Raw genomic sequence first — 72,089 nt, 5'->3', positions numbered from 1 at the left:
CACGCTCACCACCGCAGCTTCGGCTTGATGGCCGGCAGAGCCGACCAGCCTCAGCCGCGTCGGTGAGCGTTAAAACTACCTGCGCCTCAGCTCGCAGGCCGCCTCGCCCCTCCGCGCCTACGCGGTTTTGAATTGCACTCTAGGGGTAGGGCAGACAAGACTACGTGGAGTCGGTTTTGCAGCGATTCGTTTTCGTCACTAACTTTGATTTTGGTAGTAATATTAATCTTTTAGTTGGATAGAATTTGGTGACCATTAGTCCATTTTGGGAACCAAAAATAATATTTGTGCGAGATTTGCGATTTTTCTGATGTTATTTTATTTTTTTTTGGATCATAATATTATATACTTTAGTGCCCTTTGAATAAAGTAAATTTATTTTTTTTGGAGTTGTTTATTTTATTTGGTGCCTCAGCTCAGAGTCTTAAAAATATTTTTGGTGATCGCCTAAATTATACCCTTTGTTTATTATTAGTTATTAGCGTAAATAAAACTTTTTTTAGTGAACGGCATCGTGTATGCGACAGGGGACGCCATTTTAGTTTTTATTTTTATTTGTTATCAGTGTAAATAAACAATGGCGAGAGTGAATTACACGGCCGCGGAGTACACCGACATGGTGCTCATTTACGGCGAATGCCAACAAAACGCTGCTCGAGCTTTGCGGACATATCGTGAGCGATATGGAACCAGTCGCGTCTGTCCTACAGATTCCCGAATCTTTATAAGAGCAGGGCAAAGATTACGGGACAATCAACCATTAGCGCCACAAGGTAGCGAGAATGCTTCCCGCAGATCTGGGTCCTTTGACGACCAAATACTGCAACACTTTGCGCGCAACCCTACCTGTAGTCTCCGTAGAGCTGGTCGTCAATTCAATGTGCCCCACAAAAAGGTTCACGTCGTGTTAAAATTAAACAAACAAAAGCCCTATAAGTTTAGAAAGGTACATGCGTTTCTTGATAGAGATAAGCCTGTCAGGGTGGCCTACTGTAATTGGGTGCTTGAAAAAGTGGCGCATAACCCGTTGTTTTTAACTCTAGAAAGATAATCTGCGTAAAATTTACGCATGTGTTTTTTTTTTAAATTGCTATTTCTATATAACTAGCGCGAATTCATAGCTGTGCGTTTATGACAATATTTCATTCGTCGCTGGGAGTAACCGTATGCTGTACTTGTCAATAAGGTAAGTGCCACCAATTTTGAAATATAACGACCGCGTGAGTCAAAATTACGCATGATTATCTTTATCGTGATTTAGACGCCCCTACTTTGCAGAGATATTTGCGAGATTATATCTCTAATATATTACCAAATGAAGTGCCTGAAACACCCGAAGACAATGACTGTGAGCCAGTAGCGAAAAAACGAATTTATTGTTCCTATTTCCCTTCTAAAAAAGGCGAAAAGCAAATGCGTCCTGCAAAAAATGTATGGGAAAGTGATATGTCGTGAGCATAACGTTGATATGTGCCAAAGCTGTTTGTAACTTACTTTTATACAAATTTATGTTCCTATATTATAAGATGAGCTAACTGTTGATATTTTTCTAAAAAAACAGACTGATTATTATAATAATAAATTAGTTATCACTTGAAAGAGTAAGTGTTATATAATTTCATTGATTTATAGAAGACGTTTAGATTTTTGTTGCTTTTTTAAATATAAATAAATAAGTAAAAAAAAATATCTGCAGTTTTAATTTTTAGAATATATTTTATTTTATTTTATTCGGAAAACAAACAGTTTTACAAAAAAAATACTTAAACTATAATTTATGATAACTTGAAACCAATTACATGTTTTCGCATATAAATACCTAGCTTGTCTGCTTAATCCAAACAATAAAAACGTAACACGACATCAATACAAAATAAAACAAAAACATACAGTTATCGAACCACATCAAACCAGCTCTTAGCAAGTGTTCCTGCGAATACCCGTGGCTTAGCGGTAAATAGGTCAAGTTCCGAAAAGTCTGCGAGTGTATTAAAGGTCTTTGCTGCCCTGACAAAGTATGAATTTTGTCGGTAATTAGTACTACAATGTGGGACATTAAGGTAGAGAGCCGGTATTCTAGGCAATCTTTTAGGAACGCGTAATCCAATTTTCGAGAGAAGGGTAGGAGAGTCAATATGTGATTGAGCCAATTTAACAAGAAATGTAACATCTGCTATCATCCTCCTCTCTTTAAGGGGTAAAAGGTGATATCTTTTGCATCTGGATATGTAATTGCAATCATATGTGCCACATTTATATTGGAGATATCTGGTAATTTTTTTCTGAATTGATTCAATTCTAGAGTTATAAATATCGTACCGAGGATTCCAAACCTGCGAACAGTATTCGAGTGAGCTACGGACAAACGAACAGTATAAAATTTTAATAATTTTAACACTAGAGAACTGAGAACAGGTTCTTTTTAAAAAGCCCATGGCTTTATAGGCCTTATTGGCTATGTAATCGATATGCTTCTCATACGTAAGTTTTGAGTCATGTATTACACCCAAGTCTCGTATGTAGTTTACACGTTTTAAGTTGTGACTGTTTAAGGTGTAGTTTTGGACTATGATGTTGGTTTTACGTGTAAATGTAATTAGGAAACATTTTGATACGTTGAGGTCTAGATTATTTGATGTACAGTAGCTCTCAAGTCTTGCCAGGTCTTGTTGCAAAAGATAACAATCATCAATGTTGCGTATTTGTTTAAAAATCTTCATGTCATCTGCGTAAAGTAAAAATGACGAGTTATGAAAGCACATGTTAATATCATTTATAAAAATGTTAAAAAACAAAGGACCAAGCAAAGATCCCTGGGGAACTCCAGAAGGAACTACGTGCCATGAAGATACAATGCCATTGATTGCGACAGCTTGCGAACGATTTCGTATATATGAGGTAACCCACCGATACAAATTACCATGGATACCTGCCTGCAAGATCTTTTGTAAGAGTATAGAGTGATCTATGCGGTCAAAACATTTACTGTAATCAGTAAAGATACAGTCTACCTGACCGCCATGGTCCATACATGAGGTAGTAAAATCAACAAATGATAGTAAGTTTGACGTGGTCGATCGGTTTTTTAAAAACCCGTGTTGTTCGGGAATGAATGCCGAGGAAAAAGTGCTATAGACTTGGGCATAAGGCGCTCTACATAGTATCTTACCGAACAGACATAATTTTGATATTGGGCGATAATTGGTAATGTCCCCCTTACTACCACTCTTGTGCACTGGAGTTATAAATGCTCGTTTCCATATGTTGGGCACGATACCTTCACTAACTGAACGCACAAAAATGGCAGTAAGTGGTACCACCAAACTATCAGCACACCTTACTATAAATGTCGGTGGTATGTTGTCGGGACCCGCTCTCTTGTTAAGATCTAATGACTTGAGAAGCTTCAGCACCGTGTCAGCATTTATTTCGATGTCACTTATGCATTGAGCAGGGCTAATATGAGAAGCATTTCTCATACAAGGGGTAGCAGCGCTGAGGTCCGAAGTCGCGAGAAAATTTGACTGGAAATACGTAGCAAAAGCATCGCAGATCTCTTCACCAGTGCTACACGATCGACCTTCGAAAGCCATAGAAGATGGCAAGGTGTTGGGTCCTTTTTTATTGGATTTGATGAAGGACCAAAACATTTTTGGATTTTTTATTATTGCCTCCTCCGTGCTACTTATGTATGTATTGTAGCATTGTTCTTCTACAGCTTTAGCTCTAGCGCGAAGGAGCACGAAAGAATCGAAATCCGATGTATTTCCGTAGATCCGATATTTTCGTAAATATTTATGCTTTTCCTTTAATATCTTCTTCGGATTCGAGCTATACCACGGCGTAAAAGATGTAGGGTAAATTATTTTATGGGGAATATACTTACCTATTGCTTCATATAAACAATTATAAAAAACGGAAACCGCATCGTCCAAAGAATTATTAAGCAAGCGATCATCCCAAGAAAAACTGTTTAAATAACTATTGATTTTCTCATAATCACCTGACTCAAAATATCGTTTAATAATAGGTTTTTGTTTTAAAGGTGTGTCATGAAGTAAATTTAGCTCAATTTCAAGCGATTTATGGTGATCATCTTCTGGGACTAGAGGATAAGCACAAGCGTTTATAGATAGATCAGCGTTAGAGAAAACTAAGTCCAGGATTCTACCCTTGGAGACGTTGCGACAATGATTATATTGATTTAAATTACACTCCGTTAGGATATCAAAAAATGACGTTTGTGATTCACCTGCTATACCACAGGGTTGAAGGCAGTTGCTTTCACCTAACCACTCAATATTTGGCATATTAAAATCGCCCATTAAAACAAATGTGTCGTCTGGATTTTCGTTAATTATCGATGAAAGGCTATTGGTTAAATTGCATAACTGTGTATCGTATGAATTGCCTAGATGCTCGTGACAAAGACAGACAACGCAGAGATTTAATTGATGGTATTTGCGATCGTTGTTCTTATACTTAATGGTGACCCAGAGATCTTCAGCTGAAGACATCCAACCAGAGCGAACTTCTGCTGATAATTCATGACGTATAGCCAAGAGCACACCACCACCTCTAGATTGCCTAGTCTTAACGTAATCCCTATCTCGACGCCAGGTTGAGTATCCATCGCCAAATAGCTCGCTGTCGCTAATACTATCAATTAACCATGTCTCAGTTATCGCGATAATATCATATGAGTTTAGTAATACATTTCGTTTGAACATATGTGTCTTAGTTCGTAACCCCCTCGCATTCTGATAGTAGAATTTAAGTGGCGCCATAGATATATTTGACACTATACAAAAATAGATTCGTTAACAATGACGAGATACTCAAAATACAAAAATATACCAACAAGTTCACAATTACAATTCCCAAGGTACGATTTAAATAATTAATTAAAGTAGATAGATACTCCATACCAAAGCAAATAAGCATATGATTGCAAACACAAACTATTGCGATTAGAAAATAGGATACAAATAACGCAAATAATAAGAAATATCGTTCGAAGGTAAGTGCAGAATACTTTATTAACAGAAAGGTCGGTAGCAAAAAACATTCGGTAGCTAAGCGGCGCAAATATGCGCCTACACAAGCGGAAGTAGCCACTATGCAGCAGTGCGCGTATGCACAAGCGAGTGATAATTGCATGGATAGCCACAGGTAAACTAGTTTGAAATGACTCATACGTTTCGCTCGACAAACAAGTTGAATGCAAAATAATTTAGAATCGGATGTGATTAGCCAGCCTATTATGAATTTTACGTTATGAAGTAATAAAGTTAATATGTCTGTTGACGATTTGTGATTCTTTGTAAATCTTTTTCGCACTTTATAAAAAATGTTTGTGTAGTGTCTGATTGCCTGGCAAGAATTTTACAATGTTTTACCCAAACGTATTTAAAGTTGTTGTCTCTGGCCAGGGATCTAGCCTTACTTAAAAGTGACTTGTTTGTTGTGGTTAGATGATCGTTCACATAGAAGTTTGCTGATACAGAGAAGCCTAAGTTAGAAATGTTAAGTTGCTTGCTCTTGCGCGACGAAGATACAAATTCCTCCTTCATGTACCGGTTATTGAATGCGACTATAATTGGCTTATCTGCATTTGGGACACGGGTAGGAATACGAGCTATATAATTGATTTCTTCCTTTTTTACGGTCACGTTGCACAGGCCGCCTATTTTCTGGACGATATCGTACAGATTTTCATTATTCTTTAGCCTTTAATCTCAGCATTATTGGCCCTAGCCCATTGGTCTCTGTCTTGTAGATCACGGCTTATTTTCTCAAAATGAGCTTGAAGGACAGTCACCTGGCAAGCCGCATTTTCCAACTTCGTCACTCTGGATTCAACAGCATTTAGCTTTTCAGTGAAGCGATTTATTATATCATAGATAGAATATATATATAGATTCCATAAAAATAGATTAAACCTACCTACATCACGACTAAAAATGCATTCTTCTAGTACCTATGTTATGTCAATAAAACTATACAATAAATTACCTGATGAAATAAGGAATATAAGTAAATACAGTAGCTTCATAAATAAACTAAAAATATTTCTATTGAATAAAGTATATTATAGCATAAATGAATATTTAACTGACAAACTATAAATAAATATTATAAAATGTAAGAAAATAATGTACCTACCTAGTGCAATAAGTTCAATTTTATTTTATTTTAATTATATAATAGATGTACACTTTGTAAATATCTTAAACAATTTCAATAATTATAAATAATTAAGTATTTCTAAACTAAGATTAATAATAAATGTTTTAAAAATGTTATAAGTATTTAGTTTAAGGCCTTAGTTTGTATATTTTAAAATTGCTGTGCCCAAACTGGGTCCATAATTGTTACTTTTACCTGTAAGACTAAAACATCTATGTACAAACATTGTGGAAAGCAAATAAATGAATATGAATATATAGAAGAAAGTCGTGTAAGTTACACCACTTATAACTCAAGAACGGCTGAACCGATTTAGCTGAAAACTGGCAGGGAGGTAGTTTAGACTAGTTTAGAGCCAGGAAAAGGACATAGGATAGTATTTATTACAAAAATAAAACAATTTATTCCGGACATATAGCGCCATCTATTGTTCAAACCAAAAATCTGCCGGATGCCACTATTCCACGCGAACGAAGTCGCGGGCAAAAGCTAGTACTTAATATTTATAATACTTTTTATCTTCTCCAGACATCTAAAAACATTTCAATCTAGTACACGTAAATCTATACTAATATTATAAAGCTAGAAAGAGTTTGTTTGTTTGAACGCGCTAATCTCCGAAACTACTGGTCCGATTTGAAACATTCTTTCAGTGTTCGATAGCCCATTTATCGAGGAAGGCTACTTTTTATCCGGGTTGGTGCAAAGGTTCCCACGCGATGCGGGTGAAACCGCTGGCAGAAGCTAGTACTTAATACACGTAAATTTTACCGGTACATTTTATTGGTAGGTGCTAGGTGTGGTAACACCTGGTTCAAATTAGGCAACTCTAACTTTTATTTTTATATGAGCCGGCATTAAAACCTCGAAATGTTAAACATAATCTCGGGACACCTCGGGACACCTTTTTCACGCACGGTCGGTTAGCCCCATGGTAAGTTATTAATTAACTTGTGTTATGGGTGCTAACACAACTGATAAACTACATATAGCTACACATATACATATTTATAAATACATATTGTAACACCCAGACCACGGCTAACAAGCATGCTCATCACACAAATGTCGACCGAGCCGGGAATCGAACCCGGGACCTCAGGTTCGGCAGTCCGGCATGGTGACCATTGCGCCATCGAGGTCGTATATGTACGTATAAACATAAAACAATAGTCTAAAAAAGGTCACTAATATGTCTGCTTTCCAAAAACGTACATAACAGTTGCAGTGTTACTTGTACTTTTGTACCTTTGCTACAAGAAATCCTTAGGTAAACACCCATAAAATAATACTTGAACGCCGCAAAACATATTTTTGTTTACTACAATTTACTCTGTTGTCTTATCGCATCCAAAATGGTAGTGTTTGCGTCATTTTGGTAGTACTGCTTTTTAGTGTTACCAATTTATATCTTAACATTACAGTTTAGTAGATTTTGAGGTGGTACAATTTATGCAACTCGACCCTATTACTACAAAAATAACGTGCAACGTAACAGTGTCAGTTGTATGTATTATAGTTTTTGAGAAAATCGGATTAGAATTCCAAAGTAGCGGGTGGCTCGGTTTATTTGCTGTCCAGTGTATTTTTAACGGAGGTATGTGTATGGAACTTGGTACTTATTCAGATCTCACTTCTTTTATAGGCGAAGCATTCCCATATTATCGAACTTGGCAGTCTTTCACATTTTTGTTTTGGGTGGGATTTCATTTATTTTTGTAAGGTTGTTTATTTTATTTTTTTCTTATGATGACCTATATTTAACCTAAACCGTGTTGTGCGTTTGTCAATCAATATACTTACTATGTTTTTCTAGGAAGTTACTTATTTGTCTAACTATGAACTTTTCTAAAATTTTATCCATAACGGATAATATGGCTATAGGCCTATAATTCGCATAATCTGTGTGCGAACCTTGCTTGTAAATAGGCCGTATCAATGCGGTTTTCAATTTCTCTTGACATATACCCTACACATAAATTTATAAATAACGCTAAAATTGGACTTATCTTAGTTTTTAATAATTTAATTTCTTTTACTCGTATTTTGTCTATTCCTGGGGACTTATCACAGCGTCACCGCCGGCGCCGGACGTGTGCGAGCAGGCTCTCCACAGTATCTGGCGTGTCCGCTGGAGGGCGCCACAGTGTCGTGCACAGTGTCGAGCACGGCGGCGAGCGCCGTCAGTAGCGCGGCGGTCACCGCCGGCGCCGGACGTGTGCGAGCAGGCTCTCCACAGTATCTGGCGTGTCCGCTGGAGGGCGCCACAGTGTCGTGCACAGTGTCGAGCACGGCGGCGAGCGCCGTCAGTAGCGCGGCGGTCACCGCCGGCGCCGGACGTGTTCGAGCAAGCTCTCCACAGTACCTGGCGTGTCCGCTGGAGGGCGCCACAGTGTCGAGCACGGCGGCGAGCGCCGTCAGTAGCGCGGCGGTCACCGCCGGCGCCGGACGTGTGCGAGAGCAGGCTCTAGTAGCCACTAGTAGTAGTAGTGTAGTAGTAGTGCTGCGGATACCTCCCGCTTTATGCGTAGAATCTGCCCCGGCGAAGATGGCACACCAACGCTGATAGGCAACCGGTTGTGGCGGATTCGGCGGGGCAAGTCTTGTGATAGGCTTAGGGCGACGACAGAGGTCAAAAGTGGTCGTCGGCCATTCACTGCATCCAAAACCTTCTCCAGTCGTGGCGGCTCTCCGTTCCACTGGGAATAGAGGGTGGAGGACAAGAGAGTGCGTCTGTGTCTGCGCAAACACTTACGCACTTAAATATTTCACGCGCAACTGACTGCTTCTGGTTACTGGATCTTGATAAAAGACCTGCGGCGATGGGCTGAAGTAGAGAGGTTGGGTTGTGGTGCACACCCGGCTTTGTCTGAAGCCTGCGTGTATGGCAGCTTGTTCTTGAGCAATTTCTCTGTTCAGGAATGCCTGCAGCCTTGTGTTCAGGATATGTAGCAGTATCTTACTTCCGTGTGATATTAGGGAGATCAAGCGGTAGTTGTTACACTTCTTCGTCGATCCTTTCTTGTGGAGTGGTATGAAGACTGACTTTGACCAATCTCTTGGCCATTCTCCAGTGTCCCAAATTTTTGTGCAGATGATATGCATGATATCCACACCGATATCGCCCATGTCCTTGATTACTTCAATGGGTATTTCATCGACGCCGACTGCCTTACCGCGCTTCAGATGTTTAATGGCGGCGGCTACCTCTTCTCTCAATATGCAGGGTTCCCGTTGTGATGGATAACTGATTGTAGACTTACAGTAGTCCTCCCATACTTTCACAATCAGTTTGATGTCGGTAACAGACTCACCAGCACTATTCTCCACCGCCCAAGTTTTGGCTTTAAATTGACGCGTGATGACTTTTATTTTCATGTGCAAGTCCTTGATTTCAAAATTTTGCTTGTGTCTTTCCAGCTCAGTACCTACATATGTTTTTAAGTTCTGAGTTTCGGTCTCTGCGACATGCAGTTTGAATCTCGGAACCCAAGTCATTTAGTTCTTGTATGCTGGCACCGTTGGCTTTTGCATCACGTCGTCGGTTGACCAATCTCCACGTATCTTCGGACATCCAATGTTGTCGCTTATCACAGACTGGTTTCGGTTGGGACTTTTGCACAGAATTTTTAATGTAGTCTTTGGCAGACTGCCACAGAGAATCTGGTGTTTTGTTCTCTTTATCGGTCATCCACATGTGCTGTCCATCTTGGAGTGTTTTAGCAAAAGCCTCTTTGTCCAGTATTTGCAAACGCTGTTTTGTTCTTCTGGCTACTGTGTTTTGCAACTTCATCTTCAGGGTAGACACTAACAGCTGATGGTCTGAGAGACAGTCTGCTCCCGGCAATGTGTGCGCGTTCGCCTCTTTCGTTCCGCACTCCTAACCCGTACTCTCCAACTATATTACGTAGATTAATATCCGCCTTAGTACTGCCCACCTTCGCATTGAAGTCACCAAGCACTATCAGTAGTTCCCTATTTGGTACTTTAGCGATGCAAGTTTCCAGCTGCGCATAAAATCCTCAACAGTACCGTCACAGGCGGCGGAAGTAGGTGCATATACCTGGACAATGTTAATCGGAGTCGGTGATGCGCTCAGCTTTATCGACATTATCCTTTTATTTTTTCATTATCATTATAATATTAGTGTAGATTATTTAAGACCCAAAATGTACTAACACTTATTGCAAATGAATTGAATTGAAAAGAGAGAGAATAGAAACTTGGGAGGAGAATACCGGCATCACGCAGCTGCACGCTTTAAACTTTATCGATTAATTTTCCTTACTTCGGCTTACGGGAATCGTCAGATTTTATATTTTTCGTGAACGTTGAATTACTCCCTTCAAAATAATAAAAAAATAGCCGCGCTCGAGAAAGTCAAGATGACGTTTTTTTTTTACAAGTTTGTAACCTTCCTACTTCTTATCGTCAATCGCAAATTGACAGATTAGTGGAATATACACTTTTTAGCATGTAACTAACTTACCCTATCTTAACACATTCACTGCGGCAGCGTTAAATCTAAACTTTCTACTAGTGCGATACGAGACAAATGCTGCCCGTATCTATATTTCCTGATATGCGTTACGGCTTCTATTTTGCCGTACCAGAACCTGACTTTCAAAGCCTATACAGACGTGGAAACCACCTATATCAATGGTTTTTATCAACAAATCGATAGACTATATCCTTGTATACACCTAGCTGCAGTCGCCCGGGTTCTCTGTTATACTTTGAAAGATACAGAGATTTTTCAAAATCTTTCATTCGCGGCAATATACACGAATATTTTTTAATTAGTACACAAAAAAATAGGGCTCTATCTGTACCCGTTACTGATCATATTTGTGTAATCAAAACTAAAAAAAACGAAATCCCAAAATTGTCCAGGAAAATTCGACATATTTGGTAAATTCATAATTGAATCAATCATTCATAACAATTGCTACTAGAAAATACTACGCGCAGTGCTATCTCGTTTTGAATGCCATTCATAGATCCCAGCAAACTCGCTTCTAAGGTCAAGCCACGCCCCTTCTGCGCCAGCGATCCCTTTCAAGCGAGCGAGAAACAGACAGTGCTAATTTATTAGCGGAAGGGTGCGCGCGTTTTTATTTTTTACAATTGTTTACGTTTTTACTGTCGCGATGTCTTATCAATTTACATCTCGGGAGTATACGGCGATGATACGAGCATACTTTTTGTGTGGTGAGAACGCGAGAGCCGCAGTACGTATGTACAGAGAATTGTACCCAAATGCTCGCCAGCCGAACGTTCGGACTGTGGTAAATGCCTACCAGCGTTTACTCGACCACGGATCATACCGAGCACCGGCTCATAGCCAAGGACGTGGAAGACCGGCGTATTCGCAGGATCTGTACGACGATGTCGTGGACTACTTCGAAGAAGATCCCCGGCGAAGTACAAATGACGCAGCTCGTCATTTTAACATCAGCCAGTCCTGTGCATGGAAAATAATTAGTTCGTATGGATATCATCCATACCACTACAGAAAAGGTCAAGAATTGACCACTGTGGATTACGAACAAAGGATGACATTGTGCAGATGGATACTCGACAACACAGAAGCAAATATCCTCTTCTCAGACGAGTGCATGTTTACGCGTGTCGGATTGTTCAATCAACACAATGAACACTGGTGGTCAATACGCAATCCAATGTTAACAAGGGAGAACTCTTTCCAACACAGGTTTTCCATTAACGTCTGGGTAGGAATTCTCAACGACAACATTGTTGGCCCGTATTTCATAGAAGGGCGCCTTACTGGCGAATCTTATTTAGCTTTGCTGCGGAATATGGTGTCTGAAATGCTGGAAGAGATTCCATTAGCCAATTTAAGAGATGTCTGGTTCCAGCAAGACGGCGCGCCTCCGCACTACCACAGCGCAGTGCGTGAGTACTTAAGCGAGCAGTTCGGGAGTCGGTGGATCGGTCGAGGCGGCCCGTGGCATGGACGCCACGATCTCCTGATCTCACGCCATTGGACTTTTTGTGGAGTGAAATTAAACGACGAGTGTACGTTAGTGAGCCTACAAGTGTAGAACAATTAAAACAGCGCATACTGGACGCGTTTAACGAAGTAAAAGTAAACGAGACATACTTTTATCATTAAAAAACAATTTAATTAAACGTGCTCGTGTTTGTATTGAAAATGGTGGTGGACATTTTGAAGGACAGCTAAAATATCTGTAAGTTTTTTTGTAAATAAGTAGGTACGTAAATTCTAAGGTGACATAACATAATTATTGTAAATATCAGCTGATTCAAACTTTTTAAATACGCCAAAATTACTTCTTTTCACAAGTTTTACAACTTTACTTATTTGATTTCTTTTTACCACGTAATCTTTTAATTTAGTCACCTAATTTCTTAATAATTCATTTTGAAAAAGTTGGTAATTTTGTTGGTCCTAAGCCCAAATAAAGTATGAAGGAAAAGTTTGAATTGAATAAAAGTTTATTTTCCGTACACCTTTTATTTTACTTTTTCTTAGTTTTTAATCGTAACGCATCTATGCGTTTTAGTTACCTACATTCGTTATCAGCTGTTGGACGCGGGGCAAGTTCGAGCGAGAGCACGCGAATGCGAGAGCGACAGAATATTATTAATGAATACTACTATGAATGACCTGGAATAACTTGTACAATGTTTCCATGAATTGAGTGAAATTTTTGGATATAACTTATCGCTAATAACTTTGCTGATTATGAATATTAGTTTTTGAAACTTTGCATAGATAATACTAAGAACTTTTTAAATGAGCCCTTTAAGTATGTGCACTAATTAAAAAATAGCGGTGTATATGCCGTACAGCGTAGAAGTGAAAAAATGCTAGGGATGGGTTTTACTTCTGGAATGATAGTCGATAGTTTAAAAATATTTTTTATTGTAGATAAAATATTCATATTTATCAGTGTTATATTATTATATAAATCAACATAATTATGTAACCTAATTATATAATATGTATAAATATGTATTTATATTCTACCACAATCACACTATAGCGCCACCTAGTCCCAAATACATATAATGCATGGTATAGTTAGAAAATACACCCAGACCAAGACAACTAGACAAAGAATGTTTGATTTGTGTGGGAATCGAACCCACAACCACTACGCCAACAGACCAATTTAAAAAAAAAACTAAAAACTATTAAAGGACGTGTATGAAACTTAGTAAGTAGGTAGTTATTCCACAGAATTATTTTCACACTTGACATCTTTGGCATCAAGATGATGATTTCCCCTCTCTCTCTCTACTCAAATCCAGTTTTTTTATGTGAACGTCTCATTGTAGCAGAACCGCGTAATATTTTTCACAAAAAATATTGTTACGTCTTGCTTACGGCCAGCACTAGCGCACACTGAACCGCCGCGCGGACGCATGCAGTGTGGTGCGGGGTTGGGGGGGTACGGCAAGATATTCGCCGTACCGCACTGAATGAAAATAATTATTTTACTGTGCGTTACGGCAACTATTTTGCCGTATATTGTTAGTGTACAATATTAATATATTAAAAGCAACAATATTGAAAATATCACTATCTCATTCCTACGCGCAAGGGAACTTAGATAAATCGCCCCCGCACAGTACGCAAAACAAGGACAACGAGCTACCGCACTGGCTGAGAGTCAAATACGGCCAAATACTTGCCGTAACGCAGTGAATGTGTTAATCTGACGCGCTGGAGAATGTCAGATGATAATTTTTTTTTTACTAATCTGATCCTTTATTCTAGACACGCGACTATATATACAGGGCTTATACTTGGTGGAGGTGTTAAATGGGGTAATAGGTACCTCCCTATATACTAATTTGCCGCGCTTGAGTAAATCCCAAAATCCCTTCTAGGCCTCCCCTACTATAACATTTTTAACATTTGCAATATGACTGTAGTATTTGTCATCAACATTAAATATTTTAGGCTTATGTTTAAACACCACCCAAAAAAGTACCCATTTTACTACCAAAAAAATTCTAAACGGTTACCAAATTGGATAAATGGTCACCAAATAACGTTTCCAAAAATATTATTAGATAAAACCATTTTTTCGTATTATTGACTACTAAAAAAATATATGGACGCCTTTAAAATACACTTTAGACCAAATATTATATATTGTCACTACTTAGATGTTACCAATGATGTAATATCATGACTCCTAATTTGGTCATTTTTGTCAGACTAAAAAAGCTAACGATCGCTAGAATATTTCCCAAATACCAATTAATATACTGGGGTTCCCAAACGTACGTCGCTTATTTATTGTTATATGAATTTGTGTGTAACTCAGTACGTTTAAAATGTAAGCACGCAACATGCAGCAAGCATGGCTTCTGTCACGGCTCCGGCGCTGCGGGGCTCCGGCGGTCCCATGCGAGCTTATCGTCGCAGATGGTTTTCACGCTCACCACCGCAGCTTCGGCTTGCTGGCCGGCCCCGCCGGCCAGCCTCAGCCGCGGCGGCGAGCGCTGAAACTACCTGCGCCTCAGCTCGCAGGCCGCCTCGCCCCTCCGCGGTTTTGAATTGCACTCTAGGGGTAGGGAAGACAAGACTACGTGGAGTCGGTTTTGCAGCGATTCGTTTTCGTTACTAACTTAGATTTTTGGTAGTAATATAATTCTTTTAGTTGGATAGAATTTGGTGACCATTAATCCATTTTGGGAACCAAAAATAATAATTGTGCGAGATTTGCGATTTTTCTGATGTTTTTTTTTTTGGATAATAATATTATATACTTTAGTGCCCTCTTAATATAGTCAATTTTTTTTTTGGAGTTGTTTATTTTATTTGGTGCCTCAGCTTAGAGTCTTAAAAATATTTTTGGTGACCGCCTAAATTATACCCAATATTTTAGGTACAAACTTATTTTTAGACACTGGTAGCAATGATCTTAAATTTCTTGAATACAGCAACTGAGCAGGAGATGGCATATGAAGTTTCGGTGTGTTGCGGTAATTCAACAAACCTAAGTATGGATCTGATCCATCTTCTGTACATTTTTTCATTATGTTTTTGAATATCTTAACTGCACTTTCACTTTGACCATTAGATTAAGAATGTTTGGGACTCGTTTTAATATGATTAAAATTATACTTTTCCGCATTTAAAAACTTTAAATTCACCTGATGTAAATTGTGTACCACAGTCTGTAACCACCAAAGCTGGAATGCCATGTCTTGCAAAGACAGACTTACAGTTAAAAATTACACAGGCAGTGGACAATTGTTCAAGCTTACATACTTCTACATATATGTTACAGCCAAAGTAATAAGTTTGAATATTATATATATTATCTAGCTATTATTTGTAATATCTTCTCAATTTGGATAAACTGACAATCGACACAGAATTAATCACATTAACTAGCAATTTTATATAATATCTCCATAGACTTGGATAATGTAATAAAACAAGTAGGTAAACATTTTTATTTCATGTTAACTACGTGTCTGGTAGCTGACCTTAATATAATTCGAAAAAGCCCAGTTAGCCCAGTGCAGGGCACGCCATAATAGTAGCCAAAAGTCCCCTCTTTGAGATGTGGCTCGGGCCCACTACACGGACGGCCCGCTGGACACGATGAACCACACAGTCCAGGTGTGCCCTGCCTGGGAAGGGCACTGCCGTGTCCTCGTCGAGGCAATAGGCAGCGGCGACCTCTCGGTCCTCTCTGGGGTGAGAGGTAATGGTATGCCTTCGTCTCATGCAGACGCTAGAGAAGTTAACACCTCTCATCCCAGCTGCTGCCATGGACGTGGAAGGCACCAGGGCGCCTCGGGTGTCGAGTGACGTCTCCCGGCCATCGTAGGCGTGGGTCTGTTGTGGGCGGTGAGTTTCGGGTGGCTCATCGTCCTTCCATCTCTTAGAAGACACGGGCCCGTCTCGGCAGCGCGCGTTGTTTCATGCGCTCCACGAAGAGATTCAGCAAACTCCATTGCGTTTAACTAACAGTCTGACACTCCTTCACGCTGCTAACCCACAGCGGTAGGAATCATTTGATGATTTATCATAAAAAAGTCGACAATAACTTAAACCCTTTTTAAGAATTAGTCAGTAGTAAGTTGGTTATACCATATTTATTACTTTGGCTAACTTTGACCAGCTATTATGAATAATATCCAGATAAAGTGATTAATTTATCACATTGTCAGGTCAATTTGGGTATTGTAAATAATGACCAGTGATTATGAATAATATCTATTTAATCACTTTGACTGTAACATGTTACAGCCAAAGTAATAAGTCCGCATATTATACATATTATCTAGCAATTATTTATAATATCTACTCAATTTGGATAAAGTGATAATTGACACAGAATTAATCACATTAACTAGCAATTTTATATAATATCTCCATAGACTTAGATAATGTAATAAAACAAGTAGGTAAAGATTATTATTTCATGTTAACTAACTAAAGTGCCTGGTAGCTGACCTTAATATAATTCGAAAAAGGCTAGTTAGCACTGTGCAAGGCACCCCATAATAGTAGTCCCTTCTTTAAAGTGTGGCTCGGGCCACTGTACTAGGTGTACTGTACTTGTCGAGGCAGTCGGCAGCGGCGACCTCTCGCGCCCGGCCCTGGTTCAAGCCAAGGTCCGGGGCGAGAGGTACTGGGATGCCATCGTTTCCTTCTGTGTGGTCGAGAGACGACTCCCAACCACCGTAGACGTGGGCCTGTGCGATGAGTTCGGATGCCTTATCGGCCTTCCGTCTCCAGGGAGACACGGATCCGTCTCGGTGGTGCGCGTTGTTCAACGCGTGGGTTTAATTAAGCGACTAAGAGTCTAACCTCACGCTGTACGCTCACGCTCACGTTCTCTGAGTCCCTCACGCTACTCTCCCGCAGTAGGAGGAATCATTTGATGATGATGATTTATCATAAAAAGAGTCGATAATAACTTGAGCCGTTTCTAAGAATTAGTAAGTAGTCAGACGATTATACCATATTTATTACTTTGGCTAACTTTGACCAGCTATTATGAATAATATCCAGATAAAGTGATTAATTTATCACACTGTCTAGTCAATTTGGGTATTATATACAATGACCAGTCATTATGTATAATATACATATATTTAATCACTTTGGCTGTAACATATCCATGCCTATTTTGTGCCATGGCAGAGTTTCAACAGAGTGATTGACTAAAGGTTCTTTTTGCAAATTAGGTTTATACTTAGCACAAGGTTCACAGCTGGATACATAACTTTCTAAATCTTTATTAAAATCAGGCCAAAATACACATATCACGCTCTTATCTTACAGGTGCTCACACCTACATGTCCATCATTTCAATTATTTTCAAAATTTCACTTTTCATAGAGTCAGGAATAACAATCAAATTACTTTTTAAAATTATACCATCTAATAGGCTTAATTCGTCCCTAAATGTCATAAAGATTCTAGTCTTTTTATCCAAATTATTAGGCCACCCATTTTTTTAATAGTTTATTATTTGTTTTAATGTAGGATCCATCTCTGTGGCCTTTTGTATTTTAATTAACTGTTTACCTACTTGATATGGTTAAGCAATCTCTTTGCAATTTAACATGGCAGACAATATTTTGTCTTAATTGTGCAAATTTATTTTCAATAGTTGGTGGACAACTGCGTGACAAGGTATCTGCAATATACAAATGTTTACCAGGCTTATATACTACCTCTAAATTATAACCTTGAACAGACAACATCATTCTCTATAGACTTTGCGACCATACATATATTGATGCATTTTATACTAAAAATAGATGAGTAGATTAGCAATAAAATCTCAGAAAAAGCCTAAGCACAGATTTGGTCGTCTCCTATCAATTTTGACTGTTTCACCCTTTGCATCCCCAAAAAAATTCGCGCTCGCTGCGCTCGCGGCTCCATGTCAGATATCACAATTTATCTTTCTTTAATTGTTGAGGCATTCAATTCCAAAAAATAAAACCGGCCAAGTGCGAGTCGGACTCGCGCACCGAGGGTTCCGTACAAATCCTGTATAGATAAAAAGTGAGTTTCGCGCCAACCGTTAAGTTTAGAACAATCATAGTTATGGTAATTTTGTGAGAGTCAAAATAGTTAATATTTTTTATTTTATAATATAACTAAAATAGTAGGCCAGTACCTTAGTAGGGTATAATTGGGGATTCTGGAATCATTTGTTCTCGCTTCGCTCGAACTGCATGATCCCAGAATCCCCAATTGTTTTTATCGAGTGGTGACTAATCAGACCACCGACATTATGATTTATAACATAGGTATTGTTGATCCAAATTGATCTATTTCAAGTGCAATGTGGCATCGTATACATAAATATACTAATAGGGTAGATATGATCCAACTCAGAACACAATGCAATAGCGCATATTCTAATATAGTAATTGTTTCAGACAGTTATTAATATAATATATTCCTTTCACAGCATTCAAATAAAAACATTGAGGAAAATGTATAGCATGTTGCATCCAAGGATCGTCGTAAATCTCCCAATCTTCTATAACACCTCCACATGAGAAACATGCTGCTTTATCATTTACACCGTTTCCAAAATAAAAAAATCCGGCTTCAGCCATTTCCATCACCAACCTTCTCCTTGAATTAGCCGTTGCCCAATAATGTCTAAACGAAATTTCACGCATTTTATACGTACTATAGATGTCATAACGAGGGCTACATTTATTTTGAGACATGGTCTGTTCACTCACTATATACTTCTTCATACAGATACAGATAAAAATGAAATGATATCGTACTGCTGTAGCCAGCAATTTATAATGATTAACATTTGATGGGATTGGTAGGGATAGAACATTTGAAAATTAAACAAGCAAATATTTATTTAAAAAATTATTATCTATACACCATTTATTTAAACATATTACATTTTTTAAAGCACATATTTTATTATGATAAATACAACTATAGACATCATGAGAATGTTCATATTTATTGTACAAGCTTAAAAAATTAGGACAACCTTCATCTTCTAAATTATTTATATTATTATTATTCAAAATATTTTTTAACCACAACACTTTTTCTAAACCTTTGGTGTAAACACTTTTATCTTTTAAAATATCTACAATCAAATTCTGATGATTTGAGTAGGGTATAAATCCATCTCTCCAGTATATTTTTCTATTATGTTCAATCCAACTGACTTGTCGTTTTTCTGGTTTCGTCAAATCGTAAAATGGAAATGGCGGCTTAATTAAAAACGCCTGAATTTTGTTATTCAATAATACAGCAAATTCTTTAATGATAAATTCATTTGTTTCTGTTTTAAAACCTTGAACATCTACGATGGCTGTCATGATAATCTATATATCACGAGTCGATCGTTAATAATTAAACAATATCCAGTAGTATTATATGGTATTGGCGCTGAACATTCAATCTCCAGCCGTACATCTACGGGGCCTGTTTTCAAACTATCGTTTTGTCTTGAACAGTCTATAATAAAGAGAGGAGCCTTCTCCTTAAAATCGATCAAATTAAGCAAGGGGTCTGCAGGACAATTGTAATACGACTGACGAAATTTCACATACATTTCATACAATATATTATATTTGTTCTCAGAAAAATTTAAGCTTAGAGGCTCGTAGGGATAATACTGTGAATTCAGAAATAGTGTTACGTTAGTAACCCCGCAGTGATCAAACAGAGAACTATCTTTGATTCTATTATTTTTTCTGTTGGTTTGCAAGCAAAAAATTACATATCGAGGTTTCTCTAATTGCGATGCAGTCTTAACTGACCAAGAATGTTTTGTAGTTTTAGGGAGCAAAGGATACTCATATAAATCCCAATTTCGAAACGCTATTTGAATAGGTTTATCTCTTTCCAAGTGTTTTAGTAGTGTCAGTCGTTCCCGGTCTGACACTTTTATATGTGGTACACGCCATTGCAATCTTTGTATGTCTATACTGTTTAAGTTAGAGTTACTTCTATTCAAAATAAGTTCATGTTTACAATGTATCACAATTTTATTGTAATCTTCAGCAAATCCTAAAATTTTATTAAGAGGTACAATAGCACTAAAATGACCATCACTTTTGAATCCATCTAGGTTCCAACCCCACAAAGCAGCAACTTTATTTTCTCCATCATTCATTGAAACATATGACTTTATTGTCGACGTTATTCCAGAATTTTTAATGCGATCTATTTCAATGCCATTTATTTCGTATCTGATATCTTGAAACAAAAACATAACAGGGTTGTTACTGAACGTAATATTTTTTTTAATCGGTTTTCCATCTTTGTCGAAGAACTTTGCTTGACCCTCGACGTAAATTGAACTGGCTGATGGTAACACGTATATGTCTTGTTGGTGTATGGGAATTCTGATTTCATCGTTTTCTCTAAAGCTGTTATATAGTGTAGGGATTGTATGTGTGGACTTCATAGCTTTCAATCGAACTATCGAAGTGAGGTAATTCAGTAATTTGTAGTATATTCATACTTTAAAACCTAGAGCTTTAAGAAAAGCTTTATTTGCTTCACTCAATTTCTTCACTTTTTTCTTACGTCTATGCACCTTAACGGTCGTAGATGGAATAAGACGTTTGATTTTCATAGGAGTGTTTTTATAATATACTATCATTTTGTTTTTCTTAAATGAGGACGTAATTGAATATGTTCTTCACCAAAGTTAATACAGTTACCAAATTGATCAACAATCTTAACAGATATAGATGAAATTATATTTTTGTTCACTGGGAAGTAAATAACGTTCTGGGGTATTTCTGTGTAGCCGTGACTTGAAGCAGTATCAGATACGAATTCATGAATAAAATGAGTCGGTAATCCGTTGTGATATGAACCGTGCACAAGATCACATTTGATTCTGATTACAGCTGTTGAACTGCTGTTAATAGCGGGCACATTCGGTCTTGTTTTTAATACTGAAAAGTATAGTAAACCGCACTCGTATTGATCAGATAAATGAAGAGGTGGTTGAAAATACGAGACCAATTCTGATTTATTTCCAGAGATGGTAACCGTAGTAGACATGCTTGCATACTGAACTCTTTACAATGATCCTGTTTATTTTATTTCTTGATTATACCAAAACTTGTTTAAGAAATTTAAACATAGATGACCACAGTTGAATGGGTGATCACGTTGTATGTTTTCATAATTATATTGAATTTTAGAACCTACATATTTTATAAACTCCTTTGGAGGTTTAAGATTTCCATAACTGTCGAAATACTCAACATAATCATTACATTTTGCATAGGCTACCCAATGAGAACCAGGGTTTTTAGAACTATCTAAATTAATAAATCCACATTCTTTTTTATATGGATATTTAGTGAGCTTATCTCTCATAAAGACACCTCTAAAATAAGGAATTCTATTTCCATACTTTAAAATGTCAAAGTTAGTTAAGGCCCTTTTGGGTAGCTGATATTTTAGTTTTTTTCTTTTGACACGAAAATTCCAAGACCGTCCTTATGTGGTTTAAGATGTAGTCCTTTCCCAATACATAAAGCTTCCATTTTTTCATTGTGTCTTCTCGATTCCTCATACAGTTTTTTAGCCATTTTGAATTCATTTATGGTTTTGGAAATACCCGCTGCACCGCCTGCTAAAGCTCCCGCTGCTGATAATCCCGCAAAAATAGGAATCAGAGGTAGTACTCCCCCAGTTTTTGGAATAGGAATAACACGAGGGAGCTTAATCGATGAATCATCAGCTAATTCTCTGGTAGCAGCAATAGCTAATTCTATAGCCATTTTCTTGCTCTTAGGTTTTAATTTTTTTATGTGTCTTTTTGCTTTTGTAATAACAGTTTTTAATTTACTTTTTAATCCTTTTCCAGATGTAACTTTTGGAGAACGCTTTTTCCTCAAACCAGAACCAGTTTTAATTTTTGCCGACATAGCCTTACTTACTAAGCGTACTGCGAGTTTTTCGCCTGTACTGGCATCGGAAGCAACCGCTCGCTGTTTCGCCATTTTTAACAAAATTAAATCAGCCTTATGTCGATCTTTCAAGTTTGATGACTTGTGATATGCAATATCGTGATCTTTGCAATATTCGTCCAACTTATTTACACCGTTATCTCCTTTTGCTAGTCTTTTTATTAATTTAGTACCAGGACCACAGTAATTATATCCTGGTAAGTGTAATTCAAATGGTAAATTATTAATAAGCCAATTGAGAAGACTACTCTCTCCAAAACACATTATACGACTGATGATTCCAGTTTAAAATAATTTAATAAATAGTTATCGATTCCAGTTTGTTATTAATATTATTTATAATATTACATTCGATTTATCAATCCAACTGCTTTCAGCTGAAGACAAACCTAACCATTTTACTAAAACTCTGTTACCTTTTCTTCTAAGAACTTTCTCAACTAGATAAATATCGGGATGTTTTGTTTTTTGAAGTTCTTGGGTGTAAAATGCACCTAAAATAGGGCGACCTCTGATAGTATCTTCAATTAAGTAGGTTATGGGAGCTGTTTTTTGTATTTTACGAATTTTAAATATTTCCGTTGACCAGTTGGGAGTGTAACCTTTTTCAAATGTTCCTTTGCATTTACTGATACGCACATGCTGATACTGATAATCACCTACTTTGTACTTGCTGTTTAACCCTAGACCACTAACCTTCCAGAGTACCCTATTAAAACTAACCATTCGTCGTTTCGACGAACATGTTTTTAACGCGGTATTTTTAGGTGAATTATGCTGTTTTTTATCTAAATTCTTCTGAACAATTAAATAACATAGGTTACATTTACAAATAAAACTAAAAAAAATAAAGTAATGAGAAATATTTATTCAAACTTAACATTTTTAGTAAAGGACTTGGTTTTCATGAGATCAAAAAAACGTTATTTTTTGGAAAATTAACAAAAATATTTAAACAAAAAAAAATCATATTTTTCTCTTAATTACTTATAGAACGAGATCTAAGTAATATAAAAAAATATATAAAAGCTATTTTTTGTCTGCGCAACTAGTGCAGAAATCAATCTTATGTTCACCGCAGATTGCGATGCTGCACTGTGAGTTCTCTGTGTGTTCTTATAGGAACATAATACCGCAAATTTTCCTTTTTCTTATATTTTGACCTGTCGATACAGACTCATTTCTCGACGTTGACTGCACTTCGTCACGATCACCACCTTCAACATCAGTACCAATCCCTAATACATTTTGTATTTTCGTTTTTGTATGCGTGGGCATTGTGGGCATTTGCAGTTGTGTTTCGAGCCACGGTTTTACAAGTTGGGAATGCAATTCTTTCATATAATTACGACGGCTCATTATCTTTTGTCCCAGAGTTGACACATTATAGTAATATTTTCTTCCGATAGTGGTTGTTTTGAAGCCATCACAAAGAAAACTGCGAAATAAAATATTCAATTTATATATGAAAAGTGACACAAACACTAACCATTCGTCGAAACGACGACTAAATATTGAATATCTCAAAAACTTTAAAACTTACCTGCCGCACACAACCGCTTTCTGAAAGAGCGCGAGAGGCACTAAGTTGACAAGTCGCGACACGATCACTGGCGCCCGCTTTAAAAAGATATAGCCTATTTTGTGTCGCGTATTCGTCGATTTGACGAAGGTTAGTTGTCCAGGGTTAAATTATATTTTTTTAGCAACTTTAAATACCTTTCTAATATCATTTTTTTTATTAATATTGTCCACATTAGCAGGAATTTCATTAATAGTGCGATGGCGAGTGTGATTGTATTTGTAAATAACATCATTTAGGATATTATTTATCCAATTGTAATTGCCATTTAAACTAAATTCCTTATAAACTTTAGATTTCAATGTCCTGATAAATCGTTCAACTATTGAAGCCTTTTTTGTTGAGAAGGTTGAATAATGGTTAATATTATATGATTTCATAAGCTTCTGAAATTTGTTATTATAAAATTCTGCTCCATTATCCGTTTGTAGATTTTTAGAAACACGTCCTTTATTCAACAAAGTTTTGAAAGAGTTACACAAATCTTCTTTGGTTTTACTTCTCATAGGAAAGGCCCAAGCATATTTCGAAAATGTATCAATAACGACAAGAATATATCTGTAATTTTTATTTTCTTTTGAAATTGATTGCATATCAATTAAGTCTGCTTGCCACAAGTCATCTATATCTTTCATGATAACATGTCTTCGTGGATAGTTCACCCTTGCATTTTTATGAATTTCGTTTACCACATCAGCTTTGCTCATGTTCACAATTCAGTAGGTATACTTGTCTTAAACTCAGCTATTATCCTTACTTCCTTACTAATATACTAATTACTAATTTACTAATAATTTACTAATATTTACTAATACTAATATACTAATCCTTACTATATTTATATATATATATAATATTATAAATCGGAAAGTGAGTTTGTTTGTTTGTTTGTTTGTTCCGCTTTCACGCCGTAACTACTGAACCGATTGCTTTGAAATTTTGCAGACGTAAAGTTAGAAGTCCGGATTAAATAATAGGGTACTTTTTATCCCGAAAAAAATAGATATTCCCGAGGGAAAACAAAAATATTGTTTGCTTGATGGATGGATTGTAGATGGCGCTGTGTGTCGTTTAAAACAAGGTAATATATTGCAAACGAATATAAACATGTAAATTTAGAAGCTAAATGATACGATAATGAATCCCCGAAAATGAGGAATTCCCGAGGGATGATGTACAATTTGTTTAATCGTCTAAACTGTTTTTTTACATCTACTTATATATTGCAAACGAATATGAACATATTTTAGAAGCTAAATGATACGATAATGAATCCTCGAAAATGAGGAATTCCCGAGGGATGACGTACAATTTGTTTTATCGTCTTAACTGTTTTTTTTACATCTACTTATCCTGAAATAACTATAATTCAACGAATTACTAATTGGTATAAGTATTAGTTAAGTATTGGTATAAGTATTAGGTAAGTGGGGTGCCTTCTCATAAATTAAAACTAAAAGTAGGTGTTCATGCGTAATCTCGATGCCCCTAGACTGTGTAATGGTACCTGGCTGCGTGTCACTCAGCTTGGGCGGAACATTATTACAGCCACTATTTTAACTGGCGCAGCAAAGGGTGAAAGTGTACTCATTCCTCGGATTCCGATTATTCCAACAGACCTCCCTTTTCAATTTAAAAGACTACAATTTCCTATAAGGGTTTCATTTGCAATGACCATTAATAAAGCACAAGGCCAAACTCTAAGGGTTGCTGGAGTACACTTAGAAAAACATTGTTTTTCGCATGGTCAGATCTATGTAGCGTGTTCCCGGGTTTCCAGTGCCCAAAATCTGCATGTTTTTGCTCCACAAGGGAAAACGTATAATAGATATACATAGTGTACCATTCAGTTTTGGTTTAACAACTAATCGTATCCAGCGTTACATCGCGCTTCTTAGATTTTTCCGTGGGAATGAGAAGTTTTCTTATAGTTGTGATTTATACCGCAATATAACCGAATTCCACGCGGGCGAAGCCGCGGGCGGAAAGCTAGTACTGAATAAAAAGCATATTATTATGACTATCTAAGTCGTGGTGGCCTAGTGGGCAAAGAACCAACCTCTCGAGTGTGAGGGCGCGGGTTCGATTCCAGGTCAGGCAAGTACCAATGCAACTTTTCTAAGTTTGTATGTACTTTCTAAGTATATCTTAGACACCATTGGCTGTGTTTCGGATGGCACGTTAAACTGTAGGTCCCGGCTGTCATTGAACATCCTTGGCAGTCGTTACGGGTAGTCAGAAGCCAGTAAGTCTGACACCAGTCTAACCAAGGGGTATCGGGTTGCCCGGGTAACTGGGTTGAGGAGGTCAGATAGGCAGTCGCTTCTTGTAAAGCACTGGTACTCAGGTGAATCCGGTTAGACTGAAAGCCGACCCCAACATGATTGGGAAAAAGGCTCGGAGGATGATGATATTATGACTATTTATGGTTTAATTATATCAACTTCTTTTAATTCTTCGATTATTGATAAAATTTCATTATCATGGTTTGTATTACCAGCATCTCGGGAAGCAATTAATAGTTTCAATCTGTCAACCAATTCGTTAGGATCATCCCAATAAATCAAGTCCGTGTTATGTTTGTATGTCTTTAGCGTTGGTAAGCTTCCTCCAAATTTAGTGATACTATTATTGTTTAACGATTCAGAAAACAATGGTTGGCAAATCCTAAAATTTTATTAAGAGGTACAATAGCACTAAAATGACCATCACTTTTGAATCCATCTAGGTTCCAACCCCACAAAGCAGCAACTTTATTTTCTCCATCATTCATTGAAACATATGACTTTATTGTCGACGTTATTCCAGAATTTTTAATGCGATCTATTTCAATGCCATTTATTTCGTATCTGATATCTTGAAACAAAAACATAACAGGGTTGTTACTGAACGTAATATTTTTTTTAATCGGTTTTCCATCTTTGTCGAAGAACTTTGCTTGACCCTCGACGTAAATTGAACTGGCTGATGGTAACACGTATATGTCTTGTTGGTGTATGGGAATTCTGATTTCATCGTTTTCTCTAAAGCTGTTATATAGTGTAGGGATTGTATGTGTGGACTTCATAGCTTTCAATCGAACTATCGAAGTGAGGTAATTCAGTAATTTGTAGTATATTCATACTTTAAAACCTAGAGCTTTAAGAAAAGCTTTATTTGCTTCACTCAATTTCTTCACTTTTTTCTTACGTCTATGCACCTTAACGGTCGTAGATGGAATAAGACGTTTGATTTTCATAGGAGTGTTTTTATAATATACTATCATTTTGTTTTTCTTAAATGAGGACGTAATTGAATATGTTCTTCACCAAAGTTAATACAGTTACCAAATTGATCAACAATCTTAACAGATATAGATGAAATTATATTTTTGTTCACTGGGAAGTAAATAACGTTCTGGGGTATTTCTGTGTAGCCGTGACTTGAAGCAGTATCAGATACGAATTCATGAATAAAATGAGTCGGTAATCCGTTGTGATATGAACCGTGCACAAGATCACATTTGATTCTGATTACAGCTGTTGAACTGCTGTTAATAGCGGGCACATTCGGTCTTGTTTTTAATACTGAAAAGTATAGTAAACCGCACTCGTATTGATCAGATAAATGAAGAGGTGGTTGAAAATACGAGACCAATTCTGATTTATTTCCAGAGATGGTAACCGTAGTAGACATGCTTGCATACTGAACTCTTTACAATGATCCTGTTTATTTTATTTCTTGATTATACCAAAACTTGTTTAAGAAATTTAAACATAGATGACCACAGTTGAATGGGTGATCACGTTGTATGTTTTCATAATTATATTGAATTTTAGAACCTACATATTTTATAAACTCCTTTGGAGGTTTAAGATTTCCATAACTGTCGAAATACTCAACATAATCATTACATTTTGCATAGGCTACCCAATGAGAACCAGGGTTTTTAGAACTATTTAAATTAATAAATCCACATTCTTTTTTATATGGATATTTAGTGAGCTTATCTCTCATAAAGACACCTCTAAAATAAGGAATTCTATTTCCATACTTTAAAATGTCAAAGTTAGTTAAGGCCCTTTTGGGTAGCTGATATTTTAGTTTTTTTCTTTTGACACGAAAATTCCAAGACCGTCCTTATGTGGTTTAAGATGTAGTCCTTTCCCAATACATAAAGCTTCCATTTTTTCATTGTGTCTTCTCGATTCCTCATACAGTTTTTTAGCCATTTTGAATTCATTTATGGTTTTGGAAATACCCGCTGCACCGCCTGCTAAAGCTCCCGCTGCTGATAATCCCGCAAAATAGGAATCAGAGGTAGTACTCCCCCAGTTTTTGGAATAGGAATAACACGAGGGAGCTTAATCGATGAATCATCAGCTAATTCTCTGGTAGCAGCAATAGCTAATTCTATAGCCATTTTCTTGCTCTTAGGTTTTAATTTTTTTATGTGTCTTTTTGCTTTTGTAATAACAGTTTTTAATTTACTTTTTAATCCTTTTCCAGATGTAACTTTTGGAGAACGCTTTTTCCTCAAACCAGAACCAGTTTTAATTTTTGCCGACATAGCCTTACTTACTAAGCGTACTGCGAGTTTTCGCCTGTACTGGCATCGGAAGCAACCGCTCGCTGTTTCGCCATTTTAACAAAATTAAATCAGCCTTATGTCGATCTTTCAAGTTTGATGACTTGTGATATGCAATATCGTGATCTTTGCAATATTCGTCCAACTTATTTACACCGTTATCTCCTTTTGCTAGTCTTTTTATTAATTTAGTACCAGGACCACAGTAATTATATCCTGGTAAGTGTAATTCAAATGGTAAATTATTAATAAGCCAATTGAGAAGACTACTCTCTCCAAAACACATTATACGACTGATGATTCCAGTTTAAAATAATTTAATAAATAGTTATCGATTCCAGTTTGTTATTAATATTATTTATAATATTACATTCGATTTATCAATCCAACTGCTTTCAGCTGAAGACAAACCTAACCATTTTACTAAAACTCTGTTACCTTTTCTTCTAAGAACTTTCTCAACTAGATAAATATCGGGATGTTTTGTTTTTTGAAGTTCTTGGGTGTAAAATGCACCTAAAATAGGGCGACCTCTGATAGTATCTTCAATTAAGTAGGTTATGGGAGCTGTTTTTTGTATTTTACGAATTTTAAATATTTCCGTTGACCAGTTGGGAGTGTAACCTTTTTCAAATGTTCCTTTGCATTTACTGATACGCACATGCTGATACTGATAATCACCTACTTTGTACTTGCTGTTTAAATTATATTTTTTTAGCAACTTTAAATACCTTTCTAATATCATTTTTTTTATTAATATTGTCCACATTAGCAGGAATTTCATTAATAGTGCGATGGCGAGTGTGATTGTATTTGTAAATAACATCATTTAGGATATTATTTATCCAATTGTAATTGCCATTTAAACTAAATTCCTTATAAACTTTAGATTTCAATGTCCTGATAAATCGTTCAACTATTGAAGCCTTTTTTGTTGAGAAGGTTGAATAATGGTTAATATTATATGATTTCATAAGCTTCTGAAATTTGTTATTATAAAATTCTGCTCCATTATCCGTTTGTAGATTTTTAGAAACACGTCCTTTATTCAACAAAGTTTTGAAAGAGTTACACAAATCTTCTTTGGTTTTACTTCTCATAGGAAAGGCCCAAGCATATTTCGAAAATGTATCAATAACGACAAGAATATATCTGTAATTTTTATTTTCTTTTGAAATTGATTGCATATCAATTAAGTCTGCTTGCCACAAGTCATCTATATCTTTCATGATAACATGTCTTCGTGGATAGTTCACCCTTGCATTTTTATGAATTTCGTTTACCACATCAGCTTTGCTCATGTTCACAATTCAGTAGGTATACTTGTCTTAAACTCAGCTATTATCCTTACTTCCTTACTAATATACTAATTACTAATTTACTAATAATTTACTAATATTTACTAATACTAATATACTAATCCTTACTATATAATATTATAAATCGGAAAGTGAGTTTGTTTGTTTGTTCCGCTTTCACGCCGTAACTACTGAACCGATTGCTTTGAAATTTTGCAGACGTAAAGTTAGAAGTCCGGATTAAATAATAGGGTACTTTTTATCCCGAAAAAAATAGATATTCCCGAGGGAAAACAAAAATATTGTTTGCTTGATGGATGGATTGTAGATGGCGCTGTGTGTCGTTTAAAACAAGGTAATATATTGCAAACGAATATAAACATGTAAATTTAGAAGCTAAATGATACGATAATGAATCCCCGAAAATGAGGAATTCCCGAGGGATGATGTACAATTTGTTTAATCGTCTAAACTGTTTTTTTACATCTACTTATATATTGCAAACGAATATGAACATATTTTAGAAGCTAAATGATACGATAATGAATCCTCGAAAATGAGGAATTCCCGAGGGATGACGTACAATTTGTTTTATCGTCTTAACTGTTTTTTTTACATCTACTTATCCTGAAATAACTATAATTCAACGAATTACTAATTGGTATAAGTATTAGTTAAGTATTGGTATAAGTATTAGGTAAGTGGGGTGCCTTCTCATAAATTAAAACTAAAAGTAGGTGTTCATGCGTAATCTCGATGCCCCTAGACTGTGTAATGGTACCTGGCTGCGTGTCACTCAGCTTGGGCGGAACATTATTACAGCCACTATTTTAACTGGCGCAGCAAAGGGTGAAAGTGTACTCATTCCTCGGATTCCGATTATTCCAACAGACCTCCTTTTCAATTTAAAGACTACAATTTCCTATAAGGGTTTCATTTGCAATGACCATTAATAAAGCACAAGGCCAAACTCTAAGGGTTGCTGGAGTACACTTAGAAAAACATTGTTTTTCGCATGGTCAGATCTATGTAGCGTGTTCCCGGGTTTCCAGTGCCCAAAATCTGCATGTTTTTGCTCCACAAGGGAAAACGTATAATAGATATACATAGTGTACCATTCAGTTTTGGTTTAACAACTAATCGTATCCAGCGTTACATCGCGCTTCTTAGATTTTTCCGTGGGAATGAGAAGTTTTCTTATAGTTGTGATTTATACCGCAATATAACCGAATTCCACGCGGGCGAAGCCGCGGGCGGAAAGCTAGTACTGAATAAAAAGCATATTATTATGACTATCTAAGTCGTGGTGGCCTAGTGGGCAAAGAACCAACCTCTCGAGTGTGAGGGCGCGGGTTCGATTCCAGGTCAGGCAAGTACCAATGCAACTTTTCTAAGTTTGTATGTACTTTCTAAGTATATCTTAGACACCATTGGCTGTGTTTCGGATGGCACGTTAAACTGTAGGTCCCGGCTGTCATTGAACATCCTTGGCAGTCGTTACGGGTAGTCAGAAGCCAGTAAGTCTGACACCAGTCTAACCAAGGGGTATCGGGTTGCCCGGGTAACTGGGTTGAGGAGGTCAGATAGGCAGTCGCTTCTTGTAAAGCACTGGTACTCAGGTGAATCCGGTTAGACTGAAAGCCGACCCCAACATGATTGGGAAAAAGGCTCGGAGGATGATGATATTATGACTATTTATGGTTTAATTATATCAACTTCTTTTAATTCTTCGATTATTGATAAAATTTCATTATCATGGTTTGTATTACCAGCATCTCGGGAAGCAATTAATAGTTTCAATCTGTCAACCAATTCGTTAGGATCATCCCAATAAATCAAGTCCGTGTTATGTTTGTATGTCTTTAGCGTTGGTAAGCTTCCTCCAAATTTAGTGATACTATTATTGTTTAACGATTCAGAAAACAATGGTTTAATTATTTCACGATATTTTATACCTTTATCACCTCTAATTTGTCCATTAGGATTGAAATCTCTCTTATGTGCATTTGTATAATGCAACATATCTTTATAGACAAGTTTATCTTTGCTCGATATTAGTTTCAAATCAGGTTTTCTTCGAAGTAAAAGTTCTTTTAAACCAGGGGTTAAATTGTAGCTTTTGTCGCCAACTTTAATTAAAATGACATTATCATCATTCACACTATCTATTTTAGAAAATGAAACTATTGAATTACCCATTAGTAATTTTTTGTTTGCACTCCTTATTCCAAATGGTATATTTACCCCATCATAAATATCATGGATGCCACTGCCCTCTAATGATATTTCTAAATCATCCAGTAATTCTGTCTGGGGAGACTTTTTAACGAACTGTTTAGAATTCAGTTCTGGTTCGCAGCATTCTTCAAACTTTGTAGATGAGCTACTATTAATGTCATCCAATTCCATTTCTTCAAAATTAGAGTGAGTATTTTCTAAATTTTGTATTTTTTCTATTGTTTTTTTCGAATCGACTAGGGTTTTAAGGGGATCTGTGACAGGTTTTAACATTTTGTCAAGTGACAAGTTCATTGAGTGTTCCTGGTTTTTCATTTGTTTTATTTTATTCTTTATGGAGTCTACAGACTTCATTAATTCTATTTTAATATTTTTCTCCATGTTGTACCTATCATAACAACTGTATTACGCTAAAGAACAAATTATACTGAATTTGATTTTGCATGTTAATTGCTTAAATGTACATATAAACAGTCAGTCAAAATTAAAAAACATATCAAAATTCTGTCTGCACCTTCCGTTATTTAATGACGATTCTTTATTAATAAGTAGAAAATTATAAGGTTTACTCCAAACAGTTTGACAAAGATTTCTAAACTCTTTCCATTGTAAATCAGAACTAACATTCTCTTCATAAATATGCTTTAAATTTACATCATCTTGTTTGAATATAATAAGAAAATTAACATTGTCACGTAACAATTGCTTCGGAATTTTAGAATAAGTTTGAGATAAATAGAAACAGTCTATTTGTTTATGTCTACCCATACAGAAATAATTGCGGATATTTATTTGATTTTCACATGCAACATCATCAAAAATAAATACAGAATTTGCTAAAGCTTCACTCGGAGAAATTACATCTTTATCATCATTGAACTCGTAAAAGTTAATCTGCGGCACTCTTTTTAATACTTCGGTCAAGAAACGATATTTTGATTGAAAAGAGTTTTCGAGTAAAGATAAAGATTTTGAAATTTTAAACCATTTTCATGTACCAGTAAACTAATCATGGCATTAGTTTTACCACAATTGGAAGGACCGCATATTATACATCGAATCGTATTAGGCAATAAAGCACTGTGTCTGATTGAGCGAGAAGATTCATTAAAATCGATATTATTAACTTTCAGAGATATGGGTTGCTTGATCAACTTCATCATACCGATTGCCGCAATGAATAGGCAGCCTAAATATTTATATCTAGTAATTTACACCATAATACATTGAGTACAAGAACAAGTCCAAGTCTGTTCAGAGTTTCTAAGTTGTTGGAGATGGCGTTTACGTCAGACAGTTAAGGTGTCTACACACCAAAGCCGCTGATGCCGGCGGCACAGGCCGGCGGCCCAACCCGCCGGCCGTATTTTGTACAATCATGCCGCCGGCTTTCATAGAGTATTTGACAATTACTAGAACACCGCATGCCGCGGCAGTCGTGCCGCCGGGCTATGCCGCCGGGTCAGCGCACTGTGTTTTCATTAGAACAAGCTAGCTAGACAAAAGTCACTGTTGAATTTCCTGGAATTTATCACATGAGCCTAGAGCCACATAAATGCATGTCCCAAATCTAAGAATTGTTTTGCTTCAATGTCAACTACTGGTAAAATAATGAGGGCAGTATATAAGAGAAGAGGTAAAAAATTACTTATTACTTGCATTTTTGCGCTTATCGAAGTAACATCATATGACAGTGAGTTTAAGTTTTTTGAAAAATGTTAGTGATGGATCTTCAAGTAAAAGGTATGTACTTTTCAATTCTAGTTAGAAAATAGATATACTTTCACCGCACTGTTTTTAAATACCTAGAGTTTTAAAGAGTATGTTATTTTTGGTCAATTTTCTGAATTAATTGGACTAGAAAGTACTTGTACCCTTATGTACCCGGGCTGAAAATGATATGTATTACAGCCATATCTGTTAGCTTTTATATTTTACTCATTTTGATCCGCGCATTTAAGTGCAACTTTGTCATTCTGTCTGTTGTTTCAGAATACGAGTTCTCAGTCTCAAAAATGGAGTTTTTTGATGAATGGCAGAAACATCCCAAAGAGAATCGTAATAGTAGACTATATGACTTTCTATCGATGAAACGTGATCTTGGGAATATCACGGAAGCATCTGCGCGGGAAATTAAAATGACAATTGGAAGATTGTCATCCAAATTTGTAGAGAAATGTTAAAGTTCTGGAAAGCGTCGCGATCGTTTTCTGACTAAGAATTCTGAGTGGTTATCTGGTGATTTTTCGTTCAGAGTATCCATCTACTACTCAGCACCATCATCATCAAGTAAGACTTCGGTTTCTGGGCGTCCATCGGTGGATTTTACTGAAGCTAGTGAAAAAACGAAAAGGAGGCGCGTGGACGACCTTCTTCAAACACGGGATGTAAACCAGTTAATAGTGGCTGCTGAACTATCAGCGCGATTGTCTGGACATCGGAACTTCTGTGATTAAAGATGCAAGTCAAAGTCCTGAAAAGTGCCAAATAATGAAAGCAAGTGTGAGTGTACGCGAAGAATTGAGATGTTTGTCAAAGGAAGCGGCTTTGGCATATTACGTAGATGCAAAATCTTAAAAAAATGCCAAATATTTAAAATCTATAACTCCTGATTCATCACTATCCCTTATAAGCAAATGGGGGTGCTATGGAAGTTCCAGTCATAATCAAAATCTAAACTCATTTATTCAAACTTGGCTGCAAAACAGCACTTTTCGAACGTCAAAAAAAAATACAAAAGACAGCCCCCCCCTCCCCCTCCTTCTGTAAATGTAAGTTCTAGTGTAAGTCATAGTAGTTTTTATCAAAATATCAATAGAGCTCTAAATAATATTGTACTAATCAATTTATAAGAATGTGTACCTTATCTAACTTTATTATTAGTTGTAGTTAAAAATATTGATATAAAAGTACCTACTAATAGTGTCCCTTTGTGTAATTAGTAGCTAGGCTATTAGTAGTTGAGTATTTTATGAGAATTGTTAATTTTATTTATTGTTGTCTTTTAATTGTCCGTCATAAACGAAATATCTTTTGTCATTTTTTGTTTTTTTGGTGCACGTGACCCTCCCTACCTCTTTTTATTTGGGTGTTGGTGCCTAAAACCGCATTAGAATATCATAATAAAGCCATACGAAGCAAAATACCCCAATAAATAATTTTGTCTAGCTAGCTTGTTCTAATGAAACCACTGTGCAGCGGCTTTGGTGTGTAGACCCCTTTAGGGCATCCATAAAACACATTACAGTTTGACAGGTTTAGACTTGTTACGATAAATCATTAAAATACCACAAGTATCAATTATGTTATTTGAGACATTAATTTTTAAATTATAAAATGTGTATCTAACATGACTAACGTCTTAAATATTTTTCAGTCTGCAGCTGTAGTTTGAGTCAACTGGTCCTTTGTTTACAATTTAGTTATTTTGAGGTAAGTATTTTCCAATAATATTTAACTTGTCTTATACTTTTAATTTCATTTATGACAATCTTGTTATTAATTTCAGAATCATGTCGAGATCACCATGCTACAGTCCGGATTTTAATATTATGGATCCTAACAGAACTTCGTCATTGAATAACGATTCGGAGGGATTAAATTTACAAGTGAGTAAAATGAGAATTTTCATTATTATTAAATACTAGCTGTTGCCCGCGACTTCGTCTGCGTGGGCAATATAGAATTGTCAAAATGCTATTTATCTCGTAGGTGTATTGTGTGTAGGTATATGTATGTGTGGCCATTTATCATCATCCTCCTGCGCTTATCCCAATTTTATTTGAGGTCGTTATTATGTTTTCTCCATCCATACTCTTCTATCTGCCGTCGTCTCTCATGTGTGACCATTTATAATTAAATTTAAATGAAAGAAGTAAAGTTTGTGACTTTGTGGAAATCTCTGGACCTAGTCAACCGATTTGGAAAATGATTACGTATGGGGCGTAAGTAATTCTCACAGGATACAAAGGTCTGATAAAGCTGTCATTTGTACATTTTCTGCAGCAACTGCGACTTATCAGAAGCCAGAAAGTCTGTCAAACTGTCTTACCATGGATAACGTGGTGTCTAGTTCACTGGGTTGAGGAGATCATATAGGTAGTCACTCCAAGTAAAATATTGGTACTCAAACAGATTTGGTTTGACTGGAAGCCAACAGCCACATAATTGGGAAATAGCTGGGTGGATGTCATCAGGCAGGCACATAGTTTCACTACAGGGGGTAACACTTGAGGATTTTCTGTGCATTCATTCACTATGTTAAGTTGGGATTCCACTGAAATGTTTGAATTAGTTCACGAACAGCCCAATATCTGTGAGAGTACAATCCATGTGTTCGTACTTGTACCCCAGTAGGGCCCAGCAAGGTCTGCCAAGGTCTGCCGGGGCTGCGGGATTGTTCGAAAGAGTTACCGCGGCCCTGGTGCATAAAAAGCCTACGACGGAACACGACGGTTTTTAGTCAGTAAGAGTCTGACACACCCTCACCGCTGCTAACCCACAGCGGGAGGGGTCATTTGATGATTTTTGACGTCGTCGTTAAAAAAAAATGTGTTCGTACTTGAAGCCTGCAGTTCTTTTTTCAAAATGTGCGCTCGCAATTTGTCACTTCTTGGTGGAGCCAGCAGATCAGAAGAAACATAAGGCTGTGTTCACGCTAATAAAAAAGAACCGTCAAATATAATCCGCTAGAATTATTTATGTTTAATATGTCAGTGAGGAAGGCAATCCGCAGCAACCAAACAAACAGATTACCGCTGAGTGGTAGTGGTAGTCGCTGCGACCCCGCAAGGGGGCGCGGCTGGCGGGCCACGGGGCTACGCCCCTTTCCCGCGGGGTCCAACCGCTGCCCGTTACTACGGGCAGGTCGTTGGATTGCCGATGTAGGCGCAGCAGATTAGGACAGCGTTTGTGCGACGCTGCCCTATGTGTTAATATGTCGTGTGTTTGTTTGCAGGTGCGCTGGCGGCAGCACATTGCCGCTTCTTCACGGCATCTCGGCGGTCAGTCCCCGCCAGGTGAGACCCCCGGTTACCCGGGGGAGGCCCGGCGGGTGACGACCAGCGACAGAGACGCCGGCTCTGCGCCCCTGCACAACGGGTATGCTAGACCCGCGACTGTAACGCTTCCAGAGCTAGCCGGACGCTCCAGCCGACGGGCCGATTATGTATGTATGAGCGGCTTGTATGTGTGTGTACCGCCGCTCAGTGTATCCGCTACCGTGTGCGCGCTTGCGCGACACGGTATTGCGTGAGTACAATGTTGTGGAGTCGTGATTGTGTGGCGGGTTGCGTCGTGCCTATATTAACCTAGCACACGACGCTCGCCGAATGTATATCGTGTATGTGGAGTGTCTGTTGTGTGAGCTAGCTGCGTGTAGATGGGTGCAGCCAGCTCGGGTGTCGTCAGTCCGGTGGTGGCGGCGCGTCCGGCAGGAGGTCGCGCGGTAAGGCCTTAGCGTCGGGCGGGCGCGCGTGCAAGGGCGCCAGGTGCTTGACGTGAAGCCAAGCAGATGCGTCTGCACGCGCGAACATGCCCTCGCTGAGCCGGCGCACGAACTCGTCCAGGCTCTCCATCTTAAGGTCCCGCTGGAGGACGTCGTTCCTCACATAGCGGGGAGCTTGTGCGATGAGCCGCAGGCATGCGCTCTGCTGTGAGCGCAGCGTCTTGCGGCTCCTCTCGCTAGTGAGGGCGAACCATGCTGGGGCGGCGTACGTCAGTACCGGCCGGATGTACGTCTTGTACACCGCCAGTTTGGTACGCAGCGGGAGGCGAGATGAGAGCACTGGTTTGAGCAAGGCGCGGGCTACCCTGCCCCTACCGGCGACCTGCCGGACGTGTGCAGCCATGGTGAGGCGCCGGTCGATGGTGACGCCTAGGTACTTGACCTGGCGCGACCACTCGATCTCGGCGCCTTGTAGTACGAGTTTGGGTGGACGTGCGGGGCCGCCCCCGATGAGAATCGCCTGCGTCTTACCCACGTTCACCGACAGCCGCCATTTGCACAGCCACTCGGGGAGGAGGTCGAGGACACGCTGCATTTTGACGATCGCGTGCTTCGCGCTCATCGATGTTGTGATGTACGCGGCGTCGTCAGCGTACAGCGCAAGTGTCGAGTCCTCCGCCGAGGGGATGTCGTCGGTGTACCATGAGTAGCAGACGGGCGAGAGGCAGCTTCCCTGCGGCACTCCCGCTCTCACCGGGCGCGCGCTTGATAGCGCGCCGTCGACCACCGTCGCCGTCGCAACGTCGCCGTCGATAGTGCGTCCTGAAAGAAAACTGGAGATCACCAAACAGATTACCTACAGTTCAGTTCGAAGGTAATTAACTGGCGGAGAATCTTAACACCGCGATTCAGAAATGAGACGAAAATGCACAGCGCCATCTAATAGCGGTAGGCAGAACTTCTCAACATTTAGAACTAAACATTATTTTGTTCGTTCCATTACGTACTGATAGGTTCAAACTAATACATTTTACATCCTTCATCATCCCTTATTTTATCACCCGTGGGGGTTGAATGGGGGTTGAATTAATCAAAATCGTATTTAAGCGAACGTCATCATAAAATTCTGATTCGTCATCAGGACTTCTTCATAAAATCTAAGAAGATGTATACAAACTTTCATCCCCTATTTTATCCCCTTAGGGATGGAATTTATCAAAATCCTTTCTCAAGGGTTGCCTACGCCATAGTAGCTTTATGCATGCAAAGTCTCAGTCCGATCGGTTTAAAATTGACAAAGTTTCATACAAACTTTCATCCCCTATTTTATCCCCTTGGGGGTAGAATTGATCAAAATCCTTTCTTAGCGGATGCCTACGTCATAACATCTACCTGCATGCCAAATTTCAGCCCGATCCGTCCAGTGGTTTCAGCTGTGCGTTGATAGATCACTATGTCAGTCAGTCAGTCACCTTTGCGTTTTATATATTTAGATTATTGTTAATTGCTGCCATTCACTTATAAAGTTTTTTTTTTTCAGAACACGATGGACGACATCAATGATCCTATAACTCATCCTTTTAATTTTGCCCAAGATAGGGAGAGTTGGTATGCTGAAGTAGCAGCAGCAGCACAAGAGGAATATCGTCTTGAAAAAGCAAAGAGACAAACATTAAAGAAGAGGAAAGTTAAATCAAAATCTTTGAAAACTAAATCTTTTATCATGCGTAAAGAATCGGATTGTGCGCAACGCGTAATAAAAATTATAATTTATGACTTGGACGGTGGCAATATGGATGAAATATCATCTAATCCTGAAGATGAAGTGTGAATGTGCAGTATTTAGTGACTAGTGAATATGATGATATTATGACTGAAACTGAATATTTAGTTGGTAAAATTGTAAAGAAATTAAGCAAATAGATGTGTATGTTTATACTTAATATCTTTTAAAAATTAATAGTATTAAGTTGTAGATAAAGAATAAGATTTTTTGTTTATTAGCTTGTAAATAATACTTTACAATGTACATTTTAATTTGTAATTAAAATAATAGCCCTAAGTTTAGTATAGTAGTTCACTTTTTAGTAGTACAGAAATAGTTTGTTATTTAGTTTTATTAATAGTTTATTTTTTAGTACTTAGTGACTGGTACCTTTGTATATTTATTGTGAAAATTAAAATAAATTATTTAATTATACTTGTTTAATTATTCAGTTAAATCGAAATAAAAGTTGTCCTAATGACTGATTTCGGCCACAGCGGCTAGAGCCACTAAACAAGGTGCAGTCTCTGTTCTCTTACTTTCACAGCCCCAATCTGACGGCCGGAGAGAGATCAGGCCCAGGACCCAAATTTTTACTTACTTTCCAAAACACTGAAACTGTGATATTTATTTTATAAAATGAACAGAACACTCGAGAAGTCAGCGTGTGCCTTGGGTTCGAAATCGAAACCTTCGACTGTTCCACGGTCTCACCACTAGGATATCACAGCTTCTATATTCGAGATAAATAGGTATGTATCAATAACGATTAAACACAAATCAGTTGAATACAAAATATTTATTTCATTTCAAAAATAAAAAATACATTATGACTTAATTTTATTACAAAAAATAATAATATAATTATCCTATTAAAAAAAAATAGTAATAAATTTTTGGTTCAGATTAGAATAGGGAACTATAATGACCCCATGGTAAAGTAAAAGCATTATTTTTTTTAATTTGACGTTTGTCATCATTCCCATCAAGTACCAAAGTTTTTGATTCTTTGTGTATAAAGCTTATGATTTTTAGATCGTATAACAAACATAGGGTATCTAAAATTGATATTACAATTTAATGCACTTTTATATTTGTTTATGGTAATTTTTTTTGAAACAGATTTTTTTACACCTTTGGCTTTCTTAACTATATCGCTCAGCGTATTAATACAGTACAGCTTAGCTCTTAAACCAATAAACTCTGATATGACATCTCCGCCCATTTCATCCTTAAAGAAACCAGGTATCTGTTTATTGCAATGTGGTATCCCATAAATATTGTTAATCTTAAAATTACTTGTATCAAAGTATTGAATATTATTTTTCATGTCTTCATAGAAATCTTTGGTACGTATTAAATATAAGAGACTGTCGGTATCGGTATAACATAATTTAATGTTATTTTTGTATATTTTTTTCATTATGGAATAATGAAAATTATATAGGTGACTCTTTGCTAGTTCCAGTATCGTAAAGCCCATATGGGCTAATGACCAATATATATATATATTGGTCGGTCTAAAACTACTTTTGCTGGCTGTAACTGAATAGCAACAAGATTTTCAGAAATTATAGCAAGGTTTTTGAAATTGGGAGCGCCTATGAACTTTTCAGCACCATTAATTTTGTTAGTTTTATTGAAGTCATCTTTCAATAAATTAACTAACTTAACATCAACTTGTTTTCTTTTATTTTCAATAGTTTTCCCAAATATTGAATTATTTTGCTTTTTAAAAAAATCCCTTTCAAAATCTGAAGTCGCTTCCTGTCTGAGTCGAGTATTTAAATTTATATATTGTTCTAAGATCTTTTTTTGTGTAAATGAAAGTATTCTATGAATTTTTAACACTACGATACCATTTTTTATGCACTCTTGCAAATGAATATAATGTATAACATATTTATATTTATCATAAAGATTAGCTATTAATTTATTCGTTTTACTGGAGCATGGCATAGGAGGAATTATTTTTTCTGCTGCAAATGGTAGATCAGAATGTTCATCGTGTATTACAAAAGGATAATGAATATCTACTTCAAGTATATAACCTTCATCACTATCTGATGAAATAGAGCTAATATTGAATTTGATAATTTCGCTATTCGTAAGGAATCTAAAATTTCCGACCGGTAAACTTTGCATCATAGCATAACCATATAAATTAACACAATCTAAGTAAGCTAGGAAAGTATTAGGTTCTTGTTCATTATAATTTGGCAGGTATTTGTTATTAGCTTTTGCATACCTTAAAGAGCACTGTGCTAACCCTCCTCTGACGCCTTTTTCTAGCATTTCATACATTTCTATATCAGATAATAAGTCCAATTCAACTTGAGTAATTAATAACATAGCATCCCAACTTAATGATGGTGATGAAACATAATGACAAGGATCTAGCCCATAGTGCTTTAAACTCATGGATCTAAATTTTTAAAAAATGTCACATAATAACAGCACATCACATTTTAGGTATAAATCAGTGTATTCTCCTATATTATTTATGCGAAATTTATTCCATACAGTTAATGCATGATTATAATCTTCTTCTGATACAGTTTCGGATGTGAGTCTACTATAGAATTTGTTTCGATCAGGTAATTGTGTTTCTTCATATTTTTTCCAAGAGTTTATATATTCATAGCAATATACACCTTTTTTTAGACACAATCTTAGTAAATCTTCATCAATGAAAAATGATTTTAAATGCTTAAAATCTGCGACATTTAGAGTTTTCGCTAAATTATCCAAACTAGAACTTAAAAAATTAAAAGAGTCAATAAATTTTAGTTGGACTGTGTTTTTTGAATCCAGGGGCACAAATTTACTGAATGAAATATATTTTTCTTTGTTTTTTGGAATTAAATTTATGTATTATTTTTATGAATAAATGGCTGTCATATCCAGAAAGATTATGAAATATAACTGGTATAAAATGACATGATTTAGAATTTAGATTACATTTATTATGAGCTGGCCCTCGATATTTACCAGTGAAATGATCATGATCACGAACAATATGATCATCAGATGCAAATTTTTTTTTACAGATATGACATTTCACAGCAGTTTTAAAGGAATGATATTCTTCACTCGTCAACGGTAACATTTGTCTGTGCATTGACAAAATTTGATATAATCTTTGCGAGTCGTTGATAATTGACTCAACGAATTTTTTTGAACAATTTGGACCACGATATGATATTAAATTATTTAATTCAGGGTTAGACTCACAGCATATCTAATAAGCAAAGCAAGTGGCTTCATGAATTTGAATGTTTTCAATATACTGACTTTTACTTTTATCTGAATATTCACGTAATAAGCTTTCAAAATCTCCGTAAATGACGATTGGCACTCTTTGAGTTTTTTGATAATTTGAAAAACTAAGTTTACTATTTTCTTCAGGAAGAACGGTTTGCAATCTACCACAATTATGATTATTTAGTTTTTCCTGTGTTTTAAAATATAAAAAACATTCTTCACATAGATGAATCCTAGATTTGTGTTTTGTAAGTTGACTGCGAACAATTTTTTCAAGGTTTTTAATTAAGCAGAAATGATCCTTACCATTCTTGCTAATAAATAATAAGTTTACATGATTTAACTTTCGCAGTTTAGTTTTGTATAATGGTCCCGTTATAGTATTGTTTTTTTCCAAACCATAAATGTTTACACTTATATTAAAATTATGTTTTTCAAACCATTTTATATCTTCAAATGTTGGGGGGAAAGACATTCCGTTAGTATTTAAGATCTTAGAATAATGCGGATAAGATGAAACTCTATTAGGATTATTTTTAGCTGGATACATATGAGCAATGATACACCAAAGAAAACAATGGTTATCCGTATTCTGAATATTGAGACATGCCTTCATTTTGTTAATTCTCAAAGGTAAAGCAATGTAACTTCCTGCTCTCAAAGGATTGTATTTTGCAATATTCATTTCTAAATGTCTTATTTTCTCTATTGTCCAACCAGATTCTGATAATTCAAACTCTAAGCATTTACATACTAATCGTTGCGTGCAATCTTTGTATAAAGATATGATATCTGTACTCTGATTTATTATGGAATATTTAGTATTAAAAGACTTAAGAGATAGTTCTTCATTCTTAGGAAGTAAATATAGCACAAAAAGTTCAAAGTTTATCTTTAATGATTTATGTTTTTGTAATAATGGCTGTAATAAATTATAAATGGTGTTGAATACATCAGATAAAAATAATTCGGGTGTTATTATTTCATTATTTTGAGGATTTATTTTGTAGCTAGCTATTCTGTCTTGAACATTTTGGTATTCAGTACGGAGTAAACAATTTGTTTTATGTTTGTTACTTTTCTTATGTGATGAATACTTTGACTTTGAGACATGTAACTAACAACTATGGCAGAATTTCATTTTTGTAAAGAGCATGATATTAATACTTTGTCAATCTCGATAACTGGAATATTATATTAATTTGAGCTTTTACTTTTAAATTTCGTTGTATAAAGAATGTATGGATATTTGAATTTCAGAGTTTCATGATTTCTGAGCAATATTGAAATATCAGAGATTTTTTGCAAATTTTTGGTTAGGTCTGTAAGAAAGTTAAACAGCGTAATAGTTAATTTTAAATGATGAATATTTAACATGCTGGATTTTTAGATATTTGAATTTCAGTGTCTCATGATTTCTGAGCAATATTGAAATATCAGAGATTTTTTGCAAATTTTTGGTTAGGTCTGTAAGAAAGGTAAACAGTGTAAACAAGTAAATTATTATGACTTCAAAATTTTCGAAATATTGAAATAGAATAGATACAGAGTTTAATAAATGTTTGGCTTGACCTGTGTAGTAACACAATACATTATATTGTTAATATCATACAGAAAAAGGGGTCTATACTAAATTCAAATCTGAAGCAGATAAGTGCTACAAACACATATATGATAAAAAATAAGATAATCGCAGCTACAAAATATAGAATAACAAGCTGCTGTTATTAGAAAACGTTTGATTGTTACAATATACCGAGACTTTATATTTTGGATACAGGATTAACTAGTCCGGTAATACCTTCTCAGTTCCTATATAAAACAAGAGTAAACAAAAACTAACATATCATAGTGCAATTTAGAAAACGTTTGAAGGATATAATATAGGTTTTATCTTTGCATACTCTTGCTTAGCAGCGCTAACTAAGTCAGTAAGAGCTTTCCATACCGGACCGCTGTCATCATGTGATGAGCGAAGTGTGAAAAGCGCTCGCTTCCAACGATTAGCAGCAAGTGTCTCTGCTTCCTTGCTATTGTAGACACGTAGCTCTATATAAAACTGACCGCTGCGAGTTGGATCACGCTGCAGGGTGTACCCGGAACCCACACGCCGTGCCAGATAACTTCTTAGAGCAGCAGCTCTAACAGGCTCCACTGCGTCGTCCTGAAAATATATTAATTCAATTATAATACTATAAGCATAGCAAAAACTCCAATAAAAGTTTACTGTTAGTATCTGGGGGCACGGCAGTGCCCCAGCCAAGTCTCGAGCAAAACGGGCACGGCCGTACCATCTTTTCTCGAAGCGATTCGCGGCTGTTTCGCCCCCCTATATCTTCGACGTGGACGAAGCTAGGAGTTTAGGTTTTCGGTGAATAATAGTAGGCATTACAACAAGCTTAAGTTCGAAATTACATGCCAATTGAATTAATAGTTTAGGAGTTACGGTCGATCAAAGTTACACCATTTTGTCACTCACTGACTCACTAATTCACTGACTCACTGATTCACTGACAGATCATCAAAAATCTAAGGTACTTCTAGCAGACTTAGAAACTTCAAATTTTGCACCAAGATAGGTCATTAGCCACATATAAAGGAAAAATTATAAAAACATAAAAAAATAATATGCCATAGAAAACAATTTTATATTTGCGGTTTGGCAAGAACATTATGTATGGATTTTGACTGCATTGTTAACTTTGTTCGTTGTTTAAGTACCTATTCAATTGGATGAATACATACATAGAATAGAAAAGAATAATATAAATGTAATACATAGACTATCATTAATACATAAAGTTCATAATTCATTAAATTAATAAAGCTAAAACTCCATTGTATTGCGATAAATATTGTATGCGCGCTCGATAGATGGCGTTGTACCTGTCTGAATCGCGCTATGGTTTCGTTACAAAGCGCAGTCTAAGTAGTACTTCAAAATAATTCGATAATTTTCGTTTGATAGCGCCATCTGTCTATGAAAAACCATTTCGAAACTAAAAAATATTGTAGTGATAATTGATATTCGGAGAACTTTACGTGTTATTTAGTTTAGTTTAGTTATAGTTTGTAAGTTAGTAGATATATATTTATTTAGTTAGTTATTTGTTAGTTTAGTTCTATTTAGTTTGTTGTAAAAAAGAAAGAAATACACTTACAAAAAATAAATGAGATCCCACCAAAAACATTAAATGTAAAAAAATGCCAAGTCTCTCGATGCAGTCTTTCCATCGTAAAAAGTTTTGAGATCTCATAGAAGCCAAGTCCTATTCAAAATATTTTGTAGTTATAAACCAACATTTAGTAATTGTATCAATAGTTTTCTTTATATTATAATTATAGTGACTTGGCAATGAGCACAAATTAAAAGCTGCTTGCTGCCTGGAATTATGTGCAAAAGTTACTGACGAGACCAGTGATCAGATTATTTGTTATGTGTGAATCATGATGGTCACTACCGACTACATGATCCAATACAATAATTAAGAATACCTTACGGGCCATCGCTTTATGAAAGTAAATGAATCGAGAGTACACTAAGACTGACTGCCGTTGCCGAAATTCGGTTGGGACGACACGGATAAACCAAAAGAAAATTAATTTTGTGATATTAATGTTTACGCATGCGGTGTGTGTAACTTTCAACTCCTCCAAATATGCCGTTTTATTTGTTTCTTCTTGTGCTCATTGCCAAGTCACTATAATTATAATATAAAGAAAACTATTGATACAATTACTAAATGTTGGTGTATAACTACAAAATATTTTGAATAGGACTTGGCTTCTATGAGATCTCAAAACTTTTTACGATGGAAAGACTGCATCGAGAGACTTGGCATTTTTTTACATTTAATGTTTTTGGTGGGATACATATACCTAACTGTCAAATACTATAGCAACAATTTAAAATTATTTTTGTCTGAAAATCACTAGCTGCATGAAATCGGTACAAAATAAGGTAGATATAAACAGACAGAAGTTACTTCATGTTCGAGTTCATTTAAACACATTTGATCGAAACAACTGGTAAAAAAATTAAAAATTAAACGATTGTTACCAGAACACACTATTTAACAAGAATATTGTGAAACTGTAAAAAGTATTAGATGACTATTATGCTTACCTCAGAATCTGAAAATATTGAGGATTGTTTTCGAGCAGTAGATACTGGCTCGGTTTCAGAGTCTTCGGATAAATCAGGAGGAGGGGCAGTTTTCTTGCTCTGTTTAGGTTTATTGCTGATGATTTTCCTCTTCCTCGATTTTTGAGGCTTTTCACCACTCGTGCTTGGTTGCAAAGTAATCTCCGTATCAGAGTCAAAAGGATTCCGAGATGCCCTAAAACTATATAATGATTCATTAGAATGTAGTTGTTATTTGTAATTAATAGTTATTTGTTATACAAGAGTGCAAAGTTGCTTTTTAACCGCGGGCTCAATTTTCAAAAGGAATTAAAAGAGCACAAGGTGAAAAATCTTTGCAATCCAGTGCAACACATAACTTTTCATGCCACCTCATCGAGGAAATTACTAAATACAAAAAACAAAACGGCGCGCACATATGAGTATCAAATTAAAAAGAAGTACCTATTAAAGTTCATTTATTTAAAAACTCAATTTAAAAATGAAACGAGTTTAAAAATCTATGTAAAAACAATAACAAAAATTACTTAATTAGTTGAATAATTATTTTAAGCAGTATTTTATTTGTTTAATATGTATTTTGTTTGAAAAGTCTTGTCAAGATTGTCACAAATGGAGTATTGCACACGATGTTCTAAATTCAAATCACTTTGCCGCTCTAGAGGATAAAAACGACTTTTGCGCTCAGATATCAAAGGGTAAAACTACTCTTTCCGAGATGGTGGGATGAAAAAAATATTTACCTCTAGATTCTAGAGCAGGAGTCTCATCAAATGCGGGCAATATGACAACAGCATCTGAAAATATACATATATTATATATATTTTTTTAATATATTATACTAGCACTTTGCCCGCGGCTCCGCTCCCATGGTTTTTCCCGCGGGACCCGTTATTTTTCCCGGGATAAAAAGTAGCCTATGTTACTCCCTAAAAACTAAGCTCTCTAATGGTAAAAGAATTTTTCAAATCGGTCCAGTAGTTTCGTAGCCTATGCAATACAAACAAACAAACAAATCTTTCCTCTTTATAATATTAGTATAGATTATATTAACGTAAGTGATGCTTCTCATTATGAGAATTATTTATTGCCATCTACACTGGGCAAACTCTCAGGAGTTCAAACCAGGCCTACACATTCAGCAATTATACTCGCAACTGCTAGACCAATGCAACATTTGTAATTATTCGTACTGTAATGTGATTCGTAGTGATGATGACGACCTCGATGGCGCAATGGTCACCATGCCGGACTGCCAGACCTGAGGTCCCGGGCACAAAATACAACAGAAGTCAATCTCATGTATGTACTTCACTTTTCATGCCTAAACTCGGCGGTCGCGCTAGGGCTGTCAACTTTTTTATAAAACTAACGTGGTAGTGGTAAACCAATACCTAATAATAAAATATTTAATGTGGCTTACAAGAGGTTAATAAACATTTTCAAAGGAAATTCGTTTGAACGAGATACCGAACTTTTTTAGATAACCGCAATTTATAATTTTGTTATTCATAAATATATACTTATCCTACTCTTTACTTGCGAAAAAAATATTTTTGTATGTAATGAAATCAAAAATCAAAATCACCACCATCACCTTGATGTGCGAGTTTTATTTCGTCTACCTTACAACATACTCTTGCCATGATCACAAAAATTATCAACTCCTACTAGTAATAATCTTTGAGGGTAGGTTGGGAGTTTGGGAGGTTCGCCTGGGTCGACACTAGCAAAACTTATTACGGCATTGGGCCAGAGGCCGCCGGGCCGCTTACCTACCCACCTAACTGTACCTACCAACTGCGTTTATTAAACGAACCATCGAAATATGAGAAAATAAGCAGGTACATACTATAGGTAATACGGCAGGCTAAAAAAACGACTGTTCACTGTTTTAGTTGTATTAAAACAACCGTCCACTGAACAATTTAATACGACTTTTTTTGCTTCTCCATTATTACTTTTTCTTTTGTTATTAAAATTAAAAATATTACAGTCAAATTACAGTTAGTATCACAACGCGTGCACATTTATTTACCTTGTGTGTGGCGCGCGTATCTCAAGAAAACGACAGCCGCGCTCGCACTGTTTTGAGTTGTTTTGAGACAGCGCGTCTGTGAACACGCACACATAGACACCTATGTCTGCGTGACTCGAACGCGCTTTGTATGTAGATTGACTTCTGTACCTATGTATTTTGTGTCCCGGGTTCGATTCCCGGTTCGGTCGACATTTGTGTGATGAGCATGCTTGTTGGCCGTGGTCTGGGTGTTACAATATGTATTCATAAATATGTATATATGTAACTATATGTAGTTTATCAGTTGTGTTAGCACCCATAACACAAGTTAATTAATAACTTAGCATGGGGCTAACCAACCGACATATATTATTATATTAATGATAATGTACAGGCATTTATATCTGTTGGTTGTTTCAACTGCCTGCCTGATAAAGTAATATACTTACATATAAAAATAATAATTATAAATACTTTTAATACCTGCTAAAAATTCTGAAGTTGATGGAGTTACTGAGGATGCTGAGGGGAACAGTACAGAAATTTGACAATTCTGTATTTCTCTCATTGGCCTTCTTTCACCAAATGTAAATCTAGGTAAGGACAAAGGCCCTGTAACAGAGAATGATAAAAACATATACATAGATGCTATAACAAATCAAATAAGTTCTTCAATTTTTTTTTAATGTGGTAAAATCATCAAATGTGTCCTCTTACCCCGGGCAGTGTCAGACTTGTACTGACTAAAATCCACAGTGTTCCTTCAATAGCCCTTTATGTTCCGGGGTCACAGTAATGAGATAAGTCCCGCAGCCCCAGCAGGCTTCAGCCAAATTAGTTCTTACATAGTTAGAATGTTTCTTTACTAACCTGGCAAATTTAATGTTGGTACTGCAATGTTGCTCAATCTATTGTACTGACAATAATATTTTTCTTCAAAGTGAGCATGGTATACACTGCAATGTTTGTATATGTCTTCGTCATCTAAACCAATGATGTCACCCCCAATTGAAGTTACCCATTGCTTGAAGCGTGCTTTGTACTTTGATGGATTTGGAAACAATGCAAGGTTTGACTTGTATCTGAAACAATAATTGGTTTGGTTATCATTACATCCATACTAATATTTTAAATGTGAAAGTGTGTTTGTTTGTTTGTCCTTCCTTCACACCCAACTAAGCAACAAATCGACTTGATTTTTGGCATTGAGTTAGTTAAAAGGATGGAGAGTAATATAGGCTTCTTTTGATCCTGGGAAAAACATGTCAAATTCCACACGAGCGAAGATGCATGTAAAAGCTAGTAGATAATAATAATAAAAGTTTATTAATTTTCAAATATCTCGACTTAGCACACGTGATCTCGACATGTGAAATGTGGACTATCATTGTGCCGATAGTCGTAACGGTAAATGGCCTGATGGCCAAAAGCCTCAACCAACATCTGACGTTTTAATGAGTCAAAAGCGGCTTGAATTTAAACTTAAACTGGAGCAATATACCTACATGTTTAATTTATGTAGAACAGTGTACAAAGGCTGTCCTCTTATAACCCTTTCAAACACTGATAATGAGACTCAATTTCCTATTGATAAACCGAGTGCAGACTGAATTAGCTTAGCCATAGTGGGATATGTAAGGTAAATGTGTGGCATTAATACATCAAAAGAACTTACTTCCTGAGTCCATACAACCCGGAACACAGCACTTTTTTCTGTACGTCGACACGATGTAGAAACAAGTCGAATTCTCAACTTAGAACTTCGAGTCTCTATCTCACAACAAACGCACAACTGCACTACCCGGAGGAGCAGATACTCAACTACACTCAACGGAATATAAAGCTATGCAAATAAATAGAATCCACAATCGCAAGTTATTTCTGAAAAAAAAATAACAGGAAATCACAAGACAATTTGACAGTTCACTCAATGTGACCAGACATTCAAATTAAAAACTTACTACCGAAAAGTATCGTATTTTTATTTAATAGGTATGTATTATAATATCGAAAAACATAATTTGAAATTAAAACTCTATTCTTTCTTTCTACTAAGATTTCTATATAAATAATGGTGTAATAACATATTTCCATCGGTGCAACAGTGCACAAATGGCACTAAAAGCTACTAAATTAGTAATAAAAAGGAGCATCGTCTCAAAAATAATACCTCTAATTTTAGGTAGGTAAACACATCCTCGAACATTTCCCCAACTGCTACCTAAACTAACCACAAGATGGCGCTCTGTGCAGGTTGTAAACAATTAATACCTGATAGACTGAATCTTATTTGTTCATTAGGCAATGAAAATTACGATTTGGAATGTGCGAACGTAGCAGAAAACCAATATAAAAAATTCACACAGGAGATAAAATCAAAATGGGAATGTCAAGAATGTAGATGCAAAAAACCTAAAAACAACAAATGCGTGCTGCATTTAACAACAGATCGACTTTACGACACGACTAAGGTGATCTTCACACCTTGCCTTTCGCGCACTCACGCGCGTAGGTGCGTTTTGTAAATTCACGCACGGCGGCTCTCATTTTTCTCTGTGGTTAGTCTTTATCTGTGGTGGTCGTGCAGTACTGAGCATCAGGATAATTTTGATAATTTTGATAAAAATGGTTAATAATGTGGAACTCGTTCAGGACGCTGCTATTATACTAACTGTTTGGTTTTTGTACGGTAAAATTAAAAGAAATCGTGCCCGTAGAAGATACTGGGTACAGCCTTATTTACAAACCAGATCTTTGAATGGGTCATTTGTTCAAAATTATAGGGACTTTAGAAAATATGAAGATAAATTTTTCAACTACACTAGAATGTCAACAACATCTTTTGATTATTTACTCAGCAAAATTCGAACAGGTATTACTGGAAGAGATACAAATTTTCGTCTTTGTATTACGCCAGAAGAGAAGCTTTGGGTAACATTGAGGTTAGTAAATATCTATCAATTCTCTAAATCTAATTCAATTATCTAAATACATATTAAGTTAACTACTTATATCGATATTGTCATTGTTAAACCCAGGCTTATATACGAATAAAACTAGTGATTTTAATTTATTGTGCGTTTATTTATCAAAATTTGTATCTAAGTCTAAGTCTACTATTATAATCACAGCTTTCATTCCTTGAAGTGTTTAGATATTTACTTGCTAATCACAATTAGATAGAACCACTAAATAGACTCTACTAATCACAGCTTTAATTTCTTAAATCACAAATAACTAGCTTCTCGCTTATCACAATTATGAACCCACGAGATAGCCATTCGACTTATTTTTAATGTACCTACTCTACTAATTACAGCTTTCATACATGAAATCACGAATACAGTTCACAAAAAAAGTTCTTAGCCTTTAAGTAAGCCAGTAATCGCAGTTACTATAATAATTAAGATCCCAGTAATATTTATTTTGTTAACTTTTTTTTTTAGAATAGAATAGAATAGAATATTATTTATTTGTAAAACATAGGTATTGACAAAATAAAGATCTATTATATATTTTTATCTATTATTTATTTTTAATATCTATTAGATATTTTTGTACCCTATAAGGTAAATAAAAAAAAAAACTTAAGATATATCTTAAGTTTTGTAGCGTATTCGGTACTTTTAATTTTCGAACAATGGTAAAAAGTCAGATTCCTCGGAATTTTGACTATTTACGGACATTGGAGATATTAGATCTTCCATTGCCAATGTGGAGTTTTCCACAAGTGATTGCTGATTATTGGAATAGTTTCTTTCAATATATTCTTCAGCTGATAGATTAAAACTGGATGAGGAGGGCTGATTACTTGGACGCCTATTTTCCGTACATTCTCTGAGAGGTTTAGTGTAGTAACCACCATATTGATTTGAATAAGTGCCGTATTCATAATAATCGGCGCCTTGTACTTGTTGGAAATTGTCTTCCTCATTTTGTGCTTCCATGATACATTTCATTATATTTATCTTTAGCCTTGGCTTTAATCTTTGAGGCACCTTTTTAAAGTCGTCAACCAATGACAACATAAATTGTCGATCACAATCTTCTTCATCAGTCTTTCGTTGCAACGTAGATTTTAAAACGTTCAAAAGTTCACTACCAATTTTATCTGTTGGGTCACTGTTTTTGGTTTTCTTTGGTTTCGGTGGATTTATGTTACTACCATGTTGCTCTTCAACTGGGTCATTGTTTTCTTGATTTGCCATACTGTTGTGCGTTTTATTCATTGATACTATTGGTAAGAGGAACAAGAGTTGAGAGTAGTATTTATATTTTTTATGTGTAGCAGCTGATCCGCTTTTGGCAGCAGCTAGTTCCCGCCGTTGTTTCATAAAACCATCACGCAGCGTTCTCCATCTTTTTTGAAGTAGGTAATGTTCCTAAAAAAAATAAAAAAGATTCTGTACTCTATATTTCAGATACTTAGCAAGCGGTTGCTCGTTTACTGAGCTTCATTTCAGCCACAGAATAGGATTATCAACAATCAGAAAAATCGTGGAAGAAGTTTGCACAGCCATTTGGGACTTAATGAGAGCAGAATGTTTTCCTGAGGTCACGACTGAAGCTTGGTTAAGCATAGCTGAAGGTTTCCAACAACGGGCAAATTTTCCTCATGTGATTGGAGCTATTGATGGAAAACATGTCAGAGTTTACAAACCATCCCTAACAGGATCATTGTATTACAATTACAATCAATTTTTTTCAATATTGTTATTAGCCATTTGTGATTCTAATTATAAATTCATTTTCATCGATGTTGGTGCGTATGGTAAATGTAGCGATAGTACTGTTTTTCAGAATTCAATATTTTACAAAAAACTTAGGGAATTTAATCTTAACATACCGAAAGAATCGAATATTCCGGGAGTTCCCAATGATCTGCCATATTTTTTCATAGGCGATGAAGCGTTTAGCATTTCTGAACACATATTAAGGCCATATCCGGGGACCAACTTGAATTTTACTAAAAGAATATTTAACTATCGTTTGAGCCGAGCGCGCAGGTATATGGAATGTGCATTTGGAATTTTAACTCACAAATGGCGAATATTTCAACGACCATTAGATGTTAACGTAAATTTATCAATAAAAATTATCAAAGCGTGCTGTTTGCTTCACAATTTCGTAAGAGAAAGGCATGGTGTTAATTTCAACGAAATAATATTCAATGGTGATACAGAGGGTATGTCCGAAATTCCGAGGGCTAGAGTTCTATCAGGTACACGAGGAAGTGACGCAAGGAATAATTTGGCAGATTTTTTTGTTAATATTGACCCTTTGCCGTGGCAAAACAAATATGCTTAAACTAGCTGCAGCTTTCATAATTGTAATTTACCTATCATTAACTTGTAGTACCTAAATAAAATAATTAAAACAACTTACCGTTCTTTTTTTTTTTCTTCAACCGATGCATTATTGTCAGTAAACATATTTATTATTTCCTCCCATTGTTGCACCTTCTGCGCTCTGTCACTGTACTCCTTGGATTTCATATTCCAGATTGCTGGGTGCTTTTCAATTTCGAAAATGAATCTTTCGATATCCAGATCCATTTTCACTCACGTCACGCCCTGTTGTGTTATTTTTAAATAAAACATTTATAAAGTAGCAGCCATTATGTTTATTCTATCCAGAGAGAGAGAGTATACATTTGACAGTCACAGGTTATCTATTAGGCGATTATCACACTGCCCCGCATGATGCAGCGTGGTGCGTGGATGCGTTTTTTTCCGTTGTATGGAAATATCTCCGTTTGTATGGAAAACACGCATAGTCCAACACACTGAAAATGCATCCACGCGCGTTCATGCGGATCACGCACATACATGCGGAGAAACACGCACCCCCGCGCGTAGGTGCGGGGCGAAACGCAAGGTATGGCACACTGAATCCCGCAGTGACGCGCGTGATTTTGAATGGGCGTGTAGATAATCTGTGCATCATATATAACCTGTGACTGACAGATGTACACTCTCTCTCTCTGGACAGAATAAACACAATGGCTGCTACTTTAGCCCGGCCGCAGACATCCGGTTTCCGGATACGTTTTCCTGATCAGGAATTCGGATTCGGAAACCGAAATGCTCTTTTTTTATACAAAATATTCACAAAAGCGCACACGTTCTTACTTTTTCCGGGAGGAAAAAAACCTGACATTCGGTTTAAAATTTTCTGCGTGCGTTCGGGTACTCAGAACGGAATAAAACCTAATGACGTCATTCCGAACGCAGCGCTCGCGAACAATTTGGTTCGACCGCCGCAGCGTATTTACAGTATATACATGGCTAGTACGCAAGCGTGTGAAACTAGTCGCGAATAGATTGGAATTCACTTTTTATACAAAGTCTTCCGATGTATACAGCAGCAGTACGCAATTACTCGCATATATTTTGTAGTGGCCAAAGTAACTTGCTTTGTTCCATAATATACAGTGCTAGTCCGCATGCAAACTAATCGTGTATACACTGGAATAGGCGCGAAAAACTTTACGATTCCAATCTATTCGCGAGCAGTTGCATGCTGCCATTTTGATTAAAACACAACCTAGCATTTAATGTTAATTTAAATATTAATAATGCTCGTAAATTCAATTTCTTTTTGTATATTTTTTAAACAAGTTGATTTTTTATGGGAAATATAAGTGCAGCCACAAAATTATTTATTGAACACATGATAAAGCTTCTAATTTTACAACATTATTTATACATTGTCATCTAATTTACTAACTGGGCCTCGTTTTTAGTATATTGCCATTTATAACCTTCAATTAAAAAACATTGTATTAAAAATTAAAGTTAGTGACGAAAACGAATCGCTGCAAAACCGACTCCACGTAGTCTTGTCTGCCCTACCCCTAGAGTGCAATTCAAAACCGCATAGGCGCGGAGGGGCGAGGCGGCCTGCGAGCTGAGCCGCAGGTAGTTTTAACGCTCGCCGCCGCGGCTGGCTGGCAGAGCCGGCCAGAAAGCCGAAGCTGCGGTGGTGAGCGTGAAAACCATCTGCGACGATAAGCTCGCATGGGACCGCCGGAGCCCCGCAGCACCGGAGCCGTGACAGAAGCGATGCTTGCTGCATGTTGCTTGCTTACATTTTAAACGTACTGAGTTAAAAAATAGAATTTAATTAAATATATTTTATGGTGTCATTTAATGGTATTTTAGAAGTTTACTGTTAGAATGCAAGATGCTAAAAAATAACCATCATGCTGAGTTGTATTCAGAGTGGTTTACTTAGAAGATACTAGTGGCTAAGATAGTATTATTTAGATGCTCGTTAATTGTGGCTGACTTAGTAATTTAGAATTCAACATACATTTTTGGGGGCGAATAATGATATTAAAAAGAAGCCTGTTTAATTAGCACCCATTTTTAATAGACAAACTCAGATTCAAAAGCTTTACCTAATATTAATTTTGTATAGTTAAATTTGACCGTGTATAAATTGGAATGATGCATGTGGCCGTCTAAGCTACGAATTATACTCGAGCAGTACGCAAAATTCGTGTATACTTTGAAATCACAAATTTAAAAACGGCATTACAAAATATCAGCGAGCAGTTTCCTATGGATGCGTTTTGGCTATGTACACTCTGTAAATACGCACCGCCGCACACATACGGAAATTTTCATTCTGAATCAAGGTAGCCCTGTTCCGAATGGACGTGTATCAGAGCATTCAGAGCCCGCCTATGACTTGCATTTTATATATGTTTTATTTTTGTATTAAATATTATTAAAAAAAAATCCTGTTTATAACAACTAGCCGTTTTCACAACTAGCCGTTTTCCCGCGGTTTCCCTCGCGTCCCGTGGTAACTACTGCCCGTACCGGGATAAAATATAGCCTACTTATGTTACTCGTGGATAATGTAGCTTTCGAATGGTGAAAGAATTTTTAAAAACTGTCCAGTAGTTTTTGAGCCTATTCATTACAACCAAACAAACAAACTTTTCCTTTTTATAATATTAGTATAGATTAACAAACGTATACATAATTTACATAAATAAACACCTAAAATAATGTGTTTTTTTTATTTCTCTTGTAGGTACTTGTCTTCTATGCCTTTATGAAGTTCATCAAAGGATTTCATGGACTTTCTATAATACTTAAATAATTCCTCTGGGTATGCTCGTAATTTAGTTCTTTTAACATTGACTTGACTTTCGGATAATCTTTGAGCATTCGACGGGTGTACCCAGTAACGTCGTTTCCTCTTTTTCTTGTTTAGCGCCAGTAAAAGTGCAACAGCAATCAATTCGTCATAGTCCCATCCTCTTTCCGTACTGGCCATGTAAATTCCGAATGAAAAATACCGAATGTGTGCGCTAGTAACACGGATTCCCGAATCTGAATTCCTGATCAGGAAATCGTATCCGGAAACCGGATGTCTGCGGCCGGGCTTATAAATATTTTATTCAACCCTTAAATTGGCAGTGTACTCCACTAAAGACATTAACTTTTTTTAAATCGATTGTAGTACTAATCTAAAAAAAAGAATTTATTATTATTTTTGGCTTGCAATAATTGTATATTTTGATAGAAAAATGAATGAATTTGAATGTGGTTCCATTGAAAAATGTCAAATTCAAAACGTCTTCGAAGCGGTCTGGTGTATCTGGGTCACGGGTAAGTTTTTTGTGTTTTTCTACATTTTTTGGATGAAACTTTAAATTGCATAGGAACATTATAAATGATTTCAATCATTCGTAATTTTGTGTGTAAATAATGTAATCGCAATTTTATAAGTTCATAATAACTTTGTATGTACTCACTCAATACCGTTGCTAAGTACGTAGTGAAGTCCACAACATAAACTTTGGTATACACGGAGTACATTGTTTATTACTTAGAAATGCAAACTAGCCTTTTTTTGTTGGTTTTTATGTAAAATTACTTCAGTTGTGTTGTGAATTGTATGTCATATAGCATGTTTTTTTTTTTCTTTTTCTGCAGTGCTTGAACCTGACACGACCTGATTTAGCAGATATGCTTATATCTTTGTACCGGACCCCTTTCAAGAGCCGACGGTGGTATTTGGGCAGGTGAAGGAGAAATTAATTCAGAAACCTACAGCGGAACGGCTGATAGACAGTGTCAGATAATGCTGTAAGACATTTTCCAGAAATAGCAAAGAAGCAATCACGCTGTAGGTTTTGCAAAGATGGAAGAACTAAAGTTTTTTGCGTAAAATGCAATGTGTTCCTGTGTTTTATGGTAGGGGAAAGTAACAAAAGAAATTGCTTTCGCCAATTTAACACGCGTAATACATTTTTTGTAGTAAATTGATTCACCAATTTAAGGGTTAAACTCCACAATAACACAACATGGCGCTGCAGAAGTAAAAAAAATTAACGATAAGGATTCTGTGCTGCTAATAACAGCAAAATTAAAGCAGCAAGCAGTTATTTAAAGAAAAAAATTGCAAGATGTCGACGGATGGCGGTGTTCGGATTAAAACCCCCTTCGCCATTGACCACGTTAACCGCCGAAGCATATAAGAGGTGAATGAGTCTTCGAGATATATCGCCAGGCCGCCGGCATAGTTGAAAATGAGGAGTCCGTCCAAGTGGCAGTACTACTACACTCACGCGCTCACGCAGAGTGTTGAAATTTTCGTTCAAACTTTCTAAAGTTGGTATTCCTGTCAAATTTGTCAGTTGAGCAGATGGCGAATGATTATTTGTTTCGTGTGGCCTGAAAATATTTATCGTAAGTTTTTTATTTTGATTTCGCAATTTGATAGGACCCCCTACAACAAAAATATTATGATAGAAATAAGTCAACATACGCACATTGAGGACTGACGAAAAGAGGAGTTGAGCAAGTTACATTGGGACATTATAGGGTTATGCGAATTATTATATATATGCTGTATATATGATATATGCTGGAGTGGAGACCAAGGACTAGCAAGCGCAGCGTAGGACGGCCACCACCAAGGTGGACAGACGATCTCATAAAGGTCGCCGGAAGACGCTGGATGCAGGTCGCCTCCAACAGGTATCTGTGGAGATCTAAGGGGGAGGCCTATGTTCAGCAGTGGACGTCCTGTGGCTGAGATGATGATGATGATAATTTAACTGTTTAGTTTTATTTCTTTTAATAGTTAATTGTAATTTCTCTTTAAGGTGATCTTCACACTGCCCCGCATCACGCTGCATCTTGCGTGTCGACGCACCTACGCGCGTTCTTGCGGGAGTGCAGATCTGCATCATCGTGCGGGTTTTTCACGCACTCACGCGCGTAGGTGCGTTTTGTAAATTCACGCACAGCGGCTCTCATCGAGTTCCATTTTCAAATATACACGTCACGCCCATTCAAAATCACGCGCGTCACTGCGGGATTCAGTGTGCCATACCATGCGTCTCGCCCCGCACCTACGCGCGGGGGTGCGTGTTTCTCCGCATGTATGTGCGTGATCCGCATGAACGCGCGTGGATGCATTTTCAGTGTGTTGGACTATGCGTGTTAGCCATACAAACGGAGGTATTTCCATACAACGGAAAAAAACGCATCCACGCACTACGCTGCATCATGCGGGGCAGTGTGATAATCGCCTAACTTCACTGGATACAAAGTGGCTGCATCATACCTACTGCAGGAAAACTCGTGGAGGTGGCGGAATCTGCATACTACCAAAAGAAAATATAGACTATATAGAAAAACATGATATTACAAGAATGTCAATTGAGTATATTGTAGAAATGTGTGCAATCGAACTAGTCAACGAAAACATACTATTAATTACTATATATTGGAATAGAAGAGAAGAAGACGTATTTTACAACCAATTAAACAAAATGTTAACTCATATTAACCTAAAATATTCAAAGTATAATATAATTATCGGGGCGACTTTAACATCGATATGCAACAAAATAGTAAAAAAGCAAAAATCTATCAGACCTTATGTCAGAATTTAATTTTACACAGCAAATAAAACAACCAACTCGAATAACACAAAACTCATCAACTTGTATAGATCTAATTTTTACGAATTCTAAAAATACACGTCCACAAACGTCAGTCGAAGAATTGGGATTCTCTGACCATTGTAGCACAATAATTAGACTCAAAATACCGCATCCTCAAAACCAAAACAAAGTCTACCACGTCAAAAACGAATATATACTAAAAATAATATATGTTTATTTAAATCTGCATTGCAGCTAATAAATTGGAGCGACTACATTAAACCTAACAATAATATAAATCAAAACTACGAGCTTTTAATGATATTATAACTACTACATTAAACAAAATTATACCTAAAAGAAAAAATAAACTAAAAAAAAACAAAAATAAATTCTGGTTAACTAAGGGAATCAAACTCGCATGCAAAAATAAAAGATTACTTAAAATACTATGCTTAAAATCGTGCAATCTAAGAAATATTACAAAAAATACGAAAAAATATTAAAACGATCAATAATTACAGCTAAAAAAATACAATACATAAATATAATAAAAACGTCTGAAAATAAAGTAAAAACTATGTGGTCTATAATAAAAGAACGCACAAATAAAAATCGTACCGCAGAAAAGCAAAATATACAATTAAATTTAAATAATGTCTCTATTACCGAACCTAAACAAATAGTAAACATATTTAATAATTTCTTTGCCTCAATTGGTAACGACCAAACGAACCCAGCTAGTCATCAACCACGCAATCTGCCTGTAACTCAACAGTTAGAGAATACATTCTTCCTTAGACCAATGGATTACCGCAAACCAATAAATTAATAAAAAACCTGAAAAACAAAAATAGTCATGGAATAGACGAATTACCCCCTTCCCTATTCAAACACTGCGCCGACGAACTCACTCCACCACTTTGCGTATTAATAAACCAATCGTTCGAAGAAGGTACATTCCCTGATCTTCTAAAAAAGGCTATCATAAAACCGATACACAAAAAAAACTCGAAAATTGATCCCAACAACTACCGCCCTATAGCACTCTTGCCAACGGCCTCAAAATTATTTGAAAAAGCTATGTGCAATCGGGTATATAACTTCTGCGAGAGATTCAACATTTTTGATGAGGGACAAAACGGATTTCGCAAACATAGGTCAACCACACTTGCAGTTTATAAATACATTCAAGAAGTGATTAACATTTTAAATAATAAAAAATACGCAGTAGGTATATTACTTGATATGACTAAGGCATACGATAGAGTTCAATTTAGTATATTGTTGGACAAACTATACAAAATAGGAATTCGCGGTGTTACCCACCAATGGTTCGAGTCTTATCTTAAGGACAGAGAACAATATGTAGAAATTGACTACTTTAACCAGGATACTAATGAAATATTAAATGTAAGAGCAGAAAAACAAATTTTAAACTCCTCAATTCCACAAGGCAGCGTAATTGGATGTTTGCTATTTCTTATCTACATAAACGACCTTCCGAAAATCATGGATGAGCCTAGTGTACTATTCGCGGACGACGTTTCCCTCCTCACCTCATGCAATAACGAAACAGAAATAAACGCAAAGCTTCACACCATACTTAATAAAACTACAGAATGGATGGACCAACATAATCTATAGGTATATCTTCTTCTATACATATAATAATCTATCTATACATATAATAAATCTGTAAAAAAACTGTGTCTGTACATTGAATATATTAAAAAAATAATAATTGGGTGGGGTTTAGAAACAGTGATGGAGCACAAATCCAAAAAAAAAATTCTGTCTGTTTGTTTGTACACGCTAATCTTCGGAACTACTGGACGGATTTCAATGATTTTTTCTTTGTTGTATCAGTATTAAGCCTGGTCAACATATAGGCTATAATTTATCTTCGAAACTTGAAGACCTGATGCAGAACACCAACAGACCAACAAAACTATAAGAGATACAAAAATGGTGCCATAGCAAAAATTGTTTCATGTGATGTGCATTTTCAGCTGAGATAATAAATTTTAAGATCTGGAACACCTGATGTGGAACCCCAAGAGCTCAGCTTCTCTGTACCATATACAGGTATGATGTTTTAGCAAAAGTTGTTCAACTTGATAAGCACTTTCTATTGACTTATACAAATTGAAGATCTAAAACACCTGGTGTGGAACTCCAGGGGCCCAGCTAGACTATAGCATATAGAGGTGTGACGTTTTAGCAAAAGTTGTTCAATCTGATAAGCACTCTCTGTTGACTTATAAAAATTGAAGATGTAAAACACCTGATGTGGAACGCCAGGAGCCCAGCTAGACTATAGCATATAAAGATATGACGTTTTTGCAAAAGTGGTTCAATCTAATAAGCACTCTCTATTGACGTATATACATCGAAGATCTGGAACACCTGATGTGGAACTTCAAGAGCAATACTACACTTGAAATGTGTAGAAACGAATGTTATGAAATAGGTATGGTGACACAAAACCGACGATTATCCCTTTATACACTATAGAAATGAACCCAAGGACAACCCCCCGGTGGACGTCGTTAAAAAAAAGACAATCCCCGGTTCTGTGCTATACCATTGCTAACTGTGGATGAAAACTACTTGGGCTATTGTGATGGGATGCTAATGGACTAGGAATGGGGAAACTACGGGAACTTTGGCACCTGCCGATGACAATGTATTAGATACATGTAAAAATTGCAGGTGGAGACTTCGCCAGCTCACTTACTGGACCCCCAGGAATCAGTCACTGAATAGCAACAAGAGGGCAACAGGGACATGAGCGGCTGAAGTGTGAGAATACCTCGGCGGATTTTAAACGCAGATTACGCGCTCCCTGTGGGTCACTTACCACGAGGCACCTATCCTCCGAGCAGAGCTACTAACCCTGCTCTAGCGACTCCACTCTGGACGGCCAAGCCAAGCCAGAGGCGTGAGACCTACCCCCGTCATGGTTCACTCCGACCGGCCGGAGATGGGGGACAGTATACTCTCCCTGGAGAACTCAGTATATATAGCCCCGCGGGGTAGCTACTCCCCGTCATCAGCCTCAGATGTCCTGCGGTGCTTATATCTCATTATTATTGTCGTTATTATCTCAAGAGCCTTTGTCCCAATTATGTTAGAGTCGACTTCCAGTCACGATGCAACTGAGTACCAGTGTTTTACAAGGAGCGACTGCCTATCTGACCTCCACGACCCGTTTACCCGCTCACCCCAACACCCCTTGGTAAAACTGGTCAGACTTACTGGTCTGACTACCCATAACGACTGCCAAGAATGTTCAATGACAGCCGGAACCTACAGTTTAACATGCCTTCCAAATAACGGTTATTGGTATCCAAAATATACGTAGAAAGTACCTATATACGAACTTAGAAAAGTTGCATTGGCAGGTACTTGCCAGACCTGGAATCAAAGACGCACGCTCATACTTGAGAGATTGGTTCTCTACCCACTAAACCACCACGACTTCCACTAAGTTACCACGACTTTGTCATCTATTTAATGTTTTTTTTACGTTACGTGTAATATTTTTGCCACACACAACTTAAATGCGGACTAATTAGAATCACTACTTTTATCCCTATGGTCGCGTCTATTGCGGTTCAGTTCTCAGCGTTTTGTTTAGTCTGCTGTGCTTTTGCCGTTGAAGTACAAAAATTAAATAAATGGAACGTTTCTAATGCGTATTCCGTTGTTTTTAAGTCAACGGGCCCTCAAAATTCAATATCAGACGATTCAGATCTTTGATTTTGCTGACCCCGTAGTCGCTGGCATAAGGGACAGGATCCGCGTACGAAGTCGCGGGCAGAAGCTAGTATTATAATATAAATAAATACTTAAATAATATACTACATACTACCTACTATATTACATTAAACGCCTTCCTCTCTTCTAACTATTTGCTGTGCCCATCAGGGTCCATAATTGTGACTACCTCTATTATTTTATATTTTCCACCAAATGTACATTATGGAATGCAATAAATGATATGATATGATATGACATTAATAACTTAGGAGAATCGGGCCCCAGTGCTGACCCGGCACTTCCATCGTGTAAATTGATTTGAAGTCAGTACAGTGACTGTAATAGTTCGTGTAAATAGCACGCGTCAGTTTTCGGCGCCTACACTGACGTCAGTTACTGACTCAATGTAAATCAGCCTTTATTTCAACTAAGATTGCATAGCCTTAGGGCTTGGCGGCTTGACGAATTCGCTTCTTTTCGATAAGGGCTTGTCCAGAAAGGGCGCAATACGCGCGAATCACGCGCGAGTCGAGGGTCAATAGCGCGCGAACTCATACGCGCGCTATTGAGATACTAGGCACGAATACATCGCGTCCACAAGCATCGCGCGAATTCAAAATACGCGCGTAAATCGCATGCATAACGCCAGACCCTCGACTCGCGCGTATTGCGCCCTCTCTGGACAAGCCCTAAGGCAGGGGGGGGGACAGTTTCCTTAACTGAGCGTTGTCGTAAAGAAAGTAGCGCCATCTTATACATGAGACGTGAAAACATGCCATATTGCTAACTATTTCACGATAGATGTCTCTGTAAGTAGATTAGTAATTAATTATTTTACTTTTTTATACAAAAATACGAGAGTATTTAAATAATTAGAAGATGATTTAAATTACGAATTCTAGTTAAATTTTGTTTTTAAAAATTTTCAATCTGAGAACCTATCTGTCATTTTTGTTAATTGGTAATAGTAACACATCATGCTTCACAAAGATGACCGCCATCATAACTTGCGCGTACGCTTGTCTGTGTATTTCGGTCATTTTTGTGTAATTCCTAGCAAATAAATATTTGATTCAAGTAGATCCGCTTTCCAGTAAAAAGTATTTTGTTTAATTTTCCTGTTGTAATGTATTTCAAAGCATAACAACAAGAAAATTAAACATAACTTGTTACCGGCGAACGGGTATATTGGGAACTATGCTTATGTTTATAAATATATATAGGTACGTATACGTATGTATAGCACACGTCATATACTTCTGGCCGCAAACTCCAGATGGCGCTTCAAAGTTGCTTGCATAAAAACTTCGCGAGAGGGCTCTCTTTTTCCATAGTATTATTTTACTCTTTGCCCTAGGTCTTTCTTAGCCTGTTTAGTCCCGAGCGGAACGCAGTGGAGGTCGGACGTATGCCAATTTTTGCGAGAGCGCCGTTCTGAGTTCGCGGACTTATTTTATTGTCTTGGCCTGAGTCCACAACAATTTGTAAATATATTTTTTGAAGATTTTCATTTGATATAATTATTAGGTATTATTAGTTTTTTTAGTATTAGTTTTTATTAGATATTTCAGTTACCTTTAGTGATTAAATTAACAAAATGGGGAAATCTAAAAAAAAAAAAACAAAATTGGCTATAAGAAGGCTAAATAAAAAAAAGGAAAGAATGATTTGATAATACATTGTACCTACTTACATAGGGTCATTTCGCCTGTTCGCGACCATTTAGTGCAGTTGGCAAGTTTGACGGCGATAATAAAAATGCTCCAGCACTCATTTCTATGTCAAATTTGTGTAATGTATTCCTTATATACTCTATTTTAAGACTAACTTTCAGTTGTATTAGAAATATCTTTCGTTTTCTATTTAAATCGATAAACCTCAGAATTAGGCGTTTTACCCAGTTTGCGTCCACAAAATCCAATTCGCGTCCACCCATGGTCCAGTTCGCGTCCAGCAGCATAGAAAAGGAATATGTGGGTGACATTTTTAAGAATTAATAAAGAAAGATTGTATTTGAACCATTTATTTATTTAACAATAAACTTAATTATTAAAAATCAACATTATTTAATTCACTTTAAAAATAAAAATAATTCTGCTCAACATTGGTTTAAGTAACTTAAAATAAGATTAAACAGTACATTTTTTTATTAAGATATATACGTGGTTATAATTAAATTATAATTTAATTTTAATTATAATTTAATTAAATATATAATTTAAATATTTAATTATAACCACGTATATATCTTAATAAAAAAATATAATTTAATTATAACCACATATATATCTTAATAAAAAATGTACTGTTTAATCTTAATATATTAAGTAATTTCATTTAAGGTAAGTTCTTCGGATACAGGAAAAAAGAAGGAAAAGACAACATACACAGAAGAAGATTTAAAGAAAGCATTAAATGATATTCGAGAGAAGAATAAATCGATAAAAAAATATGCAAAGAATATGCTACCTTGTCTGATAATTTATTGACTCAACAATTCTTTTAGTTGTATGTTGACACAAAATTGTTATATTGTTTTGTTAATTTAATATGGCCAAAAACTTACTATAATCAACGCGGGTCTTTCCCTGTGATTTTAGGGTAAAATTAACAGAACTGAATATTGTTTATTTTTCAAGTTGCAAAATTAATTGCCTAATTTTAAGTTACTTAAACCAATGTTGGGAAGACTTATTTTTATTTTGTAAAGTAAATTTTAAATGATGATAATGTTGATTTTTAATTTAAAATAATAAAACATGTACTGTTTAATCTTAATATATTAAACCCTGTGTGCAGCTTTCCATAAACCTCTCACAGAAAATCTCGTCCAGACTTACAACCTGGATAGATCTGTAAAAACCTAATGATCTAGGGCTTACGGTCAACGAAGCGCCGTTCAAGTCACACCACTAGCTCATATTAATAAATATATTGTGCGACTTTTTAATAGCTTTAAATAAACTCTAAAATGGCATGAAGAAAAAATATTTTGCGGCTGTTATTTTCAAAATTATAGGTGTAGGAAGGAAGTAAGCATGCAACATGCAGCAAGCATGACTTCTGTCACGGCTCCGGCGCTGCGGGGCTCCGGCGGTCCCATACGAGCTTATCGTCGCAGATGGTTTTCACGCTCACCACCGCAGCTTCGGCTTGCTGGCCGGCTCAGCCGGCTGGTCTCAGCGGCGAGCGTTAAAACTATCTGCGCCTCAGCTCGCAGGCCGCCTCGCCCCTCCGCGCCTACGCGGTTTTGAATTGCACTCTAGGGGTAGGGCAGACAAGACTACGTGGAGTCGGTTTTGAAGCGTTTTCGTCACTAACTTCAATTTTAATACAATGTTTTTTAAGTGAAGGTTATAAATGGCAATATGCTAAATAAAATGAATCCAAATTAAATTCTACCATCTTCATAGTGCGCCAAGTGAGATAATACCACTGCACCTTCCGCCGTTTTCATGAAATTATGATAACAAAATATTCCTTAACTCTTATTCCTTTTTATTGTACTCCTTTTAATATTTAGAGCTACCCCACGGAGGAGAAAAGACTAGCGGAGGTGCCCTAACGTAAAATCTCCTAACAAAGCAGCGCACCAAAATTCGGGTGAGCGGGGGACGAGGGACGTTACTGTCTCCACCCGTGCTCCACCCTTATACGCCTTTTATGGGAAGCCACCCATTTTTTGTAAATCCATCTAGCGTGGAATAGGATGATTAAAATCTAACCCTAAACTAACATCGACCACTAGTGACATACTCAAAAATAAAGTAAATACTCAAATTTAATAATTCTTTTAAAATAGTAATTGAATTAGAAAGTTTGAAGAAGCATTCATTTGAAATGAACGAAGAAAAAGAGAGAGATAAAAAAGTTAGAAAATTAATTCTTATATAAGTATTATTTTGTGCAGAGAACTTGCCTCACAACAATTTATTTACTCCCCCAGAAATGAAATGGGTATAATTCTACTAGGAACCATTAAACGGAGACTCGATGAAAAATCATTTTTATTCACCACGGGTCTAAAATACCCCCATGGTGTAATTTAAGTATCAACTATTGTCATTGTGTTAGTTCGTCTACTAGCCACTATGGCATCACAAGCACGAAAAGTCGTTCTATTTGTTCTAGAACCGTGCTGCGATGACTGTTGTTATTTTCGATGTTGCCATATTACGAAATTCACCAAGAAAAATGGGAATTAAAATTATGGGGACAGTATTTATCAAATTAGAGTTTTCACAACTGTATCATAACGGCGCATCCACTAAATAGCAGACTTTATGTGAGTCGGATGTTGCTCTGAATAAAGGTACATTCAAAAAGTATGTACAGCAAGAGAGATATACCTATGTAAAACATTGCTGATGATGAATATAAATAAATCTACGCAAATTTTCGTCACATCTTATATTTGTTATTTTTTGGAGCCATTGCAAAAATACTGTTTTTGTAAAATGTAGCCTTAGATCTTATTACATGTAACTCACAACGACGCTGACTGGTTACTAAAAGAAATACAATAGTTAGAGTTATGATTAATTTCAAGATAATTGCAGCTTTTTAAAATAAGACCCTTTTTAAGAATGCGTGATTGAATTTTCGATGTCTGGTAGCACATAATTTTGTGACGGGTCTCTCTGTCTTGATGAACACAATTTTACTTCAAATATGCATAAGTCGACTATTTACCGATACATGGTGTTTTTATAATTTTAAATTTTCATGATAATATATCATATGTTTTGGTTTGTAAATAATCTATAAAAAAAACTTGTAGGATGCAAGGAAAAATGAAGCTGCTTTTTAAGGCAAAAATTGGTACCAATAATATACATTGATACAAGATTCATACGAAAATAATACAAATTCACTTAGAGGTTCTAGAAATGCAGCTATTAGACAACAGATGTCTCTAGCAAAAAATATGTTTTAAAGTTAAAATATTACTTACACGTGAAATGTTAACCTATGGTATGTTTGAGTTTGGATCCTGAGCAATTTCTACAATTAGTGATAGCGCATTTCATCGTTTTAATCGAGTAACAAATAAAATTTGTTGAAAGTGTGGTAAAAATACAACTATGACAAGATGTCAGTTTGATGTGAAGGACGGTATATGGGCGGGGTCCAGCCACGCCTGTCGTGACGTAGTCGTGACGTATTTTACCTACCTGAAGGCGCGTGACCGCAGGTAGCGTTAGGGCATCTCCGCTAGTCTTTTCTCCTCTGTGTCAGGGACCGATTTCAAAAATATTTGGATTCCGTCTTAAGAGTGAAGTAAAGAACCTATTCTAACCATTCCCACTACTGGGCAAATAGCTTGGGCTTTATAAAGTGACTGTTCAAGTTTGACATTAGAACCAGTTTTTCTCGGGACCTCTAGGACCGATTTCCAAAATATTTGGATTTCGTGTTAACAATGCAGTAAAGAACCTATTTCGACCACTTTCACTACTGGGCAAATGGCTCATGCTTTGTTAAGTGACTATCTATGGAGAACATTTGAACCGGGGTTTTTCGGGACCTCTGGGACCGATTTCAAAAATATTTGGATTTCATGTTCAGAGTGCACTATGGAACCAGCTGGAACTACTCCCACTGCTGGGCAAACTTTGAGCCCAGACCCTGGCATTGTCCTTTATCTATATTTATATAATATATCTTCGAATGGTCGTACCGATCTGAAATTCGTTACAAAGGTTTGTATTTAGTCAAAGTAAAGTAAAAATCTGAAAACGGCCAAGTGTGAGTCACTTTCGAAAATAACGAATGTGTAACTTTGATCCACGAAAATAATATATGATAACATGTCATGTCAGTCAGTTGGTAAATCTAGTCCATTTAGTTATTCTAGTTCATTTCTTTGTAAGAAGCATAGTGCATATTCATAAATCTGAAAAATAGTATAAATGAGACATTTCCTTAACTAACTTAATCATCAGAAAAACATAAAATAAACAACCTTACAAAAAGAAATGAAATCCTACCCAAAACAAAAATGTGAAAGACTGCCAAGTTCGATAATATGGGAAAGCTTCGCCTATAAAAGAAGTGAGATCTGAATAAGTACCAAGTTCCATTAAAAAATAGTTACTTTTTAATGATGTTACTTGGCAAGTTTTAATAGAAAATTAAATACTTGATTCCTTGCGATTAGTAGGTTTTTTAACAAGGTGTGTGAAAACTTGCCAAGTAACATCATTAAAAAGTAACTATTTTTAACTGAGGTATGTGTATTTGATTTAGGGAAGTATTTTTGAAGGTAAAAAGTGGTCAAAATTTAGTTTGTAATACTTAAAACCTCAGATCAAAGAAATAGGCTTAAGTTAAATAAACTTTTTACAAAAAAATAAAACCGACTCCCAAAAACACTGAAAAGCAAAAAAAAAAAACTATTCTTAGGTGCATCGGCCTAGAAGTCAGTGTCTAATGGATGTAACTAAGTTTAAACCGCCACCGACTTCTAGGCTGATGCACCTAAGAATAGTTTTTTTTTTGCTTTTCAGTGTTTTTGGGAGTCGGTTTTATTTTTTTGTAAAAAGTTTTTTATTTTTAGCTTTTCAGTGACAAGCATAGTTGTCACTATCCGCATGTCATATCCGCAGTGGAAAGTTCTCGTCAATACGAACAATATGAGCCCAAATACGAGGTAGTTTACATATTCAATTGTCGGCTTCCCTCGACCTTCGCTGGTCTCCATCATCAGGTCAGCTTCAAACCTTCACTGTTGCGAAGGTCTCGTCAATACGAACAAAATAAGCCCAAACACGAGGTAGTTTACACATTCATTGTTCAAGTTCCCTCGACCTTCTCTAGTCTTCATCATCAGGTCAGCTCCAAACCTTCACCATTGCATAGTGTTATCAGACATACGCCTTAGTGTCAAGTTTTTACCCTACGTATGCCTACAATTTTCGAAAGTTGCCCTCGATTTCTCAGGGTTTCCATCATCAGATCCTGACCTGGTGACTATGGGACTACCTGGGAGGTAAACCCTATCAAACAAAAAAAAAATTTGCAAATCGGTCGAGGCGTCTCCGAGTAATCGGTGAACATACCTACATAAAAAATAAAAATAAAAAAAAAAAAAACAAAAAAAGATCCCGACGAATTGAGAACCTCCTCCTTTTTGGGAAGTCGGTTAAAAACAATCTTTTGTCTTGTCTCTATGTACCTATCTTTGAATTGAAACGTAGAAGATTATTGTACGTTGCTCTATTTGTCCGAGGAGGCCTAAGTGGGTCGACATTACCTAAATAATTAAAAATACCAAAATCCTGCAAAATAATTTGATCGTGTAATTTAATGTGGAATTAAATAAAACTTTATTACAGCGCGCGCAGGCTTTGGCGTATAGGCCGACAGGACTCAGGGGTAGTGCCTTCCTCAACCCTGGCTCTGTAGAGGCACGACATTAACACGATCAGTCTTCGTCGAGCCTCGAGCAAGGCAACACGTAGTCACCTCTAGCCCCTAAACGACTCCGAACATACGAAAGTTTCAAACTTTCCAATGTTGAAATTCATTCTGAAAGTATTTCTTCTGAGTTTTTAAATTGCAAATCTTGTTAAAAAGTGTTCGGAAAAAAAAACTTCTTATAACTGTGTCGAGAATGTAAAATGACTAAAAACGTTACCAAAGAGACCACAAGTGAATAAGCCATTACAGAGTGAAAAGCAAGCTTGCATAATCAAAAACAACAACGAAGAACCAAATCCGTAAGTATATTTGAACTTAACTTTTACTCATATCACTTAACTTCGACTCTTGATGGGTAAAATATTTTCTATGGTTCCAGGAATATTTTATTGGTGTTTGCTCAACTTGATATAATTTCTTATTCGTAATGGTTTTCGCGGGGTTCAGGCGCCTTCACGCTTGTTCCTCGATGGGAGTCGGTATTTAGTTCCGCGACAAAGGGCTCGCCCCCTTCTGGCGGCGTTCTCGGGTACATATTCACACTTACGGCCCTGTGCCATTTATTCCAAGAATCCGCCGTTCGTTATACCGCCGAAAATGTTTTTATATCTTTTTAAACGAAGATGGCTAAAAAAACACTCAGAGTCGACAGAAACTTTGTATGTAATAGTCGGGACACCTTTTCACACACGGTCGGTTAGCCCCACGGTAAGTTATTACTTGTGTTATGGGTGCTAACACGACTGATAAACTAGTTAAACACATATTATGACACCCAAACTACGGTCACCTAACATGCTCAACACACAAAATGTCGACCGAACCCGGGAATCGCACCCGGGACCATAGGTTCGATAGTCCGGCATGATGACCATTGCGCCATCGAGGTCGTCAAATGTAACATTATAATATGTCGTATGTATCATTGGATTCAGCGTAATGTGCGGATTAAAAAAAAATCATATCATCTAAAAACCTTCTCTTATTATGACGGTTTTTCGATCAAAAAATGTCACAAAAAAGTTTACCTTTACTGTTTGCTGATTGCATTAGAAGTTTGCGATTTTAAAAGTATTTTTTTTATTTGATAGAGTACTAGCTTCTGCCAGCGGTTTCACCCGCATCCCGTGGAAACCTCTGCACGAACCGGAGGAAGGCTATAGGCTACTTTTTATTCCGGTACGGTAAGTAGCTCCCACGGGATGCGGGTGAAACCGCTGGCAGCAGCTAGTAATAGAATATATCTTCGTTTTAACTTAAACTTTCTGCCATAATGAAACTGTTTTTTTTTTTAATTTATTTATCTTATTACACAAGGTAAGCATCTTACGTACTAAGCCCCACAAAACCGTTGTAATGGTTTGACTGTGGGGTCAATGAGTAAACGAGCTCTAAACCTAATCATCATCCTCCGAGCCTTTTTCCCAACTATGTTGGGGTCGGCTTCCAGTCTAACCGGATGTAGCTGAGTACCAGTGCTTTACAAGAAGCGACTGCCCTGCCTGACCTCCTCA

The 72,089-nt window shown here is 36.5% G+C and overlaps 1 long non-coding RNA gene and 1 pseudogene across 1 annotated transcript; both read right to left on the bottom strand.

Moving 5' to 3' along the window:
* Positions 1-2,716: 2,716 nt before the first annotated feature.
* On the bottom strand, positions 2,717-10,300 carry LOC135117202 (uncharacterized; annotated as a pseudogene).
* A 29,528-nt stretch (positions 10,301-39,828) lies between these two features.
* On the bottom strand, positions 39,829-50,410 carry LOC110370081 (uncharacterized). The gene is made up of 6 exons (XR_010276707.1): positions 50,149-50,410; positions 49,344-49,555; positions 48,957-49,085; positions 47,197-47,250; positions 46,436-46,655; positions 39,829-44,473 (listed from the first exon to the last, which is right to left on the bottom strand). It is a non-coding gene; the product is annotated as an uncharacterized LOC110370081 (long non-coding RNA).
* Positions 50,411-72,089: the final 21,679 nt, after the last annotated feature.

This window comes from Helicoverpa armigera, chromosome 8, assembly GCF_030705265.1.
Source record: "Helicoverpa armigera isolate CAAS_96S chromosome 8, ASM3070526v1, whole genome shotgun sequence".
Taxonomy (NCBI): Eukaryota; Metazoa; Arthropoda; class Insecta; order Lepidoptera; family Noctuidae; genus Helicoverpa; species Helicoverpa armigera.
Note: the sequence above shows the minus strand (reverse complement) of the source record. Positions and strands in the feature narration are given on the sequence as shown.